Genomic DNA, 72,089 nt, shown 5'->3' with positions numbered 1-72,089 from the left:
CTGCCCTCTGTCTGTTGATTTCAGTAAAAGAGACTATTGATCCATTGAAGTGAGGCCACGAAGAGATCGGACCGACATGTTAAAAAATAAATAAATAGCAGCATAATCTATCAGTGACTGGCTGCCTTGCAAGGCCAATGACAAATGCCTTGTTTAAAAAGGAAGATCAAAACATCAAGAAAAATTAGATGAAATGGTTATGAATCTCCCCGTGGAGCATCTGTCTTGAAGGAGAATTCCCAGTGGGAATTTGGTAAAGTTGCAATTATCCCCGTGACTGGTGCATTCATTAGGACTCAGGCAAAAGCCATTTCTGCATCATTGTCACCTAACCTCTAGAAATGGAATTTTTTAGCAATGCTTAGGAGAGTCAGAAAGAGTAGAGAAAGCCGTTGCAAGACTGAATGTGTAATTGTGCATGTCTGCTTCAATGCACTTTCTGCTGCATTCACAGTTCCTCCAGGGTACGGCATGTATAACAAGGACAAAAAACTGCTTCGGCCCAAGGGACAATTTAGCTCTGTGCAACTAGATTGGGCACTGAATACTTGCAGTGCTGCGGGCTGCCCTACTGCTCCGACAAGCCCACCGATGTCTTTTCCCTGGACTGCATTCACACACGCGCACAGAAGTGTGGATACAGACTCCTCCCAGTGCTTTTGCCCTTAGGCACATACATGCCATGTGTGAGAGCCATTCACACATACCTGCAAACGGCGAGTTTTCCGTCTTCCTCGCCTTTTCTGATTAGCAGATAGGAGAAGAAAGTGAAGCAGGCAAAGCTGTCCATTTCCTCACCCCGTCCTTCCCTGAAGGGGCATGGGGGCTTCAGCGGAGGCCTTGATGAGCAAGGTGGAGAGGAATGCGGGATAAATTTCAGCACCATGGACAGTGGCTTAAAGTTTTGCGTATGATCGGGAGCAGCTAAGTGGCCCCACTGAGATGGAGCCACCAGGCCACTCCTGAATCTCTCCCACCCACCCCAGAAAAGAAGGAAACTCATCACCAAAACACAGAACAAAACAAGTCATCGATTTGCTTAACATTTCCACATGCTGGTGTGTGGATGTTGGTGCATATTTCAAATTATATACAGTTGAAGTAGAATTGAAGTCCATTCCACCACAGTGGTGAAAACTGTCCCCAGGCACCCTCTGTTCCCAGGGTACTGCTGGGGCAGAAACACGGCCTTTAGGTTTTCCTTCTGGTTATTCTGCATCTTCAGATCAGGCCTGGAATGGACAACCCTCCAAAGAGAGGACCCAAGGCCATGTTACAAGTGCTGAATTTAGCCTGAAGGTCAGATATTCTCCCACCATGACGTTTAAGAAGCCACTGGAGAGCATTTATGCTGGTCCAAGAGTCACACTGGATTCCATGCAACTTGTTTCTGCTGCTCACTGCATTTGGCATGGGGTGGAAGGTGGAGATGGGCGTTCAAGACCCCTCAGAGGGGAGGGAGAAATATGGCCCCACTCACTTCCTGGGAGAAGAGCTGAGCAGAAAGAAAAGCCACCTTCAGCCCATCGCACCCCCAAGCCAGTCTGGTCAAGAATTCCATTCTCACTCTGTGCTCTACCTGGAGGTCTCCATTTTCTTCTATATTCTAAGTTGAGGCAAAGTGCGTTGAACTGGCATGTCATGACGTCACTACGTGTGGGGCTGCCTTCCCACACCAGCTCCAGTCCTCAAGGCCAGAACATGGTTAGGTGATCTCAGCGGCATTTCTGTGGGAGCTTCCCTTCTGTCATACAGAGTTTGGGAGGCTGTGATAGTCAACTTCGATGTGCTCCTTGTGTGGTCAGGAGTCTGAGAATAAAATTGCAAACCATAGGAGCTGCCCTTTCACCTTCCTCTTCTACTCTAGGTTGCTGTCAAGTCTGGGGGCTTCTCTATCCTGTCCTATTTGGAGACCCTGTCTTTGGATAGCATTGAGTATTTCTTTGTTACTTTGATCCAGCATTCTTCCAAAGGGTTTCTCTGATTCTTGTATATCTTTTTCTCCCTTTCTCCCATGGAAATTAACTCTACAGCTGTATGCACTTTCTTCTAGGCAAATCAGAGTTCCAGGTTCGTGAGAACCTAAGAAGAAATCTGCTGCATCAGACCAAGTGTCCGTCCAGTTCAGAATTCTGGTCACACAAAGTCCAACAGGCTCCCTACAGGATCCCCAAGCAGGATGTGAAAACCAGTCAGTCCCCGTTAATATCCTGGCAGCACTGTCCTGAACCTATTGAAGTATCCGGACCATCTTCAAGGGCAGCCCCATGTAGAGCACATTACAGTAATCCATTAAGTGAGAGTAGCATCTTTTAACCACAAGGGATGCACTGCTGAAAATCATCCAGAAGCTTAAAAACACAGGATTCTGCAAAGCTTCCGAAAACCATTTATATCTCAAATTGTCCACTAATTTAATTTTTCCTGTGGGGACAGCAAAAAGGTGGTTCTTGTGTCTGTGCAATTGGTTTCTCTCCAGCCTCACTCCCTGTTTCTTATTTTGGGGTTCCAAATCTGCTGCCACCAATAAACTCACACAGCCTGTGTTGTGACACATGGAATATTATTAATTGTCAATCACAGACCGCTCGCCTTGTCAAGATGTTCTCTTGCTGAACAGCCTGCTTTAAGGCCTGAAGAGATTTTTAATCAAATGTTAATAATGCAGCATCTGCCGGTGGACTGTCGGTATCGGGCGATAATAAAAAGTTAACATATGACGTGGCAATTCTCTTTCTTAGCACTCTCCTTTTTAGTCTTCTCTGCTCAGCTGTGAAATGTTGCCCAAGATGGAATGACTGGGGGAGTGGTAAGCTTTATTGCCTCCAATAAATGAAGATGTTGATTTGCGCAAGGAATCTGTGGTATTTTGGTGGGCTGCACCATCTATAGAGGGACAGTGAGTCCATATTTCATACCAAGCAGTATGTTTGTATCTGTCATGGAGAGCCATATGTGCGAACATCATTTGGTTCTTTTCTGTTTGGAAGAACTTGCCCAGATTCATAGTTTTCTGCATGCACAGGACCGAAATAACTTGATGTGTGAAAACAAGAACCACTTTGCATACGGGTGAAAGAAGCACTGACATGTGTCCATCCAGGGAGAGGGCTTGGAAAGCTTTGCTCTTAAGCATCTCATTTGGAGTCACATTTGGGGCATGTGATGCCTCCAGACAGCATCCTAACCTTTTAAAGACTACCTGGAAACCAGTATAACATGGCCCTTTCCATGCTGGGAATAGCTGTGCTTACTGAACTTGGCTGGTGACAATTTTATTTGGTTCATTAAGAAGAAGAAGAAGACCTTACCAAATCTGCAAGTTTCCTTTGAACAGCTGAGAAAAGAACATGGGAGTTTTTATTTTTTTAAAAAAATGGATCTGGGAGAAATTTGAGCTGACAGATCAATCCAGCACAAGTTGTGGGCACCACATGCCTATCAAAGGATCCTAGGGCACATTTTTGGCTAGTTTTGAGCTTAGCAATGGAGCACCCTACAAACAGAAGAGACTCCTTTCCAGGAACAAGCCCGTCAGACCTTGGAAGCACCTCCTGACAGTTGGGACCCCCAGGGTGTGGAAGGGGCTTCCACCGGAGGTGGTGGAGGCCCCATCGGTGCGGGTGTTCAAGGACGGGCTGGACATGCACATGGTGGGCATGTTGTGAGTGGAGCCGGGGGTCAGACTAGATGGCCTGAGAGGCCCTTCTGACTCGCTCTGTTTCTATGTTCCTAAAATAAGGCTGCACTCATCAAGCTGAGATCTGCCATGGATCTGGCCAAGACGAGCTCAGCAAACCCTTCCTAAACCCCTCCTAAAATGCAAAACACATGTGCAGACCTCCCCATGGCTCCGAGGCACATCAAAACTCCGTGTGCTTCAAGTTGTCGGCTCGGTAGATTCAATTTGAGGCCATAGTCAGACTTTGAAGGGATTTCTTGCATCGAAAGGCAATTCCACAGCCATCACCTCTTCTCTGACCTGTCATTACTTATAATGCGGAACTTTGCTATGTTAATTCTGTCTTGCGTTTCTTTAGATATTTTACGGCACTTGGATTAAACATTTTTTAATCTACGTATCGGTTGATGTCCACCTAAATTGCCATCGCTTCTGAGATGAGCAAGTGGTGAGGACATTGAGCCCACGAAGGTGGGCAAGTAATTATGATGGCCCCTTGCTTACGTGAATTTTGCAAAATCTAATAGTTTCTTCCCTTTGCTTATGTTGCATTCAGTGAGTCTCCCTGCCAGAAACACCAGTCAAAAGTGATCAGATCTATGGAGAAGGATAAACTTAACTACAGAATTAGAACACTTCCAGAATTGTTAATATGTTAATTAATTAATAATAATTATGTAGCCAGAATGTCCCTTTTTCTCTTTCTCTCCCTCTCCAACCCTGTTTGCAAAGGTCTGACTCAGTTTCTCGCACTTTCTCTCTGGTCATGACATTGCTGCTTGAATTTTAATATCCACCAGAGATCCTGGAGAGCTGATATTTTCCATGCAACGATCTATCCTAAGGTGGTTTTATCATTTTTGGGGAAAGAAGCCTAGGTGAGGGATGGGGCCTGACTTGGCTTGAACCTGCACTGTATGGGCTGGATACATAAGGTTTATAGGAGCTCTCCGTTGTGCTGAACTCCACTCCCAGCATAGGCTCATCACCATGGAGCACCATAGACAGCTCCCGAGAAGCTCAAAAGAAAAGTTGCCATGAGTAAGGAGCCTCACTGGCAAGGCGTTCCTACTTTCCCCTTACTTTTTCTCCACCAGTAGCTGCAACAGCAAACAGAAACTTTGAAAGGGAGTTTTACTGAGAAAAAAGGCACAGAGGGAAGGAGTGACTCCCTCACCTAGAGTAAAGTTCACTTGTGTGTTGAAGGCACTATGTGGCCTGAGTCCAAAAGGAGCAATCTGTCATCCTGTTCCAATGGCAGGTGGTGTGACATCTGTACAGATGTTTTCCAAATCAAAGCCACATTGGCCACATTGGAGAAATTGCTCAAGCAGCTCTCAAAGGTGGAGGAAAGGGGGTGGCTTATTTGTATTTTGTTGGGGCTGCCAGTGGGGAAAAACCCTTTCCTGGGTGAATTAATTTGTGGAGCAACAGAGCTTGAAGCCAACAGTGCTGAACCAAAGCAGGCAGTTGGCCAGCTTGGAAAAAAGAAGAGAAGGCCATCTCATGTGGGAACCTTGGCAGGATGGATGGCATCTTGCAGCTGCGTTCCTTGTGTTTTTCTGGCCAGCACAATAGAAACAGAAACAGAGAGAGTCAGAAGGGGTCTCCTGGGCCATCTAGTCTGACCCATGGCTCCAGCCAGTTCTACTTATGGCATGCCTACCATGTGCATGTCCAGCCTATCCTTGTACACCCTCACCATTGGGGCTTCAACCACCTCCTGTGGAAGCCCATTCCATACCTTAGGGGTCCTAACTTCCTGGCATCCACCCTAAATCTTGGTTCCCTGAGCTTTGCTCCATCTTCAAGAACACAGAACAAGATGACCTTCTGTTTGTTTCCATCCATTCTCTCACCCTTTTTAGATCCCTTTACTCCCCATTCCTACATTCTCTCTCTTTTCTTTCTTGCAACAATGTCATGGATTCCCCCCCGCCCCCTTGATGAACTTCAAAGTCCTATAATGACTCTTCATAAAAGAAGAAGAAGAAGAAGAAGAGGAGGAAGAGGGGGGAGCAAAAGTTGAGCAAAGGAGATGATTAAAGGACCTTATTAAACGCAACCTTGTAGAATTCTCCACATGAAAGCGAGCGCCATTATGGAAGCTTATCCTTATAAATGACACTCCGCTTTTGCGAATGCGCCAAAACCTGATTGGAGTGGCAAGCACTGAGTGATACCGCAAACCTGTTAATAACATGAAAATTAGAAGAGGCTCATGCAAAGAAGGGAGATTAATTTAGCCCGAGAACATCTCACACAAATTGCAAAGTTGTGAATATGTTCCCGGATAATGAGCCTTCCCAACCATCAAGTCGCCTGTCATTTTCTGTAATTAATGTTAAGGAAGACTCCTTCCTGATGGTTCGTATTACTCATATACCAAGAAAATTTCTTCAGAGAAATAATTTACATTTATTATCATCGGTCTGTTTGTGTGCTTTATTTCGTGGTGGAGTAATTTATGGCAGCGCCGTTTCACTCGCCTTGATTAGTCACTTGTCAGGCCGAAATGCAATTTTTTGCTTTCTCTCTCTTTCCTGATGGCAGTGTCTAGGAACTGACAGCAACACGATTCCATCTTCTTCATTCCGGTTTTGTTCTGGTTTTGACTTCCACATGGTGCTGGGTTTCCTTAACTTCAACAAACTTTTGGTGAGATGACCCAAATGCTTCCTGCTGCTTTTCGACAATGGAGCAACGTGGAAGAGATTTTGCCAAGAGCGGCTCCTTCTCCACCCAACTTCTCCTACAAAACTCCACCAGGATCTGGCATCGCCACTTGTAAAAGCACAGCATCCTCTGGTTCTTGGGTGGGCAGGAGATTGTCCTCCAGATGTTTGGGGCCTCTCATATTTGCTGGTCAGTGGCCATACTGGCAGGAGCCTAAAGGGGTGGACATTCACAGTCTCTGCAGACGTACCTTCTGTCAGCTGCTGCCCTGCTGCCCTCAGGAGCCACAGAACAGCTTCGGGGGTACAGGTGAGGGCAGGTCGTGCCCAGAACTCTGCTCTCCACCACCTCACTTCCATCACCCAGTCAGAAGCATGTGCTTCTCTTTTCCTAATGACACAGCCAGTTTTGCTTACTGGATGCTCCACCGCTGATGTGCATTTGATGACGAGACTTGCTGCTGGAGAAGAGGTGAAGCAGGCAAGCTACAGACATGTCAGTTACGATTTTGGTTGCAAGTGCTTGGAGGAAGGTGCCTGAGATTCCCTTGGCCCCTTTCTTTGCTTCCGCGTCTGCTTCTGCCTTCGCTTTGGCATTGCAAAGCATCGTGTACATTGATGGGGCTCTTTATTCAATCCTTCTCGAGTTCCTGGCATTGGCATCCTCCCTTTTGGCCCAGAGGGTAGAAACAAGTGGCTGGAATTGCAGGAAAGCAGCATTAGGCTTAACCTCACAAGAAACATCCTCATGATAAAAGCAGCTCAGCGGTGGGTCGGTCTGTCTGAGAGGTAGGAGGACAGCTTCTGCAGGTGCTGGGCGGCCATCTAGCAAGGTTGCCACCACTCTGCTCGGCATGGTCAAGCCTCCACTGAGCAGGGGTTGGACTAGATGATCTTCAAGCTTCCTCCCAGCTCCAGGATTCCCGTCCCGGGAGCCCATCCAGGACATTGAAATCACTATGTTCCTGGGAAGGAGGGAGCCTTAAATGATGAGATGTCCCCACTCTCGAAGCTCTGATTCAATTTTGGGCTGCACACAGCTGTTTCTCATTACCCGTTTGGTTGCCTTAGTCCCTCAGTTGCTACACCGCAGGTGCTGCAAGGAAAAATCTCCACCCCACCCCCTGAGCCCATATGGTGCAGAGCTTAGAAAGTCACCCAGATACACACCAAGGTCAGCTTCCTTTCAAGCTGTCTGAAGTGGGCTACATTTCCCCATTTTTAAGGCATCCAAAGGCTATTCTGCTTTTTTAAAGTAATGAATCCTATGTCTCCATGCACAGGGGGGTCTTTTCTGTACTGATTCTAGAGTCATCGTGTTTGGAAATCCTATTGAAGCAAAGGAGGGATATGGGACAGGCAAAGGAGTTAAGAACCCAAGAAAAGCCCCTTTGGGTCATACCATGTGTCCCTCCTGGTCTAGCGTCCTGTTCTCTGGGTTGGCCTTCAGGAAACAGAAACAAAGAAACAGAGCGAGCCAGAAGGGGCCTCCCGGGCCATCTAGACTGACCTCCGGCACTGGCCAGCTCCGCTCACGACATGCCCACCATGTGCATGTCCAGCCTATCCTTGAACACCCGCACCAATGGGGCCTCAACGACCTCCCGTGGAAGCCCATTCCATACCCTGGGGGTCCTAACTGACAGGAAGTGCTTCCTGGCATCCAAATTGAGCCTTGGTTCCCTGAGCTTGGCTCCGTTGGAGTGTGTCCAGCCTTCCTCTGCAGGGGAGAACAGGTCTCTGCCCACCTCCATGTGACACCCCCTCACGTACCTGCATGTCGCCAACAGATCCCCTCTGAGTCTCCTCTTCTCCAGGCTGAAGAGACCCAGTTCCCTCAGTCTCGCCTCATATGGCTTCCCCTGCAAACCGGCCACCAACCTTGCAACCCTGCGCTGCACTGACTCTAAAGAGAGGCATTAGCCAGCTGGGCCACAAGTGTTGCAGGCAGAGGCAATCAAAATGATAGAAACTTGCAATGAGTGGCCTGCGCTTTTTTTAACCCCCACACGGCATGGATTCACCCTCCCAAAGATTCCTCACAAAGGAATGCAGACTGTGACCCTGAAGAAAATGGGAGGTGACACTGCCTTACCCTGATTGAAAGGTGCTCTCTGTGGAAATATTTGGCAAAGGGCCCAGGACTGACCAAGCTGTGGGGGCTCCCACACTAGAGGCATTCAAGGAGCAACTGGGCAGCCATCTGCGAGGGATGGTTTAACTGGGAGTCCTGCACTGAGCTGGGGCTTCATCCAGGGGCCTTCTAGGCCCCTGCCAAGTCTACCCTCCGGTGATTCTGTGATTCTATGACAACATATATTCTAAACGCCTTTTAATATAAACATGCAAAGAATACGATTTATACAGTAAAATCTCCAGTGAACTTCAACTGAAAAAAAAAAGCTGGAGATTTTCCGTATTGCTTATTAAATCTTCATTACTACTATTCTCAATAAAAGGTGGGGGTGGGGGAATAAATAAATGGCTGCACAGCAACTTGAAATTCATCCTTCCACAATGCCACAAACAGGATCCACATCTTCATGAAGCCAGCTGAATTCCCGAGACAGAGGAATACCTCCCATGGTTTGCCATCCAGAACTTTGCTCCAGAAAGAAAGTTGAAGTGCGCAATCTAATCTACTCACACTGGAGCCACATGAAGCCCGATGAGGCTTTTTTTCCCACAGGTAAGTCTGTCCAGGACAACAAGAAGTCAATTCCGGATCCATTTCAAGTACCATGTCCTCTCTATGATAGGAAATGACTGATTGAGGACCTTCCAGTACCAAACAGCCCAAGCTTTATTCTAAGTGGTTTCCCTTACAATGCATGGCTCTTTGGAACCCATCAGTATGACCAGGGTGCTCAAATCTTCCAAAGTTCTCCCAATTCCTCTTGACAGCACGGTTTTGACTTCTGCTTGTCCTTGTGTCAGCCTGGCTTTTTGGTCTTTTTGCTGAAAGAGGAAAAGGACACATCTGAGGCTAAGAAGGGGACACGTATTCAAGCTCCCTTTGTCCATTCTCCGTTTCTGAAGTGGCTTCCAGGCTCAGAGTGTCATTTTCCCAAGCCCTTCGCCAGCGATGAAGGGGTGGCCAGTGGCCAGTTTGTAGCAGGGGGATGTCGGCCGTGTGGGGCTCAGGCTTGCCCCCTCCAAATATAGGAAGTGTCAATGAATGTGCATCTTCAGATGTGGGACTGGAAGAAGACTAGGAGAGAGGCAATGTATCAGTCTCTTTGGCCTGATGAGGTTTTCGCATGGCAATCCACAGGAACCCACGAGGCTCCAGGGGTTCCCTTTGAGTACGGGAAGAGAGTTTTGCAGAAATCCATCTAGTCCAGCATTCTCCCTGGGGAGCCATAACTACATCTGCAAGAATATTGAAATCTGCTTATAATGACCATAAAAAAAAACCTTGTCAAGTTTTGTGGTGTTGCGCTTGTGTGAGTTTGTTTGCGGGTGATGGAAATGCAGGTATAAAAAATGGGAAAATCAGCTTGGAAGTGAGTTGGACCTCCAGGGAATGGGGAGATGGACCCCTAAGGGAAGGCCTGGACCAGAACCTGTAGTTATGGATGTTTTCACACACAAAAACACATACATATTGCCCCATCTCTAGCCAGGAACCAAACAACTGGGATAACAGACTGCAGTGTGCTCCAAGCTGATGTCCTCCAGATATTTTAGAATACAAATCCCAGCATTTCTGACCATGGGCCATGCTAGCTACGGCTTGACAGGAGTTGACATACAAAACATCTGGGGAGCACCAGGTTGGAGAAGCATGATATACTGGGACTGTGTGCCATCAAAGCAGGGCTAAATGAGCAAAGCACAGAATTCTGCCTCATCACAAATTAAAAACAGAAAGAGAGCGAGCCAGAAGGAGCCTCCCAGGCCATCTAGTCTGACCTCCAACACCAGCCAGCTCCGCTCACAACATGCCCACCATGTGCACGTCCAGCCTATCCTTGAACACCCGCACCGATGGGGCCTCAACGACCTTTCGTGGAAGCCCATTCCACACCCTCAGGGTCCTGCCTATCAGGAAGTGCTTCCTGGCATCCAAATTGAACCTCGGCTCCCTGAGCTTGGCTCCATTGGAGCGCGTCCTGCCTTCCTCTGCAGGGGAGAACAGGTCTCTCCCCACCTCCATGTGACGCCCCCTCACATACCTGTATGTCGCCAACAGATCCCCTCTGAGTCTCCTCCTCTCCAGGCTGAAGAGACCCAGTTCCCTCAGTCTCGCCTCATACCCCATCCCCTGCAAGCCGGCCACCAAGATATTATTAGGACTTAACATCTTCAGGAGTGCTCATAGATTGCTGCGGGAAGGGATCGTTTGTACCTAGCCATGTTTCCAAAGCAGTATTCTTTATTAAAGGTACACCATGGTGCAAGTTTTAGGCAGAAGGAAGTCCACCATTCCTGGCATGTCCCAGCTACCAGGCTTTGTGTCTCCAAGTTAAAGTAGCTCATGAGAAGCTTAGAGTGACCAACAGGAGGACAGGATAACTGCCATCCCACTAGCTGCACATGGAAGGGGCAATCAAGTCTTGCTACATGAATAGCTCTTCTCCAGGTTTCTGGATGCTCTCTATTCCAGAAGAAGGCCAACCTGGAGATGGATCTATCCATAAAGGAAGCCACAGCCTTGAGCTTGCCAGAGCTGAGCAAGGCTGTCAAGTTTGGGGGGCTCCCCTTCATAGGGACACCAGAAGTCTGAGATGACCTGAAGGAGCGGGCCAACGTTGGTTCCTCCATGGCTGCTCATGCCTCCTTTCACGCATGTACACAAAGAGGATGGAACTCTTTTCCTTAAACAATGGCACCCAACACTTAATGAGCAGAATAGGAGGAAAAGTTTTGACTGGGCGATTCAGAGAAGTTGTTTCTTGACATTGCAAGCACTCTAGAAATTAGTGCCAGATGATCTCCTTTAGGGAAGACATTCCAGAGCAAACTGTCATGACTGAGAGAAGACCTTCTCTATGGTGACCTCCCAACTAGCCTCAGTAACCACGAGTGGCTTCCAGTAACAGCTCCAAAGTTCCTGAAGGTTCAAGTGGTTGGTGCTGTTCCTCCAAGTCTCCAAGCTGTTTAGTCTGGGTCTGGGTCTTAAAACTGTTTAGTCTGGGTCTGCACCGTGACTTGGAGTGCACCCGTTGAATGAATGGGATTTAATTTGGCCATGACTAACCCAATGCCTATTGATTTGGAAGAATACAGGTGGATAACTCCAGATCCACGTCTCTGAATTCTGTCCCAAAGTGGACCAGCATCCAGTGAAGCTATTCTAAGAAATGGTGAAAAGATCTGGTGTCCAAATACAAGCTTTTGTACTACACAGAACTCTTTCTCAGAGGTGGAAATATGGGACTACTGGGAAGCTGCCCTCCTCCCGAGTCTCAGAAAGATCAAGGAGGGGGAGGTGGGACCAAGCTGGCTGCATATTTTGTCCAGGGAAGGAACTACTCCGAGGAGTTAGCTTCGCCCTTCTCTTCCAGAAAGAACACTTATCAGAAATTTGAATCAAGGAACGAGTGCCTGGGTTTTCCAGTTTTCCTTCTCCATCCCGATCCCGTTTCCTTTTGCTTCATGAAGTTTACATCGCAGGTCTGGGGGCGGGCATTGCCTTCCTTTTAATCCATGTAAGAATGATGGCTGAAGAGTGGGTAAAAATCTGCAAAACAATAAATAAAAAGTGGGAAGAATGTGTCTAAAGGCAGGGAGACATGGATCAGTGTTCTAATGGCAGCGTATTTCCATCTGATATGATCTCATAGGGATGCCGGCAGAATCTTGTGCCAGTAAAAAGGGGGAAATCTGAGAGACTTTTACCAAAAGGACCATCCCATCAGTTTAGGCACAAAAGCAGTAATTGCAGGAGGCAAACGGAATGCAAGCTGTGATGGAATATCAGGGCTGCTAAAACCAAGAGAGAAACTGGAGATTTGCAACAGCAATTCAACACCAGGAGAGAGATGAATAAACAGCAGGAAAAAGATGACTTCCGGCACCCAGCATGGGAGCCGCTGTCTTGATTGGGCTGCTGGAGGAACAACCCACTCATTCAAAATCTGGTGATGTTTAGTGTTCCATGTGGGCACATCTGGAACATTTGGAGAAGGGAACATGTTTTTCTCCAGCACGCATGCGCAGAAGGCTCCCTCTGAGATGCCCGCCCCAGCTCATTTGTTCTCGACATCTACCATCCGTTTTATGCTCTGAAGGTGGGCCCTCACCTCTACATCCTACTAGGGACTTTTGGGCAATATTTGCTTCTTTTCATCTCAGCTCCTCGATTCCTCGGAAATGCGCCTTTTGTGCGTGGCCAACCCTTCCAGGGCAGGTATTTTATGATTGGACAAGCTCTCATAGCAGCCTTTAGTGAGGTCAACCATGTAGCAAAGCTTTGGGAAAGTGCCCCGTGATGTGGTGGGGTCCATGCTGGCCCAGTGAGCAAACTGGCTAGAAGTTGGGACAACTGTCTGGTGGATCCATAGTTGGCTCCAGGATCAGACTCAGAGGATGCCTCTTCATGGCACCTTCTTGTCCTGGGGAGGTAATGAGCAGAGTAGGACAGGACTCTGTCTTGGGCCCAGGGCTCGTCAACAGCTTGGCAAATTTGCACCTGACACAAACTGTGGAAGACAGAAACAAAATTCAAAGTGATCTTGCTAGGTTGGCATGCTGGGCTGAAAACAACAGAATGAAGTTTAACAGGGACCAATGCCAAGGTCCGCATCTAGGAAAAGAGAGATCAAATGCATCGTTACGAGATGGGGAATACTCCGCTCAATATACTGAAAGTGAGAAGGATCCTGGAATTGTTGTAGATCACGAGCTGAAGACGTCAACGAAATGATGTGGCTGCCAAAAAGGTAAATGTTATTTTGGGCTGCATTAATAGAAGTATCACTTTCAAATCATGGGAAGTACTAGCTCTCCTCTGCTCAGCACTGGTTAGGCCTCTGGAACTGGGTGGCCATTTGCAACCCTTAGGGATGCTGGAACTTGGAGTCCTACACTGAGCAATGGGCTAGACCCAATCACCTTATTGTCCCCTTCCTTTTCTAGTATTCTATGATTTCATGGCATTCTCTCAACCTTCTACCTGTTCTGAAGAACCACAAAAGTTTGGGGGCACCTTGCTCTAAGCAGTTAATTTTCTCAGCACCCTGTTACTTGGATTCATCCAGACTGGAGATGCTAAGAATGGAACTGGGATTTTCTGTCCAACCTTCTTGACCAAGCCATGGCACTTTCAGTGGACAGAAGAAGACATGGTTGCCCCATGGAGGTCATCCAGTGCTCCCCAAATGGACCATCGCAGGTAATAAATGTTATTCTGGCCATTTCATTCTAGAGAAGGAGGCAATTCTCTCAATGGCTGTGACTTGGTTCCAGATTAAAATTTCACAAATCTGAAATGTGAAAGGGAATGGCCACCCAGCGGGTGAGATCACAACCTTTCACAAAACTTTCCTAGCTACCTCAGAGGCCTGCTTAAAAGCAATTATGTTTCTCTGAAGATATATTAACAATGCTGTCACATACATTAATGTTGTCCATTGGGGAGTTTTTCCCCCTTTTAGGATCAAATTGACATCTTTTTAGCTGCAAGAACTGCTTATTCATTTTCGTTTGGATAGCTTTTCCTGGAACGACCCATAAATTATGTTTATTTTGTTATAATTTCTCCCTTGTCAGGAGTTATAAATAACTATGTTACGCTGAAGTTATGAGGAAGGTTGTGCTCTGTGCATGGGCCTTTAAGATCATGGATTTGGGGCTCAGAAAGCCCAGCGGAGCATTTGCTGACCGGTCACCAAGAGCGGGTGAAATTAGTGGCACGCCAGATGGGAATTAGTGGCTCATCATACCTTCGGCCACAGTTTTCCCACATCAGGCTTTTGTTCCTTTAAATGCCAGCAGCTCGACTGCATCTGCTTTGTGCACACACGCACACACAGGGAGAGAGCATTTTTTATGCGCTGTATCTCGGAGCACTTTACTAGCCAATTAATTACCTGCAGTGGAGTGACGGAATGAAGGCAGATATGACGGCCTGTATATACTCAGCCGGATCCTGCACTCGGCTCTTTGAGCATTTGCATTCATGACATTTAATTTGTGGCAGGCTTAATGGGAGAAGGAGGAAGGGAGAAGAACAGAGAGCTGGGGGAGGAGGTGGGCGGCTTTTGCTCTCACGGGCTTTGCTGCAGTATTCCGAGCAGGTGGACGCCACTCCAGGGGCCCTTTCCACCGGCTTCCCACCCACTCCCAAATCCTACACAAGCTCCTTGTTCTTCACCTTCAAAGCTTCCCATGGCCCTGCTCATCCCTTGGCGACTAGATCCTGCCGCATCCCATCCCGGGACCTTTGATTATTCTGTTCACCCATGCTTAGCTGCCTCCTGATTTTCCCAAGAGAAAAAATTTTCCCAGGCGAACAGAGAAAGCCATTCCGTTGGTGATGTGCTGACTTTCGTATGGCTTTCACAGTGCCACCTGCACATTCGCGGATGTGGGACTTCTCCAAAGGGTTCTGCAGGCATTTGCAGAAATGCACACCCTCAGAAATGTGCGAATAACAGAAAATGTACCTTTCCCCCATAACACGTATTTTCACACTTTATGGGGCAACTTGCACATTCCGTAATTTGCGGGGCATTTGTGCCTGCCTGGTCCGTGGAGCAAGCTTTGTGAACACCCGGAAGCAACTGAACAGCGAGCAAGTGGGTCCTAGCTCAGATCAAGCTGAAGTGTTCTCTATCAGCAAAAATGGAAAGACTGAGGCTGTCATGCTTTGGACATCCTGGGAAGGCAAGACTCCCTTGAGAAGGCCACTATGCCAAGGAAAGTCGGAGCAGAAGAAGAAAAGGAAGAGCAAATTAGAGATAGGTGGACCCTATAAAAGAAGCCACCACCTTGAATTTAGGACAGTCCGAGACAGCACATTTTAGAAGGCTTTCAACCATAGGCTCACCATAAGTGAGGAATGACTTGATGGTATGCAACAACACTGAATTTGCACAAAAATATGTAAAATAACAAACTAGAACCCGTTTGACTTGGGAAAGGTGTCCTTCTGTGGAAGACACCAAGAGGTTTCGGCAAGGGGTGGCATAGAAATGTAATAGTAATAATAATAATAATAATAATAATAATAATAATAATAATAATAATAATAAATTCCAGACTCATGTGAGTCCATTGCCGTTTGCTCAGACATTCCTACATCACGGCTTCCTTCAGAGCAAGAGCCGTTGCCTCACCAGGTCCCTGACCCCATGACAAAGTGTTGGGACAGACAGGGTGCCCAGTTAGAGGGTATGTGTGGGTCTCGCTGGTTGGATCTCCACCACTGGGAGCCCCCCTGAGTGTTGAGCTGCAAATGAAGGGAAAGGGCTGGGAGAAGTTTCCAGCTTGGGATGAACATCCACACACTCTTCACATGAGCAGAGTGAAGCTTGCTAGGAGTTTCTTGAGTGGCATTGCCTTGCTAGTGGTGAAGTGCTGAGAAAGTTCTGTAGCGTGAAGGACTGTCTGGTGTTTTGGAGCCTGGGGCAAGACAGGAAGGGCTGGTGACCCTTTCAGCCAGTCTTTCTCATCCTAACTGTGTTCGCAGGGCATTGTATGAAGGTAAACAAGGAGGGCAAAGATTACAGACACCATTCCTCAGAAAGACCTTCTGCCTGCAAACCCAGAGAGCTGCTTCCAGTCTGGGGTCACTTGGATGACAGGTCTGACCCTACATCAATCAGCTCTATTCATTCACTTATGGACCAAACTACCTCTCTCAAACCCAGCCTTTGAATCTGCCCTGATGAAAGGGCGGGCTCCTGGGTGTTCCGAAACTACTATTTCACCATCGAGGTCACCCTAGAACGCGCCAGCTACTGTCCCATCCATCTCAGAAGACAACAATCTGGCACACACCAACGGATGGATACCACTGGTCTAAATATAGCCCGAGCAGCGCAACCTGTCCATGGTGTGGGTAATAAAAGCATCCCATCTGTTGGCCAATGACTGAGAATCACTCACCGGGGTGGCGCATGTGAATCTCGCAAGGACGCCTTGTGTCGCAAAAGCACGAACATGCACTCAGAACCGGGAGCCATCTTCGTCTGTTCCCTCGGGCTGCACTCCCGTGGGGTTGATCAGCCACCAGCGCAGCTACACGGGGGACAGAGCTTCACCTGGTGCCTTCGTTATGGTCTTTCCGGCACCAGACAAAGATCCAACTCTGTTTTCCAGAGCTTTTTCATCTTGCTTTAAAACACAAACAAAAGCCACGGGTTGTTTGTTTGTTTGTTTGTTTGTTTAAAACATTTCCATCCCATCCTTTGCATAGCCTCAGGACAGTTTACGGTTGTTGCATTTTTCATTTTTGCAGTGCCGCTGGATCTGACTCTAGGTTTTCATTTGGTCCTTTTCTAAACTTTTCACGGTTTTATATCATGTTTGGTTATATTTGTATATTTTTATGCTTTTCAGGTGAATTGCTTACTGGGGGAGGTGAGCTAGGATCACAGCAATCTCTGGGAATAGCCAGGGTATCACTAAATATAAAAACAATTTATACTAACCTGAGAATGAAAACGAAAAAAGAAAGGACAGACGGACAGACAGGGTTAAGTAAATACACATATACCAAATAATAATGAAATGCAGAAAAGCCAAAACAGATGATAAAACATATGCCACCTAACATTGCAGGTATTAAAAGAAAAATAATGACTTTTTTTTTTAAGACAAAGAAAAAGTTTGTATTTTTCTTCTAAGGCTCCAATCCTATGCACGGATAAACTGGAGTAAATTAGTGAGGTTAACTTTTGAGCTGACAGGGATAGGATTGCATTGTAAAAAAAATCCAAGATTGCTGTCTAGTTCCCTTTGTGAAAGGAATGGGCAGACCTGACAATCCTGGTCTTGCTGAAATTGTCGGGTTTTCAAGGTCAAGGTTGTTCTATCCTGTTTCTGCAGGAGCTGGAGTTTTTATTTTTTTAAAGGAGTAACTTTTTGGGAGTAAATTTACACTTGTTTCAGTGCATTTCTTCCAGTGTGCACACATGTTATGCATTTTAAATGTGCAAATACTTTAAATTGCTGAACTGATATTTTTTGCACATTTTCACAAATATGCATATATGATATTTTCTCTAATTGGCTTATTTTGGTGTGCATTTTCATCCACAACAAGCTGGATCAGAAAGCTCACAAAGATACCAATGTTGGACCACAGCTTGGCTGACTGAAAAGGTCAAGAGGTTTTAATTGTGCAAATCCATTTAAATCAGTGGGTCAAATTTCTCATCCATTCCTCCCTTAAAAAGAGTTGGGTGCTCCTCTATACAAGAAAAAAATGCAAGGCCGTAGGTACTTCTCTGGCATTTTAACTAATTTTTATTGTGGGTTTCAAAGATCAAAGGAAAACTAAAATAAAATAAAAAACAGAGGAAGGCAATGAAGTGTTACAATTTTCTTACCCAAAATTTGAGCAAAACAAAGATGGCCTCAGGCGTACATTTATTTATTCATCATAAATTAAGCTTAAAAACCATTGTTCAAAAACAAAAAAGCATCATCAAGTTTTCAGCCCACTGAGTTGCTGAAGGTAGCTCTTTGTCTTTGTGCTGTGCTGGTCCTTTAGCTCTCAAAAGGGTGTGGAGCATCTCTTTGTGTTCACCTTGTGATTCATTCCAAGAGAGAAGCAGTTGACTAAGAATAGGTGTGTCCATAAATATTTCTGAACTCACAAAATTTATCCATATTATTACCTCCCCCCAAAAAGAAGCATCAATTGGGTGATATCCTCCTGCATGCTGGCTTCCTTCATTCAAAAATGTTATATGAGGACCCACAGACAAAACCCAGCAGAAGATCTACAGCCCGACATGGGACAACCTAGACACAGGTTGACCACCTGAAGGAGAGGTGGGTATGAACCTAAACCCTATGACTATTTACACAGGAATAAATCCCAGAACTGGCTCGGGCACACTGGGCATCAAAGGACTTTTTCCTACGAAGCATGGATAGAATTGTGCCTGAATAGCTCTTGATTTATTCTGAAAAATGCAGTCTAGGTCCACCCTGCAGATCTTTCTCAAGACCACTGAGCCACAGTAATCCGAAAATACATTTTTAGGTGGATCCCTTTTAGAACATTCTAACTTGTTCTCTTACAGTGAAAATGGATTGCTTGCTATTTCTATAGAACTCATGAATCTAGTTGAAAATTAAAAAAGCCTAGTGAACAGATCTATGCAAGGAAGGAATGAAAAAGAAAATATTTACATGAAAGAAAGGAAGGGGAAAAGAAACATTTCCCTCAAAGAAAGAAGGAAGGAAGGCAAACTGACACGGCAAATTTACAAGCTGGAAGGAAGGAAAGACAGAAGGAAGGAAAAGAAAACATCTCCCTCAAAAGATACCGTGTTTTGCTATTCTGTAGTCTCATCAAGCAAAATAAAATAATTTATTAAAAAGAAGATATACCTTCATAGTTGCCCCACTGCTTTCTTTTCCTATAACTCAAATTATATTCATCAGAGGCATATATTTAAATCATAGCTTACTTTGCTTTTGTGCCCCGAAATTTATTAGCCTAGTACTTAAATGTTTTATTCATTAGGCCATGTAAATAATGCATGCTTGTTTCCATGGTAATTTAACCCCTTCTTGTTGAAAAAGCTCGCTCCGTTTCTGCGTGCTACGCTTCCCCATTAATTGCTATGATCAAGATTCAGGCTCTCTCTATGTCAAGAGGAGGGCCGTTGTTGTCCCTGCTGCAGTCAAATTTATAAGAATCAGCTTTCAGCCAACAAAGGTGACATGGCTGGCTACTGTCAGGAGAAGTTTCTGCACCAGCATCTGAATAATATTTAGAGAACAGGTGGACTAAAAAAGGCAACAGAATGCCACATGTCTCATGTTGATGATTAAGCACCAGGCTCTCGCAACACTTGTTTGGGGATATAAATATGCATAACAACACCTTCAAATGGGCCATGTTTGGACTGGGTTGCCCCATGGCCAAATCCAGCAGGGTACCCACTGGTGCCAGGGACTTTCGGGGTGGTGATGTGCATTTGTTCTGGAGATGCACTGATAGGGGGGAGACGAGCTCGCCTGAGCTCCAGTGGACCAAGCTGGGAGATTCTTCTATGGACACGGTGGTGGCTGAGCTTAGATTGTTTGAGGGTGATGGGGTTGAACGTCTTTGAACTGGAGAGCCAACTTCAGCTTCAGAGAAGTGCCCAAGGCAGACTTCCAATGGTGAGTGAGGCTGAAGTTACAAGGGGCACAGCCAAAAATATCTGTATAATTTGATTCAAAGCATTTTACGCATGATCCTATGCATGTTTAGACCAAAAAAAAGTCTGACAGTTCTCAGCATGAGACTTTTTCGGTCTGAACATGCATAGGATTGCATCTTCCAGGGTCAATATCTCAGCTTTAGCAGGGGCAATTAATCCTTTTAGAATGTGAGGTGAAACCATTAATCATGGCACACCAAACCGTTGGTGGAGAGTTGAAAGGGACGGGGCAAAGGGAAGCAGCCCGGACCTTTGGGGGATCCCAGGGGGCTGGAACTGAACACCAGGTGGGTCAGGTTTTTTCCACTGACTTAACATAGAAACAGAGTGAGTCAGGAGGGCCCTCCTGGGCCTTCTAGTCTGACCCCTGGCTCCTGCCAGCTCCATGTGCGTGTCTGTCTCTGGGAGAGGCTGTGGTTTGAACCCTTTTTAAAAGGACATTGTACATTTTGTATAACTTTTCACAAAGTGTGTAACCTTCAGCAAGGCACGTAAATCATATTATTTTTGCATGTTTTATGCAAATCAGCACACAAACCCCTGTGGCTTATATTTGCATAAAGCTCACTGATTTATGCAAATCACACTAGCTCACGTGCATCTCAGGCACTGATTTTCACAAAGCATGTAAACTAATGTGCATTGTGCAAAAGTAATGCAAATTCGGCATAGTTATATGAATGGGACAAATTGTGCCATTGGCACAGATTCCTTGAGCATTTCTTGGTGAGCTGGAGCCAAGGGGGTTGGGTGCCAAATCATGAAAATGCACCAGGGTTTACCTGTGAGGTTCTGGGGCCGCTCCAGGGCTCCCTCTTCTGGCCAGAGACCAGAATAGCAGCCCTGGTGGTTGCAGGACCGGGGCCACAGTCAATCGCAGCCACCTGGGATGTTACGAGCACCACCTGGGAGCACTGAGGGAAGAGCTATATAAGAACCGGCTGGTGCCTTCAGGTGCTGCCTCGGCAAGAGAGGCTTTTGCTGTTGTTGGAGCACCTTGTGCCTCCTGGAGCCTGTCTCGGGAAGCGCTGCCCGCTGCCTTGCTCCTGCCTCTGCTTCTGGCCCAGGCCCGGCTTCCCCTGCTCCAGCTTCCCAGGTATCTGCTTCTCCTTGACTTGTCTCTCTGGCTTTCAACTCCTGACCGGCCTTGACTACTCTGCTCTATTTGGATAGACTTACCTTGCCCCTCTGTTGCCCGCCTTGATCTCTGGACTGCCTGACTGTGATTTGGACTGGGCCTGTATATTGTGCTGGTTGTCTGGGTCCTGGTGCCCCGATGTGATTCCTGGATGCCCACGCTCCAGATGCTGACATTATCTACCTGCCAGATTCCTCGCATGCAACCCTCATTGTGACACACCTTAAACTAATGTTCATCTGGCTCCAGGTTCAGAAGACCCTTGGGCAAGATACCTTGCACCAGAGCAAGAAACAGGTAAGCCAAACGGTCTTGGTGACGAAGAGGAGCAAGTCCAGGCAGCTCCATCAATGGGGCTTGGCTGTGGTGTGGACCTTTGGAAGATGCCCATCTGTGCCCCCTGGTCTGCTGCATTTGGGAGCCCCAAAAAGGGCCTGGGGCTGCTTCCCCAACGTCTTCCCTTGGCAATCCCACCAGATAATGGTCATGTTCCTCCCTCATCTCATCCAAACTTCCTGCTCGTTTGGTTCCATCTGAAAGAGAGTTCAAGCAAAGTGTGGTCACTTGGCCACCACCTTCTTATGATGGAGGTTGCTACAAATTTTCTCATGTACCACAGCTGGTGGGAGACCTTCATCTCCTTTGGAAAAAAAGCATGTGAGCACGCCTTAAAAAATAGGAGATAATACAAAAAGCTGCATAATCAATGTCTCCATTTGGAAAAATGGGGAATCAAAAGAGACATGGATGTTCATACATGAAGGAAAACATAACTGAAGTTGGCAATCTGACATGGACACAACCAGGATGGCTCTTTGAGGTAGAACCCAAAGACCAGCTTTCCCAGGAAGCATGTACTCCATGGGTTTTGCAGACCAATTTCTTAATGATGCATATTTTATGCAAATTTAACCACAGAGTAGAAATGCAAAAATAAATAAAAGCCCATCAAATATGCTAATTCCTCCTTAAGCGTGACAATAGCTGTTATGGAGGGGGTGGGATATTAGCCTGGGTTTTCAGGAGCACGAATTTCTGTAAATGCGAATTTGTGCAAATCCACATGAGCATATTAGTGCAATTTCCACGAAGTTACTTGTAACTCTCCAAAATACTGGTAGTACCTAGATGCATCTCCCTAGATGAAACCCTCACATTTTCTACTAGTTTAACTTTCAGCAAAGTATCCACATCTTCCGTTTTTTGGCTCAGATGTATTTCACAGGTACACTTACTACATGAAGTGTCCTTGCTAAACAAAACAAACCTCCATGTTCAAACATTTTAGCATAATCCAGTTTCCCTAGAATGACTCAGTCCAGAGCAGTGGGAAATGATGTGATACTTTGAAAAACATGGCTGGGGACCTTGGCAGTATTCCGCTCCTGCAGTTGTGACTCGCTTCTCCACTCGCGGCAAAAAAAAAAAGAGAAGAGAAGAAGAGAAAACGCACTGCTTTACCAGCAAACACAAGCAAAGTATTAAGGGGGGGAAGTGTGAGCAAGAAAACCATGGATCTAAGCAGAGATGATCAATCAACCATGGCTGTGCAGATGAGAGTTGGGAAAATACAGCTGCAAAAGTCTACTGAGACTTGTAGATCTGTCCAATGGAGCTTCTACCTGGTGATGAATAGAAAGAGAGTCTCTGGCGCTCTCTCTGCGTTTTCTGCATTGGCTATGAGTTAAGTCACATTTGCTACTGAGGGAGAAACAAAGAAAGGGACAGGAAAAAATGGGTCGCTTTCAGCTAATCCTGGAATGCAGTTCAGAGGGAAGGTAGATGAGGATCTTTGAAGAGACTTGTGAGTGATGTGTGGTGGACCAGCGAAGCTTTCTGACACCAGATTATTTGAGAATCGCAGCAACAAAAAGGCTATAGACTATACAGACTGACTTGCCTGATGGACGGGCAAATTGAGTTTATCTGATCCCTGGTGTTGTCCAGCTGTAACATGAGATTTTCAGTTAAAAGCCTAAATGGCCCACCTTCTCCAGTATATGCCCACCCAACCATTCAGATCTGGCCAAGAGCCCCTTCTGACTGTGCCTTCCCACAAGGAAGTGAGAGGGGTGGTAAGCAGCAGGGCCTTTTCGGTAGCTGCCCCTCTCCTGTGGAACAGGCACCCCGGGGAAGGTTGTCTGCTGCCAAATCTTCTCTCATTTCGGCTCCATATCTCTTCTCAGCCCATTTTAATAATTTTAATAATTGATTTTAATACTGGGGTTTTTAGACATTTAATGCATTTTTGTATTTGACTGTCCATCTCACCTGGGCATGTTTCTTCACATTGTTCTAGCCTATATTAGTATGTTAGTATTATTAAAAGGTTATTTTTTAAGGAAAGTCTTAATTGGTTGGTTGTATTCATTGATGTATGCCACCTAGTTCATTTGATCTATTTGGCAGCTTATAAATGTAAAAATAAATACATACATAAAGGCACTGGTACAACATGCCAAGGCTTAACACTGCAAGTTCTCCACATTACAAGTTTGGCTAGCTCTGACAGTTTTCCTCAACTGTAAAATTTCTCTCTCTATTCCAGATCTTTCTGCATCTCTGCTGGGCTATTTTCTACTATTGCAAAGCCATGTTGATTCTATTTCAGCAGGGCTTGTCCTTCCTCACACTCTTTCCACCAAGATAGCGGGAATAAGCATGGGAGCAGTGGACTTATCTTGGGGATAGACTTCAGCCCCACGGACAGCTCCCAAAAGTTCAGAAATGGCCCTGTGGATGTGGAAATCACCACCCTTCCATGATAAGCACCAGCTTTCCTGTACATGCATAAAGAGAGAATCAGAACTTTGATTCTGGGCTTGGAATAAATGGATCTGTTGCATCTGGATCTGAATGCCAGGCATTTGAGCTATCTGAATGAAGTCCTCTGTTCTCCATTTACCTGAGTCACAACTATGCTGAAAACATTTTGACACAATTTGGAAGGGGGGAGATGGGGGGATAAGCATTACAAGAGAGGGTTAATAGTTTATTATATTTTTTCTAAATGATTTTATCACTGTCATTAGAACATTCCTTGAACTAAGTGAGAAATCCATCAAGACGTGACAGCTCATGTGCAGACTAATGGCTGCTCAACGGTAATAATTTTTAATATGATTTTTATTTCACTTAATTTCATATGTGCTTGACAAAAGGTCCTGTGTCACTAGGGAGCTGTGCAAAATTGGGAGCATGTTGATGAGAGGCCTATTAAACCAAAGGGTATCCATTTATGTAATCTACATACATAGAAGTAGATACTTGATTTGAACAAAAACGATGAAAAATTCTCCATCATTTGCCAAGAGTTCGAGAAGACAGCTCAGGAAAACACACACACACGTGCACACCACCGCCCCCAAATGATCCTCTCAAAATGTATCCTGTTCTTGTTTTGGCCTTCAAAGGCTTTCATTTATTTTCTCTTGGGTGTTCCAGATGTTCAAGATCCATACAGTCTATCTATCTGTTGGAAGCATTTGTACCTCACCCTTCACACAGAAAAGAGTGGATAACACGGATCAGTATTAACATATTTAATACTGGTGCGCCATTCAAAGGACATGATACGAAAGGGGAAGTGACTGGGAAGGTGGAATAGCAGCCTTGGGCACCAAGGCTACCGGGGAAGATGGTGGAAGAGGTGCTATGTCCTCGTGTGAACCTCAAGGCTTTTGCCACCGGGGTCACGATAAACCAGGTATTGGTGTGTTTCTGGAAGAGGATGCTGTGCAGCTATATCAGCTCGGACTCCACAGGCCTCCCACCTTCTCCTGAGGACACTTCTGCCTTCCTGTGTCTTGGCATCTCTCCAGCCAAGCTGAGAAGACGCTTGCCTGGCTGCTCTGCCCACAGCCACAGGACTGTCCAGGGAGCCGTGGCTCTGGAAAGTTCAGATTCTTCCACTTCAAGAGATGGAACGAGAGCTCCCTTCACATGTCCACCTAACGCTCCCCGAAGAGCACATGAGAGGGCTGTCAAAATCTGCCCGCGAAAAGCACTGCCATCAACCTGTTTCCTCCCCACCACACCTTTCTCTCGCCTTCATATTCTGAGGAAGAAGGGCACCGTTGCTTGTCGGCCCACTTCAACCCGGCAAGAAATGCCGGTTTCCTAAGGGGGAGTGCGTGGTGGACGTCTTGCCATTTGTTTCCGCTTCTCCATGAGAAGCATGGCAGCTACAGGACACCGTAGCTTATGTCTGGAAGCCGGCACAATCCTCAGTAAGGTGCTCTTTGTACTCACAAAGCATGACAGGAGAGCTAGCAAGATCTGTGGCTCAGAAAAGGTTAGAGAGAGGTAAGAGTTGCGCCAACCGGAGTCCATCGGCATTTCCATTCCAGCTAACCCTGTAGCCTTGAAAAACGGGGCATGCGGCATTTCCAGGCTGCTCAACCGACATGCAACAGCAGGGAAATTCAGGCTCTGCTTGCTTAGTTTTGCCAGTTCCATCAAACTGCATTTCATTTTATTTCTATGTTATTTCTATTTATTTTATTTTATTCATTTCTATTTCTATTCATTTCATTTTATTATTTCCAGTTTATAAAATATTTCTTTTCTTTTCTTGTTAAATTATTTTTATTTTTAATTATTTTTATTTTTAAATTATTTTTATTTATTTTTCAATTATTTAATTATTTTTAATTTTTACATTATTTAATTATTTTAATTTTTAAATTTTTAATTATTTTTATTTTTTTAAATATTTTTATTTTTAAATTATGTTTATGTTTATTTTATTAGGATCCCTTCAAAGGTGCAACCTTGCAGCATCCATTGGATCTTTTTGGCATTTGTCCACATGTGTGCTGTCCACGTGTGTCCACGAGCAAACTATAAGTTATTCAGCAAAAACTCTTGTGCCTTGCCGACTGGTCAGTACATGGTATCGTTCATAAGGGTTTGCCTAAGACAACTGCTCCAGTGTGAGACAGACCCAGTGAAGGACTCTCCCAGCCATATGTTTTGGCAATGCACAATAACCTCCTCATTTGAAGGAGGAGGTTATTATAAGGATAAACTTTATGTTGCTGTTGCTGCTGCTGCCGCCATTTTCTTTCTGAACTGCCCCATCACCCAAGCTCTCTGGGCAGTTTACTCTTTACCATTGTGTATGTCCTCTTAAATTCTCCTCCTGCTCACTTTAAATCAATGTATGGTCATCACAAATGGCTTCTCAGATCAAAACCTGCCATTACAACATGGTAAGAAGAATGCCCAGCTCCCATTCAAGGCCTTCCAACATTTGAATGGGCGCTTTGTAGACCCACCTGTGAACAGACACTTGCTTGAGTATCTGGACTGCTGAGGATTAAGCATATTTCTTAGAAAACTGCATTTACAGACACACGCATCATAGGCATGTCTGAACCTGATGCATTTAAATGTTTGCAGCTGCATCTTGTCCCCTTTACGGCTCAGCCAGGCTGAAATTTTACAATGAGAGCAATGCAGAAAGTCCTTTCACTGCTTGCGTCCTCCCTAAATCTGTCATTCTGATGTTCAAGAGGACGAGGTTCAAGACACCACATGTAGTCCCGGTTGTGCCACACTTGAAGAGGCACATTTCAACAAAGCCCACCAGAGTGTATTTATTTATTTGTTTTATTTAAGGCATTCACATACCATTCAATTAGCACGACACTCTCAGAATGGTGCACAGAATACAATTTTTAAAATATGCCCAGTAACGATCAATTTAAAAACAGATTTAAGACAGACTTTCCTGTCATAAAACATCCACATAATAAAATTCAACAGGCATGTAAGCAAACAATGAGCAGCTATTCCCCCTGGGCCAAAGACATGGAAAAGCCAATATAAAACCAGATAACATGATCGACAATTAAAATGGTGAGAAAATAAGAATGTTTTGACCTGGCCCTGAAACATCTATTAAGCGGCTTAGGTCCAGACTACCTGCAGGATCGCCTCCTTCCCTATATGCCCTCATGCCCCTTAAGATCAGTGGGGGAGGCCTTGCTCTAGGAACCCTCTCTGAAGGAAGTACGGAGGGTGTCTACCTGGAGGAGGGCCTTCTCTGCAGTGGTGCCCAGACTACTTCCAGTGCCAGGTAAAGACCTTTTTATTCAACCTTCATTTTAATAACCAAGGCTTTTAGATGTTTTAAGATCTTTTTTCTTTTTCCCCTCTCCACAGTCGCATTTTCTAGTCTTTTCCTCCCATTTCTTTTCTAAGTTCATGATGTGTTGTTTTATATTGTTTTAATAACTGAGGCCTTATATTGTAATTTTATATTGTGTAAGCCATCCTGAGCGCTTGGCAGAAGGACGGGATATAGATGCTTGTAATAAATGAATAAATGAATAAATAAATAAATAAATATTACATTGGTGCCAGGTGTGGTGCCAAGGGAGCAAATTCGACAGGCAGGGCACCACAACCAAGAAGGCCCTTTTCCTTCTACCCAAGCCATGGCAGTAGCAAGACGGTGGCGTGGAAGATGTCAGTTCCAGCTCGCTCCCTGTCTCTCCACTTGTCTGTAATTTCCAAGGGTGAAAACCAGGGTCCAGCACAAAAGCAGCTGGTAGCCCTGAGGAGATCACTGAGGAAGCAGCCCATGAAAGATGATTTCTCCAGCCCCCAGAAATATCTGGGAACCAGCACTGTTTTGGTTGCTTTTCTGCCAGAGAGGGACTAACTCCAACAGATCTTAGCCCTCGCTCCTGCCCACAAGAGCCCACGGCATCCCCATCACCCCTGCGACCATCTTCCCACTTTTCAAGGAACTGATGAAACTTTTCCTGATGAGTGGGCTGCTGAGGAGAGAAAGCAGAGCGCCTGGATTTTACACAAGATGACACGGTTTACAGGAAGCAATATCACCCATTGCTTAATGCAATTGAGAATGCCAGAGGTGCAAGGATGGAATGGTAATTCTATTGCGACTGAACTTGAAGATCGCTGTCAAATATGAGTGTGAATGTGGCAGTTACTTTAGGCCTGTTTGTAATCTTTCGAGGCGTTTTGTCAAGAAGGCCCCTGTGATATTAGTAAGAGTGCAGAAAGGCACGCCGCCCGTGTCATGCGCAATTAATGTCCCCAGGTAGCAACTCCATTAGTCTTATGAACTGAGTTCACAAATGCGAATACTAATGGGGACTTGCCTGTGAGGCATGTGCACTGAGCTCCCAGCGTGCTGATTGCGCAGCCCCGACGCTCAGTGCCCAAGTTTACCAAGCAAAGCAAATAAATATATATTTTATATTCATGGCTTCATTGCAGAAGCAGTGGGCTTGAATTTTCCAAAAGGCCCAGTACATGTAATGCCTGGAGTCAATGCGATTGTCCAGTTTTGGGCACCAAGATTTAAGAAAGATGCAGGAAAATTAGAAAGAAGGCAACAGAAATGATCCAGGGTTTGGAAACACTGCCCTGTGAGGAGAGACTGAGAGAACTGGGCATGTTCAGCCTTGAGAAGAGAAGACTGAGGGGGGACAAGGTATTCCTCTAGAAGTATCTCAAAGGTTGTCACAAAGGGGAAGGTCAAAATCTCTTCTGGCTGATGCCAGAGTGCAGGGCATGGAAGAATCCATTTAAGTTGCGACAACCCAGATTCAGACTGGACTTCAGGAAAAGCTTCCTCACTGTCAGAGCAACACAACAGTGGGACCAGCTGCCTGGAGAGGCAGTGGGCTCTCCCACACTGGAGACATTCACAAAGAAACTAGACAGCCATCTGAATGGGATGGTATAACGTGGTGTCCTGCGACAGCAGGGGGCTGGCCCCGATGGCCTTCATGGCTTCCTCCAACTCTACTATTCTATGATTCTATGAATGTTGTTCCCCTTGCTGAAAAGAAAAGAAAAGAAAAGGATCAGAATTCTCATTAGGCAGATCTTGATACTGTAGTTGGACCAGAAGGATGCCTAATTTTTGCATCTCTTTTTGATGCTTTGTTTTCTTCCAGGACTGGTGCAAAAAGAGCTAGATGATTCTGTTTATCCTAGAAAGGTTCCCCTCTCTCTGAGGAGGCTTTCTTTGCCCTCTGTCATAATATCTTGACCTTGAGTCTCATGATGTCATTACATTCATCTCTGGGAACCCTGATAGGCTAGGATCAGCCAGGTGAGCTGCGCTGAAACAACCAGTTCCTTGTATAGTCAGTCTGTCACCACTGAATCTGGCAGGTTAGATTTCTTTTTTGTGTTATTGCGATCGCTATATGAACCCTAATTGGCTGCGGTCACTCGGGGAAGGAGATGCATTCTATGGATTCGGCATACTCAGAAAAACAGATGACTCACTCCAGGATCTGCAGTTTGGATTCACAGAAATCAAAACTCGCCCAATGCTCTGTGAATTTCTGAATCAGGCTGCTCTCTTAGCCTGATTTAAGGGGCACAGAGTCTCACTGAATTCAGTGAGGCTTACTTCTGAGTAAGCATGCTGGAGATTGTAGGGTTAACCATTCTGTTTCTAGCATAATTTGTTGTGTGTAAGAGCAATACTGCCCAAATGCCAGAGGCAGGTGGGGAAAGACACCCCTTACCCCTAAGGTTGCTTTAAAGTTTTATTTTTATTTTTAATGTTTAAAGAGCACGTTGCAAGGAGAACGCTTTTTCTCCAGCACAAGCTACGGCTCTCCGTCCATGCGCCTGTGCTTTTGTGCATGAGTCCTCATGTGTGAGGGAGGACTGGGAAAATTCCTAAGCATATAAGAGCACCTCTGCCTGAGATGCATCGAGAAGGAACATAAACCAAAATGACTCTTGCAGAACCCAAAGGAAAAGAACTGTTTGGTGGAGAAATATAGCTGTGGGTAAAATTACATGTTCTCAAAGCCCCAAGGCTGAGAGAAATAAAAAGCATTTTAAATGGAGTGTAGGATTCATATTCCTCAGTCACTACCAATAAATAAATCTTTAGCAATTTTTTCCCCCTTGTAAACACGGGTAGCATTTGGCTTTCCATTGTCCCTGCATTGCATATTCCAGTCACGAAGAATTAAGGTTGTCCTTGTTGCATGGAAAGGTTTGGAGGGGGACATTCCTCCCTGGGTAGCTTTCCCAAGCTCCCCAGGTTTCTCACCAGTGCCAAGTGCTCTTATTCTTGAGTTGACCATTTTTGCATCTGAAAATGTCCTCCACACACAAAGAATATATTTTCCCCTAATATATGGTACAGCCCTGCATTTCATGCTTCCATTAGCAGAAATCTTGGAAAGAATCTATTCCACCAGGGCTTCTTAAATCGAGCTGAACCCAAACGCTCACGGTTTTTGCTATCCATTCTCGGCAATGCAAAAGGTACCTTTTGTTGTTGTGTTGTAGTTGACATTGTGAGATCAGAAGGGGTTCTTCTTTGCCCAAAAGGGATGGTGAATTTGCTTTGCTGATGTGTGCGCACACATACACACGCACACACACACACAGAGAGAAAGAGAGAATGAGAGAGAGAGAGAGAGAGAGAGAGAGAGACTGGAACATCAGGAACAAAAAGAGACACTCATGTTCTTCAAAATAGGAGCATTGAAAAATATGAAAGAAAAAGTAACCAACTGGCAGAAACAAAAGCAAAAGAAGAAAAATCACAGAACTGCAAAAACTGGATGCAGAAAGCGGCAACCATGGGGAAAATGAAATCATTCCAGCAAAAGCTTTATCAGATTGTCAAAGTGCCTACAAAACATGAGACTGGATGCTGTCCTGAGGAAAGAGGTTCCAAAGATCCAAAGATTAGGCAATGCAAGTGTGTCTAATCCCTGACCGTCTCCAAGGATCTGACTAGGTGCAGAGATAACAACAGCATTAGCAAGGGTTAGAAAAGGGTGAATATTCCCACAACTGCATCTTCCCATTTTCAAGGAACAGAGCTGCAGATTGGCATGCATAGATCTAAACAGTACAGCTACTTCCAAAATTACTTCTACCATGACAGGGACTAGAAACTTCAGATATTCTCTAAAATAAAGCCTCTCAGACCCCTGGATTCCTATGTGTATTTCAGTCTGCCTAGCAAGGTTCAAATTGGATGCAGTTCAAGGAGGGAGGCTGGGCTTGTCCTCCTGAGATGACCATCCCACTTGGAAGTCTGTGACCGTCTTTTCACATTTCCCAGCTTCGTAACAAGACATGATCCTAGGCACCTGAAGGACAGAGAACTCCCCACAGTTCCCCCAGTTTCATCCCTGCCATGCTGGGCCATTTATTTTTTGCTAATTAAAACAGTAAGATTTTCCTCTTTATTATTTACTGTTTGCCAAGTTCATTATTTGCTCACCCATAAATCAACATCGCGAGCTCAAGGCAAAGGTTTCGGCACTGCATTTTCAAGACTTCAATTAGCGGGGTGCTCAGCAATGCCTCAGCCGGCCTGCCGTTCGCCGGCGGGGCCCCAAAAGGGATGCTTTGGTGCAGAATCCTCAGCCTCCTTAAATCCTTACTATGTCTCCGATCCTTTGTCTCGTGTCTCCCCAAAGTGCCATAATCGGCGCATCACACCCCTTGGAGGCAGGCCATTATCAGTGGGTAGCTAGCTAATTTTAGACCCTGCACATAATGTTCTCATTGGGACCCTGTTTAGAAAGCCAGAGCTATTAAACCGGCATGTTGGAGAAATCCACAACGGATGGCTATGAATCCAACCTGGACTGGTTTTTTCCTAGGTATGCAGCTTTGGCAGACCTCTGTTTGCTTTGTGTTTTTAGGGTGTGGGGAGAATTTGCACATGTGTGCATCTGCTCACATCTACTGCACTCTCGTGTGTTTGGCTCCACGCACATTTCAAACAGGAGCTATGTCCCCACCCATCTGCAAAAGAGAAAAATCTGATTCCACGAGGGATGCCCGACAGTCTGCAAAACACAGAAAGAATTGGACAAAATGGCATATACCTACAGCCAGATATTCATCTGCTCCTCACATGCATCTACCACGGAGTATTTCCAACTGCTTCTATGTACCTGATATGTTAGAATGGGGGCATCGTCTGTGTATTATGTTTTATTTTATTTTATGTAAGCTGTCCCGAGGCTATGCGATGGAATGGATACAAATACTCTTTTATTTTATTTTATTTTATTTTATTTTATTTTATTTTATTTTATTATTTTATTTTAATCTGCTTGCCTTCTGGAAGAAATGCTCTGGCCAGGTGTACTTTTGCATTTTAACCTCCCTTGGCTCATAGCTTGACTACAGGAACACGTTTCTGCTTTCCTCGTCACCTGCTCTTCTCTGGCTGGTGACTGGGTCCATGGGCTCAGTTTCAGAGACCAAAGCTTTGGCCACAAGCCACTAGCCATGGCCTTTTCCAGTATGGAGGCCTGGGACTCTGCCAGAACTGTGATCTGCTGTGGTTTCCAGGCTGAACATTGGGGTGGCAAATGTGCCTAAACATCACAGAACACTGGCATCACGGTCCATGGGGAAGACGGATTCTGTGGGAAACCTTCAGTCTTTCAGTTGCTCCAGTCATGACAGATATACCCAACCTCAGAGCCTGCAAGGATCAGCAGCCGTCACGTGAAGAGTCTCAATGCAGGATTTCCGGGCAGTTTTATTTTATTCCTCTTTTATTGAGCCATCCCGTTTTGAGCCAGGCTTTGAGAACTTGAGATTGGCCCACAATTTTAGAACCTAGCAAGGTGAGAAATCTTAGCAAACTGAAGTCTGGAAAACACTGTCTTCCCAGTGCACAGATTCCAAGTGCACCTTGTGTTTATCTCCATCACTGAGGTGGCCCAGATGGCAACGAGGAATTGTCCCAAATCAGGTTCTCCTCCCTTCTGCAGGGGTAGGTTGCAATCAGGAAGTAGTTGAGCACAATGCGCTACAGCTGATACAGAAAATCCATGGAATTTGCCAAGAATCCTACCTAGTCTTTAACTATTGTATTAACCATCTGTCGTGTCTGCCATTTATGGATCAGATAGCATTTTCCTCTTGAGATATTTGATTTTATTACCTTCTAGGGAGAGAGCCAAACAAGTGTTCATATTGATTTTCACATTAAATATATTAGTAATAAAACAACATCTCTGTAAACCAATTGGAAAATCAATATTAATTGGTACCAAAATATCACAGGGGGTTGAATTACAATTAAATGGTGTGACTTTGGAGGTTTGCTGATAACCCCCATGTGGTGTGACATGGTCACACACCACTTCTGAGAAAGAAGGTAGGGATCCTGGTGAGTAGAATCTCTCTCCTGGAAACAAGAGAGCGAGGAAGACAATGTTGGGAAGACAATGATCGAAATTTATTCACCGGGCACAGTTTGGTTATGATGGTGGCCGTTTTTATAATATACACAAGACTCACTTGTGTTTGCTGAGGGCGAACAGAGGTCCTTTGATGGAAGAAAACTGATGGAAGAAATCAAAGGGTCTCTCAAAAAATGCCCATACAATGGAGCACTCTCAAAAGCCAAACAAGCTGTGGAGATCTCTCAAAAGCTACCTCCATGAAGGAGCACTCCCAAAAGTCACCTGTGCGAAGGAGATCCCTTGAAAGCTACTCATGGGATGGAGATCTTTCGAAAGCCACCCATGCTGTGGAGATCTCCGAAAAGCTAGTGATGCCAAAAGACCACTCTCCAAAGCCACTGATGTGAAGATGCTCCACCAAAAGCCACCCAAGTGGTGGAGGTAACGCAAAGGTTGCTCCGGCGATGGAGCTCCCTCAAAAGCCACCCACACTCTGTTGTCTCACCATTGAGTGTGGGTTCAGCCAAGTCCTGCTGGTGGTTCTGCTGGACATTTGATGCCCCCGGGAGATTATCCCTGTCATTTGCATGCAACTTCATAACTCTCTGTCGGTCCCCTGTATCACCACCATCAAAAGCCAGCCACGATGCTGCAGTTTGATGCATCCACAAAAAAGGGGAAATGAGATCCTGGGTGGGGTGGTTTCCGAGTCCTGAGAAGGAATCATTGCGCTGCAGTCCACATTGGTCTGATTTGGAGTTGCACTTGGTCCAGTCGCAGACATTTTTAAAAGGACGCAGACACACTGGCACTGGTCCAGAGGGTCACGAAGATGCTGAGGGGTGTGGAAAACAAGCCTGTGGAAGAGTGTTGCTTGAGGATGTGCATCGGCGTTTCACTCTCTGACGGGCTGCCTCACAGGAGGAAGTGAGCACCAGTGGATGGGCTAAAAAGTGGAGACATCGATTTTGGTTCAACAGTCTGTATTTCCTGTATCAAGTGGGGAGTCAGCCATCCAGGCTAATGAAACCCCCAGCTACGAATGGATACTCTTTGGCAAATCGGAGTGGCATTTCCCTTCGGTTTCACCCAATGTGCTGTATTTTTTCCTGCTTTCTCTCATTTAAACATGCGGAGCTTCACCGCACACTGTCAGCCCCCAGACTGGCACATCCATCTGTTGGACTGTAAGCAAACCAGTCCTCCTGACCCATGGGACAGTCCTCAGACCTGGAAGTTAAGACCCAAGGCTAGGGATAAACAAGAATCCACAGAGCTGCCGAGCTAAAGCACTTCTACACATGAGTCTCTTGGCTGATGGGGCTGTTGCAGAGGTGGGAAGAGGTAAGAGAATCAATCCCAACAGCAAAACCCAAAAGAGTTCTCAAGTGCTCTGGTCTATGAATAACTATTCTTTTTGCTACATGAATAAATACTTCCCTGTCCTGATAGTAATTTATACTCCCTGCTTCAGAGGAGTGGACAACAAATTTTTCCATGGACCTGTCTTCTGCTCTCTTTCCATGTAGGAGGTCTCTGGAGAGAGATAATGAAAAGTGCCTGGTTTGCTCCTAGGGGCAATTTATGGGCTGCTTCAAGATCTGTTGTCACCCCAGGCATTCAGAAAGTAAAGCTAAAGGACAGACAGGCTGCGACCTTGTTTGGGTAGGTCATCCAGGGCTGGGCAGACTCCAGTTGCAGAATCATAGAATCATAGAATAGTAGAACTGGAAGGGGCCCGAAGGCCATCAAGTCCAACCCCCTGCTGGTGCAGGACACCAATTCACACCATCTCACTAGGATGACAGTCCAGACGCTTTTTGGATGCCTCCAGTGAGGGAGAGCCCACAACTTCCCCAGGAATAGGCTCCTTTGTCATACTGCTCTGATGTGTGTTCTGGTGTCTAATCTAAATCTGGTTCCTTTAATCTTAAGTCCATTATTCCATGTCCTGCACTCTGGAGTGACTGAGAAGAGATCTTGTCCTTCCTCTTTGTGACAGCCTTTCAGGTACTTGCACAGTGCTATCACACCTCTCCTCAGTCTTCTCAGTATCATTCTTGCTGCCCTCCTCTGTACCCTTTATACCTTTTCTGCATCTTTTGAAAACTTGAGTGCCCAGAACTGGACAGAGGACTCCAGGTGAGGTCTGACTAGTGCTGAGTATAATGGAACTAGTACTTCACATCTTCTCGGTCTTCTCCTTTTGACGGTGACAGGAAGGGAGCATGCTTCAGGGACCAGAGACATGCATTGCAGAGCAAAGTCCTGGGTTCAGTCTCAAACATCTTGTGATAGAGCTGAAGGGACTCCAACTTGAAACCCTGGAGAGGTGGACCGAGATGGACCAAAGGTCTAACTCAATATAAAGTAGTTCCTCATATTAATTGTTCATTTGTTTATAGCCAGTTGCAAAAGGAGGAATTCTGAGTCAAGACCAAGGCGCTTTGGAGCACATTCTGAACCTTGGAATTTGTTTTCCAAACCAGACTCAAACTTTCATCCAAAAGGCCTCTTCCAATTCCCGCAATCTTTCTTCATTTCCAGAGCCTGATTTTAGGTGGGGAAATTGTTGTGCTGTAGCTATTGTTAAGCAACCAGAGTCCTCAATAGGGGTGGCCAAGAATTCTGTTTGGTTTCTTTTGTGAGAAATTACCAACAACTATCAATTAATTAATAAATGGGATGGTAAAGATTTTAATCATTTGAAAGTAGGAAAAAAAGGGAAGCATAGATTCATTCATCCAGGCCATGGGCTTTGAGGGCTCTTAAAACTCATACCTCAAATTGCCATGATTTCAAACATGTTCCTTGTTGAAGAAATTCACAAGGGACTCAAAAAAGCCCAAATTTCTAAGCTGTTAACCTGTGGATTTCTGAACAGACTGCCTTTTCCAAGTCACATAGATTCTGCCGGCTGGGTTTTTGACTTTCTGATACTTTATGCAAACCTAGTCAAATCGAACTACAGAATGTTAAAAACCCCCTCATGTTTCCCCCTTGGCAAAAGCATGAAAATGCACGTTTTTCAGATGTGTGTGTTTGGGAGGGGGTGTGTGCATGAGCATGAGCAAACTTGTGCAATTCCAAATTTGTGCAAATGCATACAGATGCATTTGCATGAAATCCAATGTCACCTGTGAGCTGACCGTAGTAGAAAAGAGAAGCAGCTGACAATCCACAACAGATTTTATTTATTTATTTAAAACTTTTTTATACTGTCTGTTTACAGACATCTTGGGATGGTTTACAACAAATTAATAAATTAGAATAAAATAGAAATACAAGTAGCAGTTGCACAGCATCCAATGTAAATATAAAACCACCAATTTAAAAAGGTTAGCAATTAAAATATTGGGAGACTAAAACAGTTTTCACCTGACACCGAAAGGAAGAAGCGTTGGCGCCAAGCGAACCTCTCTGGGGAGCGTGTTCCACAGTCGGGGCGCCACCACAGAGAAGGCCCTCCTCTGAGTAGTCACCCTCCTGATCTCTTTCAAGAACAGCTCCCAGAGGAGGGCCTCTGTCTCGGATATCAAGGGACGGGAGGGCACGTAGGGGAGAATGCAGAATGCGCTTCTTCAGGTATCCAAGACCCAAGCCATTTAGGGCTTTTTAGGTCATCACCAGCACCCTAAATGGGCCCAGACTTCAACTGGCAGCCAGTGTACCCAGTAATGGACCAGTGTTATATGTGAAAACCGGCCGGCCCCTGTTAGCATCCTGGCAGCTCTATTCTGGACCAACTGAAGTATCCGGACCATCTTCAAGGGCAGCCCCACATAGAGAGCGTAGCAATAATCCAGTCGGGAAGTTACCATAGGATGGGTCGCTGTTGGAAGGCATCGCTCATCCAGGTAAGGGCGCAGTTGGTAGACGAGCTGAAGCTGGAGAAAGGCACTCTTCGCCACCGCTGCCGCCTGGGATTCCAGGGACAGCTCCGGATCGAGGCGCACTCCCAAACTGCACATCGTTTAATGGGATTAAACAACCCACCATGCCCTGAGCCAATCCGCAGGGTGTTTGGGTCACGTGTCACAGCTGCAACGTGCCCTGTTCCACTTGCAGGAAAGATTTCCTGCCACATCCCCTCGCCATGCGAAAGATTACCCTGCAGCCATGACAAATCTCTTACAAGCAGGCCACCGTCTGCAACCGATTCCCGGAAATGATCCAGCAAACGGCCTTGAATAATTAATAGAAAGGGGTGGTGGGAAGGGGAACTAGAAACAATCCAGTCTGTTCCCCAAGAAGAAAACTCTCCAGAAGACAAATAAATAATTTACTCCGCATTCTTCACCCAGATTTCTGTGTAAGAATCTTTAAAAAAACCCTCCTCCTTTCCTCTTACCATCACCTCCATCCATTCCTCTTCTCTTGCCTTCTCCAAACACTCTTCCCCTTTTCATTTCCGAGGAGCGACTCTGCCTTGAAATTTTTCAAATGTTTAATTCAGTGATGTTATATTTTATTTACTTTTTTTGCTCCGGGGCTTGCTGAAAAAAGTGTCATTAATGATTTGCGGCTTTGATAAATAATTACAAGGGGCCATTGTGCTTTAAAGCATATTCTGGGAGAAGTGCATTCATAAATAAAATGTATTTTTAAAAAAATCTTTCCCTGGCTTCTAATGCAGTGACAGCATCTGTCTAGCAGGAAGTGTAGAGAGAGAAAAGGAGACATTAGGACACAAATAAAAATCTTTGGACAGGACATGAAGTTGTTTTTATTTTGGGGGGCAATTCTATGGCCTTGCAGCATCTTTTGTCAGGGAAATTTGGGATGCCAGTTCTGAGGTCCTAAGATTTCAGAGTGGGGACTTGGAAGGCTGAGACCCCAGTCCAATCCCTGTGCAGCTCATACAGAAAGAATTGCACTGGCCAGTTCAACCCAAGTTCACAACTAGGTTTTGGTGGGGAGGGAAATGGGGCATTTCAAGATCCAGGGCGAAGCCGCTGGGGCTGCAGGCGTTCACTGATTTTTATCCGTGTCTAAGACTCGGTTTCACCTTGGCATGAAATCTAGATGGGCAGAATTATCCATTTGCTGATTTTCTATACCACCTAATAGCCAAGACTCTCTGGGCACTTTCCAACTGCATGTTAAAAATACACTATAAAATACATCATATTAAGACATCATTAAAAAGCTTACCATACGAAATGTAAAACCAGATTTAAAGCAGATACAAAAATATATAATAACGTAAAGAAAATCTTAGCACCTGTTTAGTGACAGACCAGTCCCAGTAAACTAATTGAAAGTCTGCAGGAGAGGGCAGTATTTACCTGGTTCCGAAAAGATGGTAAGATTGGTACCAGGCAGTACTCTGTAGGAAGCTTGTTCCAGAACAGGGGAGCTGCCACCAAAAAGGCCCTGCTTGTTGCCTCTCCCTCGGAGGTGGCATTCGGAGGCAGCCTGCAGATCTTGATCTCAGTGCCTGGACAGATACTGGTCAGAAGAGACATTCTGCCAGGCATCAAGCTCCCGAGCTCTGTATGGGCTGTATAGGTTAAAGTCAGCAGGTTTGGGGTTATAGATTAGAAATTAGCCCTCTAAAGACAATACCTGGGAAGAGGTGTGCTCCCGTTCTAGCACAGAATGCTGTAGGAGTCACCTCTCACCACGCATGGGATGCATGTAGTCCACTGAGTTTGAAGACCGCATGCCTCAGTCATGGAGACGACAGGCCTGTGTCCATTTCCTTTCTTTCTTACCTTAGGAAATGGTGTGCAGCCACTCAATACAATCAAATGCAGCTCTTGACGGAACCGGCAACACACGGTTCTTGCCAACTGGCGTCAGGGCCAGATTTCCTGCAACACAACTTAACACTACTCCTTCAGACACCAGGCGCAAGGGGACGATGCCAACCAAATTGGCTTGGCCATCCGCTCAACCCCCAGAACAAACCACAGGGCAGATCTCTTGTCAGGCCAGTGATGCTCACGTGTGCAGCCGAAGTTGAATTGATGTCCATTTGTTCTTTGTGGGGAAAATTCACAGCAGTGATGGATGTGAATGTAGGTGATGGCGATCAGAGCCGTGTGTGCAAATTTATCTTCTAACGTGGCAGAGAAACGGTGCAATGAAGACATGAAACGGGCTGTGGATGTCATGCAAGGGAGGTCTCCACAATTTGGGTGCATGGACAGAGGGTTACCAGAGAGTTTCTTCCCTGGAGACACCACTCTTGGACACCGTGAGCACGGCGAAACCTTGGATTGCCACCGTCAACGTAGTGAGGGAATCCAGCTTGGATGACTTGGCTCCAAAAGGGATGAGGGAGAATCACAAAGGATAAGGCCATCAGTGACTACTGGTCATTGTAGCTGCACACATGTTGGGACAATACTCTTGGAAGAATACCCAAGGGATACCCGAGCGGCTGGGGAACATGGGTTGGGAAAACGCTGCGGCGCTCCTTTGTGCCTCGTGGGTGGCCATGCTCTGGCCAGTGCGCTGGGCTAGATCAACTTTGCTCTGATCTGGGATCATTCTTCTTGTTCTCAAGACTGTCAATATCTATGGAACGCGCTCCCCAGAGAGGTCCGCCTGGTGCCGTCGTTATTTGTTTTTCGGTGCCAGGCTAAGACCTTTTATTTAAACAATATTTTAACAACGTTTAATATTATCTATAGGTTTTAATTTCCAGCCAGAATGAATCGGAGTTTTTAATTTGTGTAATTTATTTTTTTTTTGTATTTGTACTGGACACTATGTTGTCTATTTATGTTTATTTATGTAAGCCATCCTGAGGCGTTAAGCGATGGGACGGCATATAAAAACTCCAAATAAATAAATAGGTCACAGCCCATGTTCAGGTGTGTTTCTGGTCCTCCAAGTGGGATATTGATACTTTCTTCCCGAGTTTTCCACTTGTGAAAGGCAGAGTTTGAAGGGAGAGGCAGAAAGTCATTCAGCATCTCCCACGCCTATTTGCTTATGTATTTAATGGATTTATGTACCCATGACCATTATTAAAAATACCTCCAAGCACTTATTGGCAGCGACATCTCTTCCCTGCCTCCTCGCATGTGTTCCCTAGATCCTTTCCATAAGTGAATCTGGAAGGCAAAGCTGGTGAAAAGTTTGCCGAAATTGTCCTTCAAGGGCTGATGGGAAATGCCGGGCGCTGCCTTCTGTGTTGCTTCCTTGTTGTAAATAATGCAGAAAATGAGTCGTTTTTAAAGACTGTCCGGTGGGATTTGGAAGCCTTGTTTTAATTATATGAAAACAGCATGGGTGCTTAGGCAGATGTTTGTGCTAATTGTTTTGGAAGCAGACCCTCTGAGCTCTGAGAAGCTCACTCATTTTGACTGCCCCCCCCCCCCGTTCCTGTCTTCCTTGACTCACTTCCGAACACATGTAGGGTTGTTTGGTCTGGGCATCAGCGAGAAGCAATATGCAGTGTGCAAGGGCCAATTTTCCCTGCACAAATGAATATCATCACATAGATGAGTGAAAATAGAAAGCACACATAGGAAAAACACCAGGATGGAGTTCAAACTGAGCCTCAATCCAGGTAAGATGGAAGTCCTGTTGGTGGGTGGTGCAGGTCTCCAGATAGGTGATTTTGACCCAGTCCTGGACGGGGTAGCACGTCCTCTAACGGACAGGGCCCGCAGCTTGGGGGTACTCCTTGACCCAGAGCTGTCACTGGAATTCCAGGTGGCAGCAAGGAGTGCTTTCCTGCACCTTCAACTGATCCATCAGCTGCGTCCTACCTGGATCAGCACTGCCTAGCAACACTGACACACGCACTGGTAACTTCCCGCTTGGATTACTGCAACGCGCTCTACGTGGGGCTGCCCTTGAAAACGGTCTGGATACTTCAGCTGGTACAGAACAGAGCTGCCAGGCTGCTGATGGGGACCGGCTGTTACTCTCACATAATGCCGGTCCTCTGTCAGCTCCACTGGCTCCCAGTTGGAGTCCGGGCCCAATTCAAGGTGCTGGTTTTGACCTATAAAGCCCTGAATGGCTTGGGACCAGGATACCTGAAGGAGTGCCTCTTCCCGTACATGCCCTCACGCCCCTTAAGGTCTGCAGGAGAGGCTCTGCTCTGGGAGCCCTCTTTCAAGGAGATAAAAAGAACAACTACCCGGAGCAGGGCCTTCTCTGCAGTGGTGCCCAGGTTATGGAATGCTCTCCCTGGACAGGTGCGCCTGGTGCCGAGTCCATATTCTTTTCAGCACCAGGTTAAAACCTTTTTATTTATTGGCTATTTTAAAAATTAATTTTAACATTAACAGTCGCTTTTTTGTTTTTGTTTTGGTTTTTATATAATTTTGCTGTTGCTGTTTTATTGTTTTAATTCTATGTTGTAAGCCGTCCCGAGATGCAGAGGCATGAGGGGGCGGCATATAAAAGTTTTAAATAAAAAAATAAATGACAAAATAAATAAAACAATTCAATGTACCTCACAGACACCCATTCAGTATTTTAATGCACACCCATTAAGTATCACTGCTCCTTCTGTTTGCTTACGTCCTTTGGGAGTTCATTCTCTCGGTCACACCAGAGTCTCCAAAGAAGAGAATTGTTATATCACTATTATGAAGCCTATGTAATACCTTGGTCATGGTAATCTAAGTTAATTCTGCACCGAGTGTGATTTAATTGCATTTGCAACACGCATTTTGCATAAAGTATTGTATTTTCAGGCAAGGGACGCAGAAACTTCAGGAAACTTTGTTGCGGACCCATTCTCTTTCCAGGGAGATTGTTAAGGGGTGTCCAGCTGTTGGCCACACACTTCTCAAGCCCCTCCCCACAATTTTAAGAGCTAGAAAGTTCCCATTGTTGCTTAAAATGAAAGAGGAGGCTGATAGGAACATGGGAACATAGAAACCGAGCGAGTCAGAAGGGGCCTCCCAGGCCATCCAGTCTGACCCCCGGCTGTGCTCATGACATGCCTACCATTGCTCCTAGAAAGGTGAGATTTGCACCCCATAGCCATGGTAGCTGAGCACCCAACACTTGCCTCCAAGACCGTGTTAAGTTTACTCTCCTGGATCTGACCAAAGGTCCATCTACTCCAACACCCTGTGTTCCTCAGAGGCCTCCAAGAAGCTTGTAAGGAGGGGATGAAGGCAAGCCCTTATTGTTGCGGCATCCCATCAGGTCGTCTCTAACTAAGGGCAACCCTACGAAGGAGGCTTCACCCATCGCATTCTCGGCCTTCCCCTTCTTCAGCCTTCATCTCTCCTTAGCATGATTGTCTTCTCCAATGAGTACTGACCTCTCATGATGTCAGACTAGGGACAAATGCCAAGTTCGGCACCTAGGAAAAAAGAAACCAAACGCATCACTGCAAGATGGGGCATTCTTGGATCCTGCGGGTGAGAAGGATCCTGGAATGGCTGCAGATCACAAGCCGAATATGTGCCAACAGTGTGATGTGGCTGCAAAAAGGGCAGGTGCTATTTTAGGCTGCATGTCTCACTTCCAAATTGCATGAAGTACCCGTTCCCATTTACTCAGATCTGGTTAGGCCTCATCTGGAGAAGTGTGTCCCACTCTGGCCACTGTAGTTTAAGAAAGATGCAGACTAGCTGGAAAGAGTGGAGAGGAAAGCAAGAAGGACGATCCAGGGACTGGAAACAAAACACTACAAGGAGAGATTGAAAGAACTGGGCATCTTTAGCCTCCAGGAGAGAAGACTGAAGGGAGATAGGTAGCACTCTGCAAGTAATCGAAAGGCTGTCACAAAGCAGAAGGCCAGGATCTCTCCCTGAACACACCAGAGTGCAGGACACAAAATAATGGGCTGAAGTTACAGGAAGCCAGATTCCTGCTGAACATCAGGAAAAATTCCCTGATTAGCAGACCAGTACGGCAATGGAACCAATTACCAAGGGAGGTTTGGTCTCTCCCTCACTAGCGGCATTCAAGACGCAACTGGCCAGCCATCGGAGAGGGATGGTGTACCTGAGAGTCCTGCACGGAGCAGGGGGTTGGACCTGATGGCCTTCTGGCCCCTTCCAACTCTACTGTTCTATGAGTCTATTATTCTATGTGTCCAAAGTACAACAGCTTCAGTTTGGTCATGTTTGCTTGGGCACATTCTGGCTTGACTCAATCCTGAACCCACTAGCTCATCTTTCTGTCAGCCCTATTCTCCTCCCAAGCAGCTGGTATTCAGCAGCATAAGCACTGCCTGGCAGAACTTCCTTCTGTCTGCCCAGAATTCCCATTGATAAATCCCTGCATTTTTATGTAGCATACCTTGGCCTTCCTCAGTCTCCTGACCTCCAAATGTATTGGACTTCAAATCCCAACAGCCCCAGTCAGAGCAGCTAAAGGAGATGTTGTCCCAAACATCTGGATGGTACCAAGCTAGGAACCGTTGGTATATGTTCTATACATAGACCCTAATATTCTAGGGGAAAGTAGACCTCTTGCTTGCCTGAACTGACAGTCCAGGATGGAACTCTGACACTCCAGCCCTCAGGAGTTAGGTTAGGGCTTTTAGTGTTTATTTCTATTCATTAAATCCATTTCTATAACACTTCTCATGCCTAAGGGGAAAAGGTCTCCAAGGACACAATCGAATGAATGTTTAGACAGACAAATGCCATAGAACCGGCATAGCTTGCCGGGACATGCAAAGAATCAGAGGACCATTTTCTGTCCAAGCCATGCTTCGATTGCACCGTACAAAGTAGACAAAACCAAACACTGGGAAACCTATGCAAAGCTCAGTTAAACTGTTTTGAGGAGTTCAGTTTAGAATGAACAACAGAGCACATACAGGACACATACAGAGGGGGAAATCCCATGACCCCTAGACTTTTGGACTCCCAGGTCTGCCGTTGGAGAAAGCGCTTCAACTTCAGAGCAGAGAATCAAATCTGTAATCCTCCTTCCCTGTGCAGCCCACATGGAAAGAACTGTGTCAGCTGCTCTCCAAGGTTGGAAAAGAGACCTCGGAGAGCAGTAAAAAGGGATGGGGAGGGGAGTGAGGGGAGAAACTGGAGAGGATACAAATTATTCTCAAGGCTCTGCAACTTCCCCCTTCCCCCTCTGATATGCTCCAGCTTTGATGGGCAAAAGAGCCTTGCTGGCAAAATATGCGGGGAGGTGAAAACCTCTTCCTACTCTACAAGGGACTACTGCAGGCATTTGAGTCTGGGGTCTTACGAGCCTGCAACAGAAATGCACCGGAACAAACTAAATGAGCAATGCAGTCTGCCAGGGAAGGCATGGGTAAAGAGACGGATTGCACACAAAGCACGTGCTCAGAAATAATAGATGCAGTCTTGTGAGCAGGACAATCAAGAAGCACCCCCTTTATCACAAGGGAAAAGTCTCCCTCTCTCCCCCCACCCCTCTCAAAATCCTTTCTAGGCTGCCTTTAAAGGTGGAACCCTGTCAAGGGGGCAAACAAGATAAAACTGCACAAAATGGAGACGTAAAGCGGTTGAAGGTGGGATCTATGAAAAAAGTTTGGTACCATCCACAGAAAGAGAGATTGCTAGTGAAAAGCACTAAAAACTAAAGTTATTAAGAAAAATCAATAAGACTGACTTATAGGAAGGCCACTGAAAACAGGTGGGCCTTCAGAGATTTGCTGGAGACCTGGAAAGCAGGGTCGGATGACCTCTGTCTGGAAATCTTGTAACCATAGAACCATGAGAGTATATGTTCAGATTCACACAGGAATCCCTCTCTCACAGAGAAAAAACAACAGCATGGTTGGGTAGCCAGTATACCGAACTAGCTACTAGCTTCCAGAGCACAGATGGAGGTTCTTTTTATAGCTGTGGGTGACATACTCATTTTCAGGGCAGGAATGAGATTCTGAATGGGTGAGAAGGCGAGGACAATGGGGAATAATACAGAAACACTGAGAAATTATTGTAGGCGTAAGGAAAAACATCATGACCCATCAAAGGCTTGAGTAACAGATAACAAATGAAACCGTCAGGAGTACAGAAATCTAACAGGTTTTTGGTGTTTCAGTGTTTTGGTTTTTACAGTCAAGAGTTATAGAATTCCTTAAGACAAAGCATGAGCTGGCTAGGAATTTTTACACTGCAAAGGTAGCAGAGCTGACCTGATCAGCTTGCAACATTGTTTCCATTCTGTTTCAGCTGGATAATCAGGAGCTGAGAGCAGGTTGATCATTTGCATAGCTTGGAGCTGTTTTTCCCTTTCCCAGGGAAGGAAATGGAAAGGAAAAACCTTGCAGATGGGGGTGGGGGAGAGAGGACAGGCAAGGCTCTCCATATTTTAATGTATGAAATATATAACGTTTATTAGGGCAACTCCAACATAGAAAATCATTCCAGAGATTCAGAGCCAGTATGGAGGGAAGACCTCTTGTGACTACCAGCAAAACTGCCCCTGGGAGTGGACAATCAGAAGGGCCTCCGCTTATGCCTTTGGGCCCACCCTTGAGTGGAATGCAGGCCCAGAGAGCTCCTGCAAAGGAGGGGCTAGCACCCTGGCTGGAAAAAGATTTAGCAGGTCTTCTTTCAAGGACCCCTTTGTACCGCTCAATGGGCAGTCTGGCCTCCTTGATGTTGCCATCCCTAGAAAGCTCTTCTTTCTGGCACTGTAAACGGAGAAGCACTGAGGGCCAAGTGAAGGCAGCGAGGCACTTAGGAGTCACGAATGGAAGATAACGAGACGGAGGGTTCTGCCAGCAGCTTCCGCAGGCCTCTGCATTCTCCAGGGGGTGGGCCACAGGGGAGGTCTTGGCGAGTTGAGGGGGCCCAGGTGTGTAAGCTCTCGTCCGTACTTTAAGAGAGGGAGGAAACCTAGTATTGTGCTTGAAAAACCATTGTGGTTCTATTTCCAAAGCTACTTGAATGTTGGACTGGGCCTGTACTCAGCCATGACGCTCCTCGGGTGACTTTGGGCCAGACCCTGCCTCTCAGCTGAACCTTCCTCACAGGGTTGTTGTATTGCGCATAACATGGAGAGGAGGGGGACAATCAGGTTAGCCACCCTGGGTTCCATGTGAGAGGGGAAATGGATAAATGCATGCATGGCCAGGTCTCCTCATAACTGCATCTTGGAAGGACTGGAGAGAAGGATCTGCTCTGACCCTTGGAAGGGACTCTGCTCTAATCGGGCTGACCCGGAGGCCTCCCACTCAAATAATTGTTCTCTCTTTGCATTGATATCCCACCTTTTATCTCCGTGTGAAGAACCCACAGTGGCTACACATTCTTCCGCCACTCCCTTTTTATCCTCACTACAACCTGTGAGTCAGGCTAGGCTGAGAATTTGTGACTGGCCCAAAGTCACCCAGCAAGCTGCATGGCTGCGTGGGGACTGGAACCCTGGTCTCCCAGGCCCTCGGTCCAACACTCTCACCACTGCACCTCATGCCCCCCTTCAAATCCAAGACATCTGAGTTGGGACAGCCCTGACTGAGCCACTTGCTCCAAACTCTGAAGACCTTCATGTCCACCAAGCCAGGCTACCTTCTTCCCAGGCTCTGCCCCTTCCACTTGGGAATGGAATGGAATGTACCACTTAAAGGGGTGGGATGAAAGCTTTGTGCCAAGCATTCCCCCTCTCCCTGGAACATGGTTGGATTGACACAGAGATGGCTGTCCCAGCTCCCTGGGTAGGAGCAAGCTGGAGAGAGCAAGCATTCCAGGGAGGTCTCAAGATCCAGTTGCCATCTTGCATGCTCCACCTCACACGTTCCAGACAGCGATGCTGCCTTCCGGGATGCTCCAGTGCCCTTCCTCTTCCCATTGCCCATCCCCATTCCCCACCCCATGGTCCACCTTCACCGCCCACGAAGCTTGCTCATTGCAATGTTAACTTAGACATATAGAAACAGAGCGAGTCAGAAGGGGTCTCCCGGGCCATCTAGTCTGACCTCCGGCACCAGCTGGCTCCGCTCACAACATGCCCACCACGTGCACGTCCAGCCTGTCCTTGAACACCCGCACCGATGGGGCCTCCACCACCTCCCGTGGAAGCCCATTCCACACCCTTGGGGTCCTCACTGTCAGGAAGTGCTTCCTGGCATCCAAATTGAACCTTGGTTCCCTGAGCTTGGCTCTGTTGGAGCGTGTCCTGCCTTCCTCTGCAGGGAGAACAGGCCTCGACCCACCTCCGTGTGACGCCCCCTCACGTACCTGCATGTCGCCAACAGACCCCCTCGGAGTCTCCTCTTCTCCAGGCTGAAGAGACCCAGTTCCCCCAGTCTCGCCTCATACCCCATCCCCTGCAAACCGGCCACCAACTTCTCTCCCCCCGCTTCCTCCCCACAATATTTTCAGCTGTTGTCCTCCTGCAAGCCTTGGAGCACCCCAAAGCCTGCTCTTTCATGTGGGTACCCCCTTTATCTCCACCCATCCGCTCTCAGTTCAGACGCAGCTGTATGTCCTTCCAGCTCAACAAACCACTGTGTGGAGCTGGGGACGTGCACAAGTCCAACTCCCCACCCAAATCCCATTCGATTTTTCCATACAGATTCTACCCCATCAGCTCATCCTTGACAATTTGAGCGCAGTCCTGATGGAAAGAAACCCTACAGGGGTGCCCATTTCCCTCTTATTTAAAGAATCTCACAGGTGTCTCCATTGATCTGGAGCCAAGCTGGTTCTGGGTTTGGCCCATGAGGCTGTTGGCGCTGTCGGATGGCATATGCAGGAGGCGGGAGGGGGAGAGGGAGGGGAGAATGAAACTGACAGATTATCTGGGGGGAAAGGCAAAAAATGGAGCCTCGCTCCCTAGCAGTCAGCTTGTATCGGATGCGTCCACCAAATGGAATCATTCACTGACACAGACAGGGAGAAGAAAGAGGGAGAGAGGAAGCACGGGGCGTGGGGGGGGGGAGCGAATGATGAGAAATGAAAAGGGACAGGACTGGATGGAAAGAGGTGATGGATTGCGAACCCATCAATTTCTGAAGGCCAAGCCTTCAAGTGCAGCAGAGTCAGTGAAATTTACATTATTAATCTCTTGTAATAATCTATGACTCAGGCAGGCTGAGAAAATAGCACTGGGGCTGCGGATTGACCAACCTATATAAATAACGAGTCCTCGCTCAATTTAATTGCACTCTTGTGAAAGTGCTCCTCTTGTATCTTTCTAATTACTTTAGTTTCATTAGGTCTAGCAGAAGCCTGGGAAACGGGGGTGGGGGGGATCCACTGAGCTCCTGCAAAGAATGAAAAATTCATATTCTTCCAACTCTCTCTCTCTCTTTCTCTCTCTCTTTTTCTCTTTTTTGTTCTGTGAAATATTTAAATGTTAATAACCATTCAATTCCTGACATGCTATCTCACCAGCACCGAGTTAAACAGAAAATCTATTTAATCTAAAAAATCTCATTAAATGGGCAAAAGCTTGTAGATCGTCAATAGCAGGAGGGGAACAAACTACACATTGACACACACATACCGGAGAGGGGGGTGGGCTGGAGAAGGAGGAAGAAAAGAGCTTAAGAAGATCCTGTAATTTAATTTATCGTGCACGGAGCAACAGAAAAGACATAAAAACCACTTGGTTTTGAGCATCCATTTGAATGGATAATGATTAAATGTTGTCTATTGTACTGCAGCTGGTTCGTATTATCATGCCGGCGGTGAGAAAACAGAAACCCTCAGCATTTTTGACTCCTTTCCAAATATTAGCTCCTTTTAAAGCCATTAAAAGATTATCACTGATTTAACCAAATGTCTGTTTGGAGCATTAGCAGCGGCCTGTTCACCGAGTCCCAGGAATGCCATTTCTCCCTCTTCTCTTCCTATTATCTCATCCACCCAGCAGTATTTAATTTCATTCCCATGAATATGCAATGAATTTAATTTTGAACACTATTTTCATCTGCTCCTGTAATCACAAAAAATGCTGGTGTAATTAGTTTCTAATTACTTGCTTTAATTGTTGTAGTAATCATTTTAATTACCCAAATGCACAGACATCAAACGCTAAGAGGAAAATAATCCGCTCGCACCTCCTACCTTGTCTTTTATGCTCAGTGTTCAAGATCTAGATTTTTGACATGGACAACCTTTTCAAAGCCGTGGGGTGGTAGCAGGGGGAGCGCCTCTCCCAGGAACCCCGGTCTATTTCTGGAGCCAAGACCCCCCCGCTCCCTCTCGACAATGGTGCACTCCACAATCTGCTCGCGCAAATTTGCATGCCCCCAAAAAAGCCATTAAGTTAAAATATACAGTTATTGTACCTTTCTGGGACCAGAGCCATGGAAATGCTTATTGCATGTGCTCATAGCTTGGTCTAGCAGATGGCAAATCGTGAAATTTTATGAAATTATTACGCCAGTGAGGTGTTTTGAAAAGGAGCAGCTGTGCAAGAGATGGGACGTTATAAACACACACAGGTGTTGGCGTCTCCCCCACTGCCAGCCGCAACATTAAAAAAAATTAAATTATAAACAAACAGGCAAATGCTGTAATCTCTCTCCCCGACATACACCTTCCAGGGAAATTGCTTAAACTAAGCAAAGAATCCAATTTTAATTTGCATAAAATATTTATCAAGGCCTTCTGCAGATTTCCAAGCCGTTCCTTGCACGGGCTGCCAAGTTTAAAATTGCTAAGGCATACCGAGTTGTGGTGGGGAAGCTCCCGAGAAGCGCCTTTGCCAAACCTTGGATGACCACTTTGCTCGGGTGTATCTGGGTGAGAGCTGCTCATGGAAGGAAGATGGATGGTGCCAACTTTCCGTTCACACAGAGATCCGTTTACGCTGGGTGTGCTTGAGTGCAAAGGAGTCCGTATTGCAACAAGACTGTTTTTCTCATTATGCTTTTATTTCTACCCAAACTGTTAATTAGGCACTTAGAAGTGTGTTGGTGCTTTTTTTTTTAATTTAGTGCTTAGTATACTAGAAATTAAGCATGAGCTGAAAACTACCTGCCTCGTTTGGTGTTTCTCTCTGTGATTCTTTGGAAAAGCACCTCCGCATTTGGATGCTTTGGGAGCACTTGCCAAAAAATGCATTTGCCTTCCTCTATTGCTATCCTGTTTGGTGCTGTTTTCTTTCCTTCCTGAATCTCGTTCGGCTGTGTTTCTAGGCAACCTGAGTGGCTGAATCCACCCAGGTGGGTTTTGGCCCATGATGCTCCGTGTGATGGTGTCAGAGACATTCATAAAGACAAAAGAGATGGGTTGTCAGAGCCAACTGGGACACAAGCTAATGAAGCCAAGGGGAAATGCAGCCAAGAGGCAATATCCGGGGTACAAAAGGGCACCTGTGAATGCTAAAACCATGAAATGGTTTGGTGGAGTAAGCACTAGTTTAGAGGTTTCTTTGGCTGCATTGAAGCTGTTACTTCCAAAGTCACGGTGGTGGTTGTTAATTTTTATTCAATTTCTTTCCCACCCAGTGGCTGAAGCTCTCCTGGTAGCTTCCAACGCTTAAGAAAACAAGCATCACAATACAACACCATCAAATATGGAATTTAAAACCAAATTGAAGCCAGCGGAAATGAGGGATGGTAGAGAGTAGACTTGCAAAACACCTGGCGTGGGAGCTCCCTTCAGGCCCTTCAACATCCTTGTAATTATTTAATACTTCAGCATACAGGACCATCTTAACCTGGTGCCAAAATGATGGCAAAGTTGGAGTGGGGATCGAACGCCACAGTTGAGGGGCCACCACTAAAGAGCCCCTGCTCATTGCTGCCTTCTGATACTTCCCTGGAGTAGAACTTGGAGGAAGGTACCAGATGTTGGCCAACCGAACTGGCCAGGAACGACAGTGAGATCCTCCGCTAATGGTTTATCCAGGCAAGGCTGGTCACACCTATGTCGGAGATGCTTCTCCTCCATCGCACCTCTTCTTCTCAGGTGTACAGCAGCCATCCATCCCTAGAGTAAGTTCTCCACCATGGTGCACAAAAGTGTTCCAGATTCCTTCTCAAAGCATCTTCCAACTCAAGTCCGTACCAGATTATATGCTTCTCCTTTTTGCATGAAAACCAGTGTGCATTTTTGTGTGCATTTGCCAAATGTGCACATCTCTGAAATCCCCATATCCCTGTCCCTGACTGGTTAAATCATACTGGTGCACATTTTTCAAAAGCTTCCATTTCTGAGCAAGTTGTTCCAGTGTACAGGTGCCACTCAAGGCCCCCTTAAGCCTGGAAATCACACTGGGAGGTCAAAAATGGGTGGCCTTTGTCTGTCCAGCATATCTATATCTGTGTCTGGTCCCGAACTGGTTAAATCAGGATCAAAAATGAAGAGAAATCATTTGCTTCACATCTCCATGGGACTGACAGCTCATCCTGACTTCAACACTTAGATAGCTTAAGGGGTACAAGGCATGGGATCCTGTGGGACCATTGCTTCGGTTCCTCCTGAACCCAACAGCCTTGCCCTGAGCCGGTTGCCTCACTCGGCCTCATGGCAGTAATTGGGTTGTTTCCAGAAGCTAGCCAAGAAAACATGCCATGAAAGCCCCTGGTCAAGCAGCCGTCTGAGGCCTGTCATTGTCTTACCTCCAAATCCAGATCCGTTCTTCATGGTGCGATTCTGCGATTCAACAGCTCAGTGCGCCCAGCTGCATATAAAATTGCTCACCACGGTATGTTGCATGTGCCTCCGTGTGTGCGTCCCCCGTCATGCGTGGTCAGCTCTGAGGGAAAGCTTTGTTAGCAGTGCCTCAGCTCTCCGGAACAATGCTCCCATGTTTATGGCTGAAACACCTGTAATTTGTTTGTCTTGTTTTGTTGCGAATAGAAGCGGTGGCCTTTAACTCCTCGCCACTGTTGTGGTTTGGTTTAATGCTTGGGTAACAGGGGGAGGAGTATGGGGCATGCCAGTGTTAATGTGCAAACAACTCGTTTACAGCTCCCGCATGTTTTATGACATCCAAAGAGCATGGAGAGGATGCTTGGGATAATGTTAATTAGGGGGCTCAGAAATAAACGGTTTGCGTCCTCATTAATTGTTAGCACTTTGCCACGCTCATTAGGAAGCATTTCTGCACCAAGGGGCTGCCAATGGTTTTGGGGCGGAAAGGAGAACGGCATCCCCTCCGCCATATTGGGAGCTTGGCACTGGGGCTCTGGCTGCAGCGTTTCCTCAGCCACTGGTGCCTTCCCAACTATGCTGGGAATTTCGTGGAATTTCATAGAATCATAGGATAGTTGAGTTGGAAGGGGCCATGAAGGCCATCAAGTCCAACCCTCTGTTTTTGCAGGACACCAGGTTACACTCATAAGACTGTCCAGTTTGGCCTTGAATGTTTGGGAGAGCCCACCACCTCTCCAGGCAGCTGGTTCCACCATCGTATTGCTCTGACAGTGAGGAATCTTTTCCTGATGTCCAGCCTGAATCTGGGTTGTCGCAACTTGACTTGATTATTCTGTGTCCTACATTCTGGCATCAGCCAGAAGAGATCTTGACCTTCCTCTTTCTGACAGCCTTTGAGGTCCTTACAGAGGGATCTCATGTTCCCCCTCAGTCTTCTCTTCTCAAGGCTGATCATACCCAGTTCTCTGTCTCTCCTCATAGAACAATGTTTCTAAACCCTCAATCATTTTGGTTGCCTTCTGCTGGACCCTTTCTAATTTACTTGCATCTTTCTTAAATCTTGGTGCCCAGAACTGGACACAGTATTCCAGATGAGGTCTGAATAGCCAGGAGTATAGAGGAACCACTACTTCTCATGATTTGGAAATAATACTTCTGCTAATGCATCCAAAAATAGCATTTGCCCTTTTGGTGGCTGCATCGCATTGTTGGCTCGTGTTTAGCCTATTGTCCACAATTACTCTGAGACCTTTTTCTTGTTCAGTTCTGTTGAGCCACGTATTCCCCACCTTGTATCGATGCCTTTGGTTTCTTTTTCCTAGGGGGAGAACTTGTCCTTGTCTTACTGAATCTCATTTGGTTGCTTTCAGCCCAGCGTTCAAGTCCTGAATCTTCATTCTGTCTTCTTGGGTGTTTGCAATTCCACCCAGTTTTGTATCATCTGCAGAGAACAGAGCAAGCTTCCACAACTTGATGCTCTCTGCATGGTTTGGACTACAGCTTCCATCACCCTTGACCATTTTCCATGCTGAGAGGAGATGTTTGGAATTGTAGTCCAGTGCACCTGGAGGGCAACATGTTGGGGGCTGCCAGGTACGGTTCTAAGTGTGTGACTTCCTCTGTCAACCTGGGGGCACATTCCATTTCAGAGAAGCCCTGGGCTGGGCTGAATTCTACGGGTGCGTGAGGCAGATGGCAAAAGCAGCAGAGCCATACATCAGCCTGCCACGAAGCCAGTCCATTTTAGCTGGAAACTTTGCATCACTAGGAAGAAAGTCTCAGGAAATGAGTTTCAACTTCTTAGAATGGAGAGGAGTCATCCCATAGCTGGTGGGTTGAGAAAACAGGGCAGAGGCAGGCAAAGGTTTTGGCCTTTTAAGGACCTCGAGTGGACAGGAGACAACAGGATGGCGTCCAGTGTGGATAAGTGCAAGGTCTTGCACTTGGGGCATAGGATGGGTGTCACAAGTACAGGTTAGGGGACAAGTGGCTGGAGAGCAGCACTTGTGAAAGGGACCTCGGGGTGCTGGTCAACTGCAGGCTAAACATGAGTCAGCAGTGTGATGTGGTGGTCAAGAGGGCCAATACCACCCTTGGATGCATAGCCAGAAGTGTGGCTTCTAGATCGAGAGATGTATTACTGCCACTCTGTGCGACTCTGGTGCACCCGCAACTGGAGTATTGTGCTCAGTTTTGGGCCCCTCATTACAGGAAGGATATAGCCAGGTTGGAGTCAGTGCAGCGTAGGGCCACAAGGTTGGTGGCCGGTTTGCAGGGGATGGGGTGTGAGGCGAGAGTGGGGGAGCTGGGTATCTTCAGCCTGGAGAAGAGGAGACTCCAAGGGGATCTGTTGGCAACACACAGGTATGTGATGGGGTGTCACACGGAGGTGGATAGAGACCTGTTCTCCCCTGCAGAGGAAGGCAGGACGCGCTCTAACTGAGCAAAGCTCAGGGAGCCAAGGTTCCATTTGGATGCCAGGAAGCACTTCCTGACAGTCAGGACCCCGAGGGTGTGGAATGGGCTTCCACGGGAGGTGGTTGAGGCCCCATCGGTGTGGGTGTTCAAGGATAGGCTGGACATGCACATGGTGGGCATGTCGTGAGCAGAGCCGGCTGGTGCCGGAGGTGAGACTAGATGGCCCGGGAGACCCCTTCTGACTTGCTCTGTTTCTATGTTTCTGTGAGATTCTTCACCCCAACCTGGAGCCCCGTGGAAATGGGCTGTTGGAAAGGACCACAGTGCAGAGAGAAGGGGACTCAAACACCCCTCTTTTACCATTACTGCCAGTTTTGTGGGTGGCAAAAAAAGGTCTTCCTGCTCGTTGGAAGAACTGTTTTGCCCTTTCTCTTGCAAGGTCCACAGGGAGGTGAGACAAAGCAAGAGGGGCAGAAGTGAGCTCCACCTGGACTCGGCAGGTGCCTCGTTGGAGAAGACCACTGCCTGGAAGCTTTTCTTGCAGGGGGCAGTCCTCTCTCTCAGGGCATCGCCTACCTGTAGAGTTTTCCAGGACATGCCTGGATTAAAGAGGAGCCTGAGGAGGGAGAAGAGGAGGGGCCTTCCAATTGTCTGTCTGCACTTACCATCACCTGGAAGGCAGGTGGAACAAGCAGGGACACTGAGGGCCTGGTCAAGACTTTCCCACTATGGTGAACATTCTCAAGGGAGAATTAAAAACCAATTACATATTTACTGAAATTATAGTTCATGCGTACATTTGCCAGTATATAGCATCTTGCTTTGCCCTTTTTGGTGGGTGGTGGTGGTGCTGTTCTGATCCTTTGTACCTGGGATGGATGATGTACCAGTGGCCACTTGTGCTTTCTCCCCTAGTGGGTCCCCACCATGCGCAGCCTCTTCTTGGGAAGAAATCTTTCTCCTTCTCAAGGTGGGGGAGATGCAATCAGAAATCATTACACAAATGCAGCAACTCTTTTCCAGACCTTCCAAGGTTAATTGCTGCAAAAGTTGAAGGATTGCCTTGTGAAGTTCCCACTGGAGTTGCCATTTGCAACTTTACTTAAATGGAACGATCACAAACAATTCTGTTTTCTCAAGTGCTATCTTGTCTCTGTGAGGATCCATTTTCTTTCTTTCTCCCACACGCACTTTGGGAAAGAAAACTTGAATAAGGGAAGTGCAGCCTCCAAATCCTTGAAAATAAGATCAAAGGCCTGCATGCTAACAAGGCATGACTGGGAATAAAAATAAAATAAAAGATGGAGGCATTTTTGGTGAACTAGAATACATTTCTGTGTGTGTGTGTGTGTGTGTGTGTACCCACAAATAAAGAAATGCCCACAAAGAGAATAACAAATTGAAACAAGATGAAAGGCTGAGAAAAAGAGGGAGAGGTTGAAAACCAACTGTTGGGGAAAGGGGAGAGAAAGAACTTGAAAACAAGACAAATGATTTTCCTGTGCTTGATGCAGGCCTCAGAAATATTGAAATATTCAAGGAGGTTGGCACCTCCTATGCCAATGCAGCTCCAAATTCATAGCAGGTTTTAGAGTGAGTTTTCTAGGAGCTCTGCATGGTCCTCTGCCCGGGCAAACCTGCTTCAGGGACGCGGTTCAGCACCACGGAGAGGTCCCACAAAGGTCTACATAGACGCTGCAATGGAGGGATTTTGCAGACAGACATTCCTGGGTTCAGCACTTCTGAGCAGAGCTGGAAAAAACCCTGCCTGAACAATCCGGCGAGCCATTATGCCTGGCCACTGTTAGCAACATCGGGCTAAATAAATGAACTGTCTGGCTCAGCCAAGGCAGATTCTGATATTCTTCATCTTGGCAATGCCTAAGGGATCGCTCTGCCCCCCAGTCAGCCTCTTGACCCTAGCCTGCTTTTACTGATCCCTGGCACTTGGACCATCTCATTTTGCTGACCATTGTCCACCTCAGACAGGGATAAGCCCAGGAGAGGCTGGTGACACCATCAGGGTTCTTCATTCATTACAGCATGCCTTTTTCATAAATCATAGAAGAGTAGAGTTGGAAGGGGCCAGAGGGCCATCAGATCCAACCCCTTGCTCCATGCAGGACTCCCAGTTAAACCATCTCTCCCAGATGGCTGCCCAATGGCATCTTTGAATGGGGAATCTACGCTGGAGTCCAGCACCATGGGGAGATAACATGAAGCTCTGACCAAGGGGTGCAATGGATGAAGGGCCCTATGGACAAAAGTGTGACCATCTCCTCCTGTTTCTCATGCTCCCCCAAGCTCTTGTGCTACCCATGGGGATCTGCGGCCTACTGCCTTGTGTTTCTTCCAAGGCCCATCTGCACGGTTCAAGCAACCCATCATGCAGGGAAACAGGGCAAGTGAAGAAGAGGAGAAACTCCAGAGAGCTCTCATCAGTGGGTCCCCACTGAGAGGTGGTCCCTTGAAAGATGCCCACCCTTGAAAGTCGCAGTAGGCCCATCCCTAAAAGGTTACTGCCTCCTCACAGCTCATAAACATGTGGGAAGGCCGTTTAGTAATTTCTAGAGGATGAGGAAAACCTAGCACCACAACCCCCTCTACTAGGCTGGTGGCCACCATTTTGTTTTACCCAGAATGCTCCTAGGAATGATTCTACATCACAATGTAGCAATGTCACATTTCCTATCTCCAACCATGGCGTGGTGCTTTCCCCATTTCTCATTAAATTCTACTTAATGAGAAATGTAGCACTGTGCATTGAACTTGCAGGCAATAGCCAGCCACATTCCTATTTTCCTGTGCGAGAAGCTGCGTGGAGAAAGGAGAGAGAGAAGAGTGTGTGAAATAACTACTTTGGTAGAAGAGCACCCATCACCTTGACAACTAGGTCAGAGGTTGCCCGACTGCAGTGCTTGTTCAGCGAGGTATGAAGAATAAAGGGGAGTGGGGGACAGAGAGGAAGACCCTTGTCTGACCAGCGGAGACATGGATATCACAACTGCTTTAGCAGCCAAACAGGAGGCAGCTTTGCAGCAGCCCCTGCAAGAGGTGTGCAGTGCAACGAGGGCGAGGCAGGATTTGGCACGGTGAGCATTGAACTAATTCATCGTCCGACCAGCTATGCGTGAATTGGCCTTGGACTGAGTCCATGCACTTTGATTTGTTCACCTGTATTTTATTTTTAAGCTGCAAATGGTCTGGCTTTAACCCGAGGCCTCCTCACGACAAGCTTGTGAGGCTGGTTTTACTGCAAAAATGACCGGCCCAAAGTCTCTGTATGTGCGATGGGCACAGGTGCACATGAGCATGAATGGACGTGTGTGTGAGCAGAACAATGCAGAATTGCGTGCTCAGCACAATGGGCAGAATTATGGACCATACCACTGTGGAGTACAGGCGGGAGAGGATGTTTTCTCATTTTGGTCCACCTGCATTTTTAAAGCTGTCCTATTTAATAAGCAAGAATGCCAAGCAAAAAGTTGTAGCCAAGGTGTGCGTGTACTGCAAAGGGTGAGCTTTTTTGAGCATTTAGAAATATGCCACATCCATATGGTCTGGAGTGGTATGGTCCAGCCCGTGTGTGCCGCTTCCCCCCTCCCATGGGGGATGTCTCAGTACTGTGAGGAGGATGAGGAGAGAGCAGGTGCTGTTTGCTTGTGACCCAGGAAAGGCAAAGGCACTCCCAGGTGGACAAACATGGCAGTGTGGAATTGAAAAGGTGACAAGGTGACGCGCTAATAGCCTCTGACAAGCGATCGATGGGAATTCCTATTTTGAAAAGAAACTGAGGGGGATTTCAGATGGGGAAACCCCAGCTTTCCTTTTACTTGATAAAATCAACAGTTGCCACATTCCTAGGTTATAACCCAGGGTCGGGCAAGCTTGTCCATTAAAATCCATAGGACATGGGTTGCTTGTGGCTAGCTAATCCCCATGGATCCACTCCAGGCATGAATAACAGTGCATTTCCTAGGCGTGTCTACTCAAATGTAAGTCCTATGGGACCAAGTGGGGTTTACTCATGAGGTTGGCATCCATTTGCAGCCAAACTTTGCGTCTAGTCCACGGGTTTGGGCAAAATGGATAGGGAGGTCCTTTACATGCCTGCTGAAATATAGGTTGTGCTCAGACTAGGCTGTGGAGTGCCGGGGTTCGGGATTTCATGGAAGGCTCTGAATATGCCGACGCTTCCCACCACAGTCATTTGTTTGGGAAAAGTGGTGCTGATCCCATGGGAAGCAGAGTCTGTCTGAATAGTTGAAATACAAGTTAGACGGGGTGCTGTGTCCCCAGGACAGTGGGAGCCACTGCTGGGAGGATTTATGGGCCCAAATACATATTATGAGACTCAGGATGGGATGTGCGTGCAGCTGTGGATGATGGTCCACAGGCCACCTGTGTCCTGCTCTCTTCACCATTGCTCTTGAGTTCTACCCAGAACTCCTGAATCAGAATGAAAAGATTGGGACTGTGGAGACCAACCAAATCCAGTGTTGGCTCTCCCCCTAAAATAAATAATAATACATATATTGTGCCACATCGGTAGAGGTTAATTAAATGGATAGGAGCTGTAAGAAAGGGCATTTTTGAAATGCTAAAAAAATGGGATTTTCTTCCTGGATTTTGAAGTTCTCCTAAGCCTGGCATGCTGCTTTCCAGATTCTAATCTGTATCAGACTTCAAGGTTTGTGGGGTTGGGCTTTTTTCATCCTGCAAGAAAATCTGTATAGATTTGCATGTGCATTTATTCCGAATCTATGCACCAGTGGAGCACACTTTTGAACGTAACAGGTGTGCTTCCCCCATTTGGACCTATTTGTGTCACTTTATGCACATTTTCGAAGGTGAGTTTGCTGTCCAACGCATACCTTTGTGAACAGGAGCCACACCTCAAGTTCAGTCGTGCGTGGATGCCAGCTGCAAACGGCATCTGAGTCCAGAGGGTGAGCACCGGATAAATTCTGATTAAAACCAAACTACAATGAATTCCTCATACATACACCCATATCTCACTTCCTTGGAGCGGATGCTGGCATATGGTGAATAGAATTTAACGTTGCCAAATGGGCCAAGTATCATATTAAAAAAAAAAACCACAAAAAGGAACATGAATGACTGCAAAACAAAGCAGATGAAAAACAATGAAGGGAATTGCCATAAAAGATGTCACAATGATCTCTTACAATTATTTTTATTTTAAAAAGGGAGAGTTTCCAAGATTGAGGCATTATTTTACCGCCAACAAGCTGCCCAGTTGGTAGATTTATCTCAGCTTGTGTCATTTTTAAAAAACAATGGAGAGTCGAGAGGAAAACAGCTGGTGTTACAACCTTTAAGACTCAAGGGACGGATATTTTCACTACACTTGTGTTTCTAATTGTGTGCATGTTTTTGTGTAGAATGTATTGAGAAAGACAGAGGGGGAAGGAGAGAGAGAAGTTTGAGTAAGCCTATGTATATAAAATAAACTTGTGGTCTGGTCTTGTCAGGACTGTACCACCTCACGATACTGAATAAGAACTGCATGTTTTAATGCCCCTGTATGATTTTTTTAAAGACTCCCTAGAAAGCTAGCTGTGAGATAGCTAAGCTAGAAGGTTCCTAATTGTGCTTAGTTTTTTCTGTGCAGAAATCCACCCCCCCATTTTAAATGTAAGAACTTTTGAAATTTAAGCCTAATGCTATTTATGCACTATTAAATATAGATGTAAGACACATGCATACGAAATGGCAAAGGATACAATCCTGCATGTATTTTCCTGGAAGTGCCACCCCCCCCCACCCCCGCTGCCCTCAGTTGCTTGTGTGAAAATATGCATATCAGCCTTCCCCAGCCTGGTGACTTTCAGAGGTGTTTGGACCACAACTCCCAGAATTCCCATCCAGCAGGACCATGGACTGGGAATTCTGGGTGTTGCACTCCAAACGTGTCTGAAAGGCACAAGCCTGGGGAAGGCTCGTCTATGTGACTTAATACACCCTATTGAAAGACAGGGGGTTCGCTGTGACTTTGGTTTATGCCAAATCTCTTCCTGGACTGTACCATGTCAAGGACGACTGGAGGAGGAGTTGTCTAAATCCAGCCTTGAAGGAAATGAAAGCATCATCCTCACAAGAGGAGCACAGGAAGGCCACAATATCGTGGCTGGGCTTTACCAGTTCCTAAGGAGAACGTAATTACATAAGGACCCTGCTGGTCCCAGGCCCAAAGTCTGTGCAGTCCGGCTTTCTGTTCACACGAGGCTGGCCAGCAGCCCATGGGAACCCATCGGCAGGACATGTGGACAACAAGCACACCGCAACCCATGTTCGCCAACAGCTGCTGCATTGCCTGGGCATTTGCCTCTGCTGCTGGAGTGAGCATAAGGCCATTGGGACTGGGGGCCATGGGCAATCTCCTTTCCCCCAAATTTATCCAATCCCCTATCTAATGTAATCTTTGTGAGCATTTATACACAATGTGCCCCCTTATTGGTTCCTTGATATGCTAGATTTCTGTGTGCAAGGAATTCACAAAAAGTTATTGAAGCTATGAAGCTATTACCAATTCTTGTCCTTTAACGTAATACTTCTTCTATGTGTTTGGTGCATAAATAGTTTTTGTGCATGTAGAAAAAAAGTCTAACATGTGCAGTGACCTTAAATCTCCAGTCCTGAAGTATCCCATATTTAGAATTTTTGCACAAGCTAATATTTAGATTCAAATATTTGAATTTGTGGTATGTTAATTGCTGTAAATTTCCCAGAGGGTTTCAGCTATTGCGCAGTATAGGAAGATGATGACAATGATGACGACGAAGCTGATGTTGACGATGCTGATGGAGACAACTTGACACAATGCCACATGATAAGAAAACACTCTGTAAAATTCTTAACATACACATTAGAACCATTTAGAAACATAGAAACATAGAAAACAGAGCGAGTCAGAAGTGGCCTTCCGGGCCATCTAGTCTGACCTCCGGCACCAGCCGGCTCCGCTCACGACATGCCCACCATGTGGACATCCAGCCTATCCTTGAACACCCGCACCGATGGGGCCTCAACCACCTCCCGAGGAAGCCCATTCCACACCCTCGGGGTCCTGACTGTCAGGAAGTGCTTCCTGGCACCCAAATTGAACCTTGGCTCCCTGAGCTTGGCTCCGTTGGAGCGCGTCCTGCCTTCCTCAGCAGGGGAGTTTAAACAACTATAGTTTAAACAACTATAAAGAGTTTTGGCCAACAATTTCAATCACAAACCCATTCAGGACAGTTAAGATCAATGCTTCCATCACCGGCCATTAAAAGCCCGGGAGCAGAAGATGGCCTTAGCCAAGCAGCAACAAGAAGACAGGATGAGCCCCCGGGTGGGCCTCAGTGTGGAGGTCACTATCAGGGGGCCACCAACAAGAAGCTCCTCTCTCTCTTGTTGCCAGCCCCAAGACTCCCTCAGAGCTGGCAGGTGGAGGAGAGCATCAGAGGCAGATGTTAGCACCTGGCAAGGCCCTTTGCAGTTCTGCGAACTTCTTCAGACTCCGGTGGGCATACAGCCTTCCTTTCCATGGCACGCATGGAACGTGCACGCATGAGTAGCCCCCTCTTCATCAGCAGCTCTACAAATTCCACCCAACCTCGATGTCTTCCCGCCACCATGTCCCCGTTCCCGTATCTCTGAGCTTCCCGTGATGATGCATGGTTTCCCTCTCTCTGCACCCGCAAAGCAATTTGCAAACTTTCTGCTTTGCTCAAACATCTGTTTCCCTCGGCTCTAAAGAGGTCATAAAGCATTGCGTCTCCGTTGACGGCTGGACTGCCACTACCATTTCCGTTCTCTCCTTGACACCTCTGAATTATTCAAGTGGGATATTCTGCTGAACTCCAAAATGCAATGCACAAGTCAAAGAACTCTATGGTGTGACTTCAGGAATCACCCCCCCCCCAACCCACACTGCCTTTAGGGGAGGGGGAGAATGTGGATTGGAGAGGTGCTGGGGGAAAATGGATCATCAAGGTTGATTTATGCTCAGAACATCTGAATATCGTGCCACGCTGATGGATTTGAATTGTGCTGTCACCCTCCTTGGCAGCAAACGGTGAGATTTTCCAATATGTTAAAGTGTAAAATGTTGCTTAAAACACAGTCTTAGAGCATTAAGGGGGTGACCCTTAACATTCCAATGATCATAAAAATAAGACCTCTTGCCTATTAAAGCGCAGCTTGACGAAACATTATTCTGAAACATTTTACCACAAGGATGATGTTACGGCCTGGCTTTGGGACTTACACATAAAGCAACTGCTTCTGCGGAGTTGACGTCAGGCCTGGAATGCAAAAGATCATCTTCACAAGCCTGCCAGATTCCCACTTCATGGTAGCCTCTGAGCTCCAGGAGACCACGTACCCCACTGAGTGGCCTTAAAGGGGAGACAGTCCCCCACTTTCCTGCCACATGGGCCGTGGGTTTGGATCCCTTTGCTCATTTCAGGGCATCCAGCGTGAGCCACCCTGATGCACAAGTCTTGGGGTCATCGATATGAAGACAAGCCCATGTTGAGGAGATGGTGTCCAAACTTTGCTGAACTGTCACAGCAGACTAAAAAGCAGAGGCATCACCCTGCCGACAAAAGTGCGTATAGTCAAGACGATGGTTTCCCCAGTGGCAATGTATGGCTTTGAAAGCTGGACCATAAGGAAGGTTGAGCACTGAAGGATTGAGGCCTTTGAATTGTGGTGCTGGAGGAGACTCCTGTGAGTCCCTTGGACCGCAAGGCGATCAAACCGGTCAGTCCTAGAGGAGATCAACCCTGACTGCTCTTTAGAGGGCCAGATATTGAAGATGAAACTCAGATACTTTGGCCACCTAATGAGAAGGAAGGACTCTCTGGAGAAGAGCCTAATGCTGGGAACAATAGATGGCAAAAGAAGAAGGGGATGGCAGAGGGTGAGGTGGCTGGATGGAGTCACTGGGGCAGTGGGAGTGGGCTTGGGTGGACTCCAGGGGAAGGTGGAGAACAGGAGAGCCTGGAGGAGTGTTGTCCATGGAGTCGTGGTGGGTCAGACACAACTTTGTGACTAATATAACATAGCATAACACAACTAACCAGACATGCATGCGCATGGAGGAGAATTTGCAAGCTTCTTCAGTGGGGGGATTCCTGCTCACCCTTGCATTTGTGGCCACAGAATGGGCCTGCTCACACGCTCTGCCAGCAGAACAAGATTCTCATGGCAGCCCAGCCTCAGCTGCAATGCTCACAGTCCCCAAAACGACTTTGCAAAGTTCTGGGTGGTTCTCTGGGGCCGCCAATCTGGAAGCCTCATGCTGAGCGCGGGCCCTGCTTGCGATGGGCTGGAGCTAGCCCTGAAGGTTATTGAATGCATAAGCAAAGCTCTTCCTGGTTTCATTAAATACAAATGTGAGCAGGGTCATCAGTTTTTATAGGGGATCATAAAGCATCCCTCTTGTTCAAATAGGCCATCAAATCACCCAAGGATTCTCTCTAGCAAGGCATGCAATAAAACCTGGGAGTTTTCTTCTTTAAGAAACTCATCTCAACATCATAATAAAAATAACCCTAAATAATACTGAATGGAACAGTTCTTCAATAACATAATTATGGGAGCCTTTGCCTTCCCCTCCTTTTCCCCTCTCTCCTTTTCCCCTCCTGGGAGACCACTTCTTGGCACTTCCTTTGGATCACTGGTACCCAGAGAAGCAAAGAAGCCCTTTGCAAATGAACGATTCACCCATGTGTAGTTGATGTTGCTTTCCCTTTCCAGAGATGATAGAGATCCCTAGTAAATTTGCATTCAAGTAGGCTCAGTGTAGGGCTGGCCTTTAATATACCTGCTGAGGTGCATCCGTTCTGAGAAAACAATGCTTCGTGATAACGTGGACAAACTGTTGAGGGACACCAAAGGACTTCCATTCCACCTTAGAGCATCTGATCTAGCATGACCCTGGAGCATTTTTGCTTTGCTTTAACACCAACGGACATCTTGAGAAGTGGCAGGAAGGGGGTACCTCCTTTTTTCTCCAAGAGGCTGAAGAATGACAGTGAATGTTAGAAAATGGCTGTCATGAGCTGGGCGTTCCCTCCCAAGCAAGACAGACTCTCCAGCACTTCTTGTAAGCATCTTTATTCTACATAGAAGATTCTAAGCATATGCAGGCCTCTGAGCATTCACAGAGAGAGATGTTGAACCCTTTCTGGCCCCCTTCACCCAAAGCTTGCTTATGACCCCTTTGGGGCCTGTCTCTGGAGGGAGGGTGCTGTGGAACCGGTTGCGCCTGCGTTCCGCACTCTGAGCCCCTGACTGGGCCAGCCTGCGGCTGCGATGACAGGCCCTTGGGTCCACCTTTTCAGGAGATGGGGATTCTTCATCCGAGAGTCTCTCCGTTTCCAAATCTCCCTCAGGATGTTTTGGTCCTTCATCTCCCTCATTCCCACCGGTGGGGAAACTGGGCCCCAAGGGTGTCCTTGGGCTACTTGCATCCAGAGCAGGCTCAGATTGGTACTGAGAAACTGGTGCAGGGCTGTCTGTTGCAACAACTTTGTTATCAGAGTTTGTGTTCTGAGCCTCGTCTGGTTCGGCCAACTCCCAGCTCCCCCTCTTCCTCAGACTCTGGGCTATCAGTCCCACCAAAATGGTCAGCTTCTCATGCATGGCTGGGAATCTCACCTGAGCTTCCACAAATGACCATATCAACTTGGACTATTCTTCCATCTGGCCCAGAATTGTCTACACCAACCTTCCCCAACCCGATGGCCTCCAGAGCTGTTTGGACTGCAACTCCCAGAATTCCCATCCAGCAGGGCCATTGACAAGGGATTCTGGGTGTTTCAGCCCAAATGTGCCTGGAAGGCACAAGGATGGGGAAGGCTGGTCTTCACCAACTGGCAACAGTGGGTTTCAGAAAGGAAAAATCCCCAGTCCTATGTGGACATGCTGAAGATAGACCACGGACTGCTTAGAGATGTTGGTGATGGAGCAAGTCTGCGTTTCATGAGGCTTAGCACCAGGTATGTGGAATTTTGAGTGGCATGAATCTACCCACCTCCAGAGAAATTTCCTTAGCAGCTAGATCAGTCCTGTCTGGATTTATCTTTGGTGCCATGCAGTACACTGCGTCTTCACCAGCTAGTGTTGAATTTTTTGCATGTTTCCACCACTTTCACCAAGACAAGCTAACACTTGAACAGAGAGGAAGTTGCCAGTGGACCACTTCATCCCCTACAGCCCGCCTTTGAAGCTGAACTAGTCTTGGTTATGAGTTCAGGACCATGGACAGCTTCTTTCCTGCTCCTATCCAGCTGAAAAGAAAAGCTGCAAGGGATGAGGAGCTCCATTGGTGGAGGCATCAGCAGCCTCACCTGCCCGAACATAGCACCTTAGCATGTCAAGGAGTGGTCAGGGCCCATCCTATTCTTGTTCCTGATTTGCTTGCTTTCTACAGGCAGGGAGATACTCTGCAAAGGAGGATTCTGAATTATAATGCTATGCTACACCCTGAGCGGTTGCTGTCCGAGTAACTACACCAGACTTTTGTTGTTGTTGTTGTTGTTGTTGGTGTGTTCTCAGGTATCTACACCAGACTTCTGGTGGTTGGTAAGGATGTGTAAATGCTAGCTTGTTGGACTTAGACTTCCTGCCCATCTCCAACCTAATAACTGAAAGCAGTCTGAGTGAAGTTGCTTCCACAGGCTCCCCTCTCTAAGGCGCATGAGCATGCTCACTTTAACAAAGAAAATAGCAAAGGAAATATAAGCACATTGCACCGTGGCTGCAGGCTGTGGGCATTTATATAAATTCTGTGCATGTGTGCCAGTCGTGCGAAACACCACAAAATGTGCAAATGGGAACCTAGAAACATTTGTGTTTTCTGCAAAACGGCACTTTATTTTTTCTTTAAACAAATAAGTGCACAAGCCAAAGGAAAGTGAGCTTCCCCACTCCTAGAGACGATCTCCACAAGCTGGGATGACTCAGCCAGCAGCGAATGGGCACCGATGCAGCATTAAGGACCAAAAGCCAAGGAACCAAATCATAAAACTCCACCAGGCGCCCAGCCCTGCATAGGTTCCCTTGTGCAGCCACAGCAGCCAGGGGCCTGGAGCAGGTGAGGAGGATCCAGCATCTTGCAGAGGCCCTTGGACAACCCCATAGCTGGAAATGGAGTGGACTGAAAGCAGAGACCTGAGCAAAATGCCAGCCATTTCTGGGCTGTGGATGCTGGCCAGGAATCATCCATGCTGCAACGTATGTGACGGTTGCAGCAAAAGGCCAACTGGCCAAGACTTGACCTTTCAGCAGCCCCTCCACCACCCCCGGATTGTCCTACACAGGCCGTGGAGATCCAGGAGGAGTGAGTGACCTCTTCCAGCCTTCAGATCACCCTTGTGGAATTGCAGCACATGCAAACAGAGAGTAAATCTTCCCCAGCTCCTGCCACTCGGTCAAACCTGGAACGTTTCTGAATGAGCCATGATTCCTTATATGGAGCTGCAGTTAAAGGAATTTCTAAATCATGTTTTATTGGCATGAAGGTAAAACACAGCACTTAAATATGAAGACCATTAAAGGGAAGATTATATGCAGCAGAAGCTTTTACAAGAGAAACTGTAGCATATTTTCCCTTTCCTTTGTTTGCACCAGAGCAGAGAAAATTTTCTGTCAAGAATACACAGATTCTGCCCGAGAGCGAATGCAGTAATTCAGTGAGGCCCAGTGTGTGGATTTCCCAGAAATGGTCTTGATTTGAATGAAAAAGAGAGGACAAATTTCTTGTCCTTCTCAAAGGAACATAATAAGAGCATTGCGGTATCAGATTGAGGCCTCTTTGCTCCAATATTCCATTTTCCACAGTAGTCAACCAGTTGCTTATGGAAAGCCCACAAGCAGATTCCCATTTGGGTTTGATCACGATTTACTGGTTTCACACCCTCTGGACCAAACATGGCCTCAGGCACAACCTGTGGTCAACCTTCAAAAATTTCTGGGCATGCAACATGATGCGTGAACCAAAAGAGGTTGCATTTGGCAGCATGTGTACGTTTGAAAATCAATGTGCATGGAAAACACATGCTTCTGCCAAAATGCATGGACAATGGGAAATGCAGAGAGTGCAGTTGACTGCAGCTGGTCAAGATGGCCTCCAGCATGTGTGGCTTGACCTTCGGATTGGATCCGTTCCTGGACATTCGGATTGGACATTCCTGGAGCAGAAGGTTATCCATGGCTTCTAGTCCTGGTGGCTCTAGGCTTCTTCCAGGACCAGAGGCAGTGTGCGTGTGAGCCTTTCTTTTTTGGGTTAGCTGGTTGGTCTCTTTCCACTCAGTGCTGGATTAAATGCCTCCTTGGGCTGATCCAGGCTTACATGCTGTGTGAATTATCAGATGTCTCTAATAATGCACATTTTGGGAGCACCCAAAGGTAGTTTATGGCAATACATTTGGGCCTGACAACAGAAAGAACTTCTTCATTCTTCTTTATTATATGAATAAAGAAGAATGAAGAATGAACATATGAATATTGCCAATGAAGAAATCCAACTCCCAATCATCATTAATAGACTTCATTGCCACAAGATGTGATGACCATCATTAACTGGGAAAGAAGGATGGAAGGATGGAAAGATGGAAGGAAGCAATCATTTCAATGGTAGATCACAAGCTGAACATGTAAAGGCCACTTTCAACCCCTGGTCCCTCTATACTGTCGAATAGCAGAAGCAGCCTGGGCAGTTCACAGCAATCCATAACAGGTGTGACAATGAAACAGATTCATCTAAAACAGTTTCAGGGAGCAAAGCAGGGGAAAAATACCTGCCTGAGAACCTGAAGAAGCCCACCCATCAGACCTGACAAGCCTCATGGCACGTGACCAACAGTCTCATGGAGCATAAGGCAGCTTTTCCCTTGCCTAGCACCCTCCAGACGTTTAAACAACTGGTTTGTGGCCATTTTCACTGGTCTCGCCAGCATAGTCAGTGGCAAGATTACTGGACTGTAGCCCCAAACTGAAGTTTAGGAAGGTCTGGCCAGGCCAGAGGTCCGTAAGAGACTCAAGATTAGCAAGGATACATACGGATATACAAAGGAAGAAAAAGTTTCTTTCTTTCAGCAGAGAGAAAGAAAAACCCAAGAGTGATAGGCGCTGAGTTGCCAAGAAAATCAAACGAATTTATCAAGAGAGCCACTCAAGAAACGGGTGAGAAGAGGAAAATGCCTTAAAAGCAGGAAGGAAGAAGGAAAGAAACAGGGTGAAAGGAAATAAATAAAAAGAACAAATGATCCAAGGAATGCACAACAACGGAAAGGAAAGGAAAGGAAAGGAAAGGAAAGGAAAGGAAAGGAAAGGAGAGATGGAACTGAGGGGAGAGGAATGGAGAGAAATCTCAGCATCAAGGAAGAAAGAAACCCTCAAATGGCAGAGCAGTTAAGCAACTCCAAGGTGTTTTTAATAACATTGATCAGGCCCCCTGAAAAAAAGGCCGCGCTCAGGGAGACATGCACGGCCGACAGATGCTGACATTCTATCACACCAGACACATATTGACTAGCGGTCTGAACAAGTCGCTCACTCATTGCCGGCCAGCCTGATTGAGTTGCCTGCAGCGAGTAAATGAGCCTTCCATCCACTTCAGGTCGAAATGAACTGCAATCTTTTCAGACCTCGTTGTTGGCCAAATGAGAGATTTAAAACCCTGGAGGACTCCAAATGAATTTACCACGAAGCCACAGTAACTAAGAAAGCTCCAATACATCAGGTCTGCAAAGGGGACGTGCTTGGGAGCGCTCCCCATTTTGTTGATCAACCCTGAGCCCCAAACAATACCGACGTAAACAGATGAAGCCGGGTGAGGCCTGGAAACTCTCTCTCTCTCTCTCCCTCTCTCCCTCTCTCTCTCTCTCTCTCGCTGGTTTCTTAAGGATTTAAAAGATTTTGATGTGAAAACATGCCAACTTTCCCTCCCCATTTCCTCAGGGGAAATCCTCTTCCATCGATTTAATGTTTCCTGCCTTGCTACTTGTCAATTTTCCAGGGGCTTCAGCCGACAAAAATTCTCATTTGATAGCTGACAGATGTCCTACTCTTTTGCATGAACCAAAGCAATGGCTGATAGAATTGTCCAAGGAAAAACTCAAACCATCCCCAGAAAACAAACACATGAACTCAAAGGAAAGGAAGCAGCAGGGGAGAGTGATTCCTGCAACTCACACCCCAGGATGCCCCAAGCATGGATTTAAAAATACAGCAAGGGATTCCATCCCGTTCTGATTCCAGTTTTTAGGATCCCTCTGCACCACAGTTGTAGCTGTGTGTGTGTGTAGGAGAAAGAAAGATAGGCAGAAAATCTGTCTTCATGAAATTTCATTTCATCTCCATAAATATTCAGTTTTATTTTAAACAATTAAGCTTTATATATTTAAAACTGGTAGAGAGATAAAGAAAACATAAGCAGAATTTTGCTCAATTGCTCCTTAAGCAACAAGAACAGGGCCTTTTTCAAGATGGCCCCACATCTCTGATGTATGAATGCCCTGCCCCACCCCCCATATATATGGCTTTAAAAACCATTTCTGAGAGCTGTTTGTGTGATGCTTCTATGGTGCTACCAGTTGGCAATTGCATTCAGATAATTTTGGATGAGTCTTAATTAACATCATAATGCCCCACTGGAGAATTGGCAGTGGGAACTGTTGACTCCCATTTTAGCAGGGGGCGCTTTAACCTAAGCATTTAATGCGCTGTCCATGGTCCTGAACCTATTGCTGGGCTTCCTTGCTCTTTGAAACCATTGTCTTATGGCAAGTTAGACTGGTCTTTTACGCTTGTGAGCGTTCTGGTTGCATGTCATAGGCATGCTAAGCCAGCGTGCAAGGGCTTCTCCCAAAACACCGGCTTAAGAATGGCTCAGTAGAAGAACCCGGAACATAAGCTAGGCATCCTCCACTAGGTCACAACGCTAGTCCATTCCATGACTTCACCAAATAGGATGCAGTCCATCTATTTCTATATATATAATCTATAGGATGTAGTCCATCTATTTAGTTTGCATCCAACGGAGCGAAGCTCAGGGAGCCAAGGTTCCATTTGGATGCCTGGAAGCACTTCCTGACAGTCGGGACCCCGAGGGCGTGGAATGGGCTTCCACGAGAGGTCATTGAGGCCCCATCGGTGCGGGTGTCCAAGGATAGGCTGGACATGCACATGGTGGGCATGTCGTGAGTGGAGCCAGCTGGAGCCAGGGGTCAGACTAGATGGTCTGGGAGACCCCTTCTGTCTCACTCTGTTTCTATGTTTCTTCTCTCCCACCCTCCACTGCCGAAAGACTCCCTTGCAATGCCTCCAGGCCATCGCTGTCGATCGAGAAGGACTTATTCCCCACTGCACACAAATGGTGCAGTGGTTGCCAGGTGGAAGATTAGCTGGGGGAACTCTCCCACCCACTCGCTGCTTTGCTCCCTTTCTTCTGTCTCTCACCTCGTTAGACGAGTGAGATGGACTTGTTCGCTTCCCCCCACAGCCTCCAGGGGGCAGCAGCAGCGAAAGGTGGGAACTGGTTCCTTATGGCATGCCAACTGGACTACCCAAGTTATTCCCACCCATAAACATAGAAACATAGAAACAGAGCGAGACAGAAGGGGCCTCCCGGGCCATCTAGTCTGACCCCCGGCTCCAGCCAGCTCCGCTCATGACATGCCCACCATGTGGATGTCCAGCCTGTCCTTGAACACCCGCACCGATGGGGCTTCAACCACCTCTTGTGGAAGCCCATCACACACCCTCGGGGTCCTAACTGTCAGGAATTGCTTCCTGGCACCCAAATTGAACCTGGGTTCCCTGAGCTTTGCTCCGTTGGAGCGCGTTCTGCCTTCCTCTGCAGGGGAGAACAGGTCTCTGCCCACCTCCGTGTGACATCAGGGGAGGAGCAGGCTGTTGCTAGAAGAGAAATCCCCGCCTCTTCCCCTCGCCACCATTGGATGCTTTTTGCATATGCGTGTTTCTTATATGGCTTTCCCACCTGAAGGGTGGCTAGTTCATTTGAGGCAGCAAAACTGGGGGGTGGGGGGAGCCTTTCATGAAATATTCCCTGGAGGAAGGGGAGAATTCTGAATCAGTTACAAGGCAGAAAATAGCATCTCTAAACGGTCTCTTCAAAGAAATTGCAGCTCACTTAAAATGCATGGAAGGGCATCGTTTCCTCATCCTGGGAGGAGAGCAGCAGATTAGGAGAAACCCAGCCCAAGTTCATGCCCTCCTTCAAGGATATTTTAAAAAAGCATCTCACCTGCAATTCCCTCCCTATATTAGGGTGGCCATTCCCTCAGGGCCACTTTGAGGAATGTCCTCCGGGGGGGTGGTTTGGGGTCCCCAGGCAGTTCCCGGTTGGATTGTGAGCTTGCTTCTTCACTCATTCATTTCGTTTGTATACCACCCAACAGCCCAGGGTCTTTGGCAATTAGGAAAATCACTTATTTTGCTTCTGTGGGAAAGGGTTGACTTGCATCTAGGCAGATTGATTGCCTGATTGATTGAATATTTGCATTAAAACAACAATGTTCCAAAATCAATAATACTAAAAACAATAATATGATAATACAAAAACATGACCCCCACAAATTAGGATTATTACCTTAAAAACTAAATCTATGCAAAGCATGTATAAGTAATATAAACTTATAAGAGAAAGAATAAAATTACAAACCGGGGTCTTGTTAAAAACAATATCATCATTAAACTCGACTGTTAAAAGAGCTGGAGAAGAGAGGTGTCTTTGCCTGGTGCCAAAAGCACACCTCTTGGGGGAGCTTATTTCCAGAGATTGGGTGCAGCCACCAAGAAGCCCCTTCCACTTGTCAGCATCCCCCTCCCCTCCCCTGGGGATGTCTCCTTAAGAAGGCCTCCTCACGTGTAAGCAAAAGAAACTTGCATGTAGGCTCAGTGCAGAGAAATTTGAGCTTGGGGCTTAACTTCTGGGCAAATGTGTGCACTGAACATCAGCTCCACAGCATCAATTCCTGGGCTCTGAGAGCTCGCAGGAGTGCTCCAGCTTCCATCTCAAAGTTCAGTCCAACTCAGGTCTGCATCAGATTGCAAGTTTTGGTTCCTTTTTCCCATGCATGTTTCCATGCATATGTTCCCACAAGCAAGCACTGATTCTGCACATTTGTGAAATGTACAT

The sequence above is a fragment of the Varanus komodoensis genome, unplaced genomic scaffold (assembly GCF_004798865.1).
Source record: "Varanus komodoensis strain SLA01 unplaced genomic scaffold, ASM479886v1 scaffold36, whole genome shotgun sequence".
In the NCBI taxonomy this organism is placed as follows: domain Eukaryota; kingdom Metazoa; phylum Chordata; class Lepidosauria; order Squamata; family Varanidae; genus Varanus; species Varanus komodoensis.
This window is presented reverse-complemented; position numbering follows the sequence as displayed.